The sequence below is a fragment of the Castor canadensis genome, chromosome 8 (assembly GCF_047511655.1).
Source record: "Castor canadensis chromosome 8, mCasCan1.hap1v2, whole genome shotgun sequence".
NCBI classification, from domain to species: domain Eukaryota; kingdom Metazoa; phylum Chordata; class Mammalia; order Rodentia; family Castoridae; genus Castor; species Castor canadensis.
The window spans coordinates 141,626,005-141,698,093 of record NC_133393.1 but is presented as its reverse complement, the minus strand read 5'-3'; the positions used below and the strand labels follow the sequence as shown (position 1 = coordinate 141,698,093).

The window sequence follows — 72,089 nt, the reverse complement described above, 5'->3', positions numbered from 1 at the left end:
GAAACCTTATCTTGAAAATACCAACACTGAAAGGGTTGGCAGAGTCTCTCAAGTGGTTAGAGCACCTGCCTCACAAACAAGAGGCCTTGAGTTCAAAGTTCAAACCCAGTACCACCAAATATATACCACTATATATATATGTATATATATGTATGTGTATATATGTATGTATGTGTAGATAGATAGATAGATAGATAGATGTATATGGAAACAACCTAGGTGTCCATTGACGGACGAATTGATAAATAAATCATGATATATATTATGATATGTTATTCATTCTTAAAAAAGGACAGCCTTTTGGTGACCACGTGGATGAGCCTGAAGGACATTATGCTAAGTGAAATGAGCCAGGTACAGAAATATCATACTGCATGGTGTCACTTATGTGTGGAATCCAGAAAAGTGGAACTGTGAAGTACAGAGTAGAATAGTGGTCACCAGGGGCGATAACAGGAGATGGAGAAGATACTAGTCAAAGAACATAGAGCTGCAGTTACATACAATGAATAAATCTAGAGCTCCAATATAAGGCGTGAGCGCTTAAATTAATAGTATTCCACTGTATACCAGAACTCTGCTAAAAGAGTAGACTTCGGGTGTTCTTACGCCAAAAAAGATTAAAGTGATGGATATGTTAATTTGCTTGGCTTTAGTAATCATTTTATACCATAAACATACACTCTTTAAGTACCTTTTAACACAAAGTAAGCCATGTTGAGTGGATGAATTGAGGAATGAATAAATGAAAGCTCACACCAAATTCTGAACCACTCCACCAAATCTCCATCTGCAAGGACCTGTATCATATTACCCCTCTGTAAAAAATGAGGAGTGTCTTGCTTCTCCCTCTTCCTTCACGTCCTCCTGGAGCTCCCATCCTTTCCCCAGCTGCAGAGGAGTCCAGCAGACTCATTCTTTCTACAATCAACCACTGGCAAGTAGTGTTAGGAAAATAAATACCCACGACACAGGTTTTGCTGTATGTTCTCCCTGTAAAATGGCTTATGAAATGCTGTAAACACCATTGCAATCACTCTTGCTGCCTCCAAGAGAAGATGGTTTAAAGCTGGAGGGTAGAGAGATGGTGGAAGAGAGGCAAGCCTGTTACAAAGACCCTTTGGGGTTTGTCTCTCGAGCCTCCAGAAAATCAGAACCTCACACCGATCATTGGTGACTGCAGGGAGTCTTGCTCAGAAAAAAGCCCAGGTTATTATTGCTTACATGCCTACAGGCTGTAGTCTTGGCTAGGCACAGTCGTGTGTCTGGGGTCAGCTGCAGGTACAGAAGGCAGCTCTGCTGGTCCAAGCTGAACTCTCTCATGTCTTTGGGAAATCATAGGCTATTGACTAGTCTAGCATGCCTTCCACGGGGACAAATGAGCCTTTTACACATGGGCTTGCCTTGTCTGCAAACTAAGCCAAGCTTGTTTCCCAGACAGGCTGTAAGGAAGAGGAAGTTATATGCAGAGCCCCTGAGACCCAGGCTCACAATGGGTGCAGCCTTACTTCCTCACCTGCCATTAGACTAAGCAGATCACCCAGAGTTAAGGTGGCCAATTGCCTCCACCTCTCAATGGAAGTAACTGCAAAGTCATTTTGTAAAGGGCACAGGAACAGATAAGTCATGAACTGGAGCCATGAAAGTACTCAGTCACTCATCCCCAGCCACCTGGAGGCCACTCAGAGAGCCTTCTACAAGTTCTTCCTCTGGGCAGAGCCCACAACTGCCAAGCCATTGTCCCATGGGGGCAAAAACCTTTCCAAGCTTGGTCACTGTTCTTTTCTACCACCTGGAATGTAGCCATGGATTCAAGCAATCATCTATGGGAAGAAATCATGTTCTCAGCTCCCTGTTGCATAATTCCATAAAAACACAACCACTCTCCACACACCACATGCAGAAGGGTGTTTAGAGGATGCTTCTGTGTGGTGATGATCTGAAATTTTCCTCAAACTCATTAGCACCATGGACTCCAGGATCTGAAGGATATCCCACCACCAGAGAGAAATCTATGGCCCTTCTTTTGTTGCTGGAGTGGCAATGACCTGGGAGAGCCGAGAAGACAGATGGAGCACTTCACCTTTCTTTCCAGCAAGGATAACAGCACATAAGCATGAAGCCAGGAGGTCAGCCCCAGCATGTGTTGCTCCACACAGGCTTATGGGCAAAGAAGCCCAGTGGGTCAAGAGCACGAATGAAAGAAACTCCAAGCTTCCTTGCCCATCTGAGAATGCAGGTCAGCTAGGAGTCTCCAGACAGCTCAGTGTCTTGCTACAGTCTTTGAATATATACACCCACACACATGTGCACATAAGCACATGTACATGCAATTCACATGGTCACATATGCACATTCACACATATCCACATGCACACACATTTTCACACATATGCACACTTAATGCATCTAGACATGTGCATGCACGCACAAAGATACACATGCAAACACATTCACACATGCACACCAAAGCACACATGAAACGCACAACCTGAAATCAGCAAGTCTTTGGTGCCACCTAGACCATCCCCATTTGTGCCCTCTTTCTTGATTCCAGCCCAATTCCCTTCAGTCAGGCGTGACTTTTGACATTTAGATTGATGACAGATGGCTCAACCTGAAAGTCACTGGACTCCATGTTGCATGCTGAGTTCCTGCATCTTGCTTCCTGCTTTTGCCCTTCCCTCCAGCCTCCAATCCTCACCCAGCTCCAATTCACCCCTGAGCTAGAAGCCCTCTAGGTACCCCTGTGAACCCAGGTCTGGTCCCTGACACTCTACCTATCCCTCAGGGTAAGGTCTATTCAGCATGAGCCACTCCATCTTCATCTCCCACTACACCAGTGCTCCCATCTGGAAAAGACAGAGCCCTCTCCCCATAGCCATACAGCCCGACTGTCCAGTGTGACCTTCTCAGGGGCCATTCCACTGTAAAAGGCACTGACGATGAGGGACTCAGGGCACATTTTACAGAAACGAAAATGTGTATTGCAATTGTAGTGATGGCTACACAAGCACATACATTTGTGATAACTCATTGCACTATCAGTTCAAAAAACATGCATTTTACTGGATGTGAAGTATGCACCAATAAATTTGAATTTAGCAAATTTTTTAATTTTAGCATTAGTTCTGTGACTCTTCTACCCCTTCCAACCAATCTACCTCCTTAGTTAGGAGGAATATTTTTGGACAATAATGCCTCAAAGTTATGCTTTGGGGGCAAATATCTGTCTTACAAGCTTCTCAAATATATCTGAAGGCTGCTCTTCTTGGAAGCAAGTAAGAGGCAGGGGAAAAGGTCCCTATACACATGGGGGAGGAGGGAAGGGACAAGAGATGTGCTGGAAATGTTACTTCTAGCTGGAAATGCTCAGAATAAAGACAAGAAATCCGAGTACAATGGTTCCCACCTATAATCTTAGCTACTTGGGAAGTGGAGATCAGAGGATCGAAGTTTGAGTCCTGCACAGGCAAAAAGTGAGCGAGACCCCATCTCAACCAATAGCTAGGCACAGAGGTTCACACCTGTCATCCCCAGCCATGTGGGGAAGCACAAACAGAAGAATTCCAGTCCAGGTCATTCTAGGCGTAAAGCGAGACCCTATCTCAAAAATAACCAATGCAAAGCAAAAGTGAGGAGAGTTCAAATCCCAGTACTGCCACAAAAAAAAGAGACAAGACCTCAGCAGAAGAAGGGTATAGAGAAGAGAGAGGGAAACCCAAGGGGAAGGGGCTCCAGACATCCAGGAAGGGGAGATGCCATTCTGCCTGAAAAGCCACTTAAGTAGCCTGAAGTGGGTCAGGGGGAGAACTGTCTGCAGGGTCCTCTGGACTCAGAGCATGTCACAGCAAAGGTTCATGGGCTACGGTTCTGGAGGTGCCTTTGCTGCCAGGGTTGGGTGGGGTGGGTTGCATCTAGAACTCCAAAGGGGGTTAACCAAAAGGACATAATTGTGGAGGTGGTCACTGTTACAACAAACAGGGAGAGATGCTCAGGCACTGAGCCCTTTCTGCCACTACCTAAGTCCTAATTCTAAGTCAGCCTAGTCCTGGCCCCCAGCCCTTAATCAGATGTAAGGGACAGACCCATGAAAGATTTGATCACTTCTGACCTGTTGGTCCAAGTGAGTAGGGGCCTGGAGAGAAGACCCAATCTAGGAGGCAAATGATGCATCAGTTTGTAAACCCATTCCTGGAACCCATTCCACCAGAAGTAAGAAAGGATCAAAAGGTGCAAGGCCAAGGAAGAGGGAGAAAAGGAAATGGATGGTGGGACGGGATGGTTGTGGAGGTGTTGCTGAACAGGACACCAGCCCCAAAGCCCCTTGTGGCTAAGACCAGCACTTCTATAAAAGGGGTCTGGTGTCTCTGGATACCCTGTCCCTGTAAATTCTTTCCAGGCATGATGACAGTCAGTTTTCATACATCTTTGAGAATCTTCACAAACACTTAATGAAAAAGGCTGAGGTAAAGTCCAGAAGTTTGGCAAAACCCTCATCAGAAAAAGAGGCAAGCATTCTCCTATACTGCATTAGTTTTTGCATTTTTTTCTAATTTGGCACTATGTATTTGCCCAAACACATGTTATAGTTTTGTAGCAATTGCACTCTTGTATGAAAACCCAGGAGAAATCCGTGCATGTGTCTGCTAGAGTTCATATCAAAGAATGTTCATAGCAACACTTTGTGTGACAGCCTCAAACTAGAAACAAGCATGCATCTATCAATAGCATAATAGGTAAATAAGTGGCTGGATATTCAGATAATAGATTGCAATCCAGCAATGAAAAAGACCAGGACATGCATGATCTAAAGAAATCCCACACATTATGTTGAGAGAAAAAAAAAGCCAGACAGAAGAGTGCATGAATACAATTTCATTTATAGAAAGCTCACAAACAAGCAACGTCAATCTCTTATGGGAAAAAATCCAACAACGAGTGGTTTCCTTTGGGGAATGACTAGGAGAGACATGAGATTCCGGTGTTCAGAATGTCTGTTTTTTTTATTTGGGTGATGGCAACATGGAAGCATTTTATTTTTTAACAAATTATTAGGCTGGACATTTTGTGTTCAGTATGTATATTGTATTTTAATAAGAAATATATATGATATAACTCTGTGTGTGTGTGTGTGTGTGTGTGTGTGTGTGTGTAAGTAGAGAAAGATAGAATCAGTCTTTATAGGCAAGCAGGCAAATACAACCAGGCACTAGGAATTTAACACTTTAAAAGATACCCAATTCACGCCCTTGTCGAATTTCTGAGCTAGTAGAGGCAATACCATTAAGCAAGTAGTTACACAAAGGATTGTTCTTCTTGTGAATGGCAAGAATGGTGGCAGAACAAGGGGATTGGACTATGAGCACATGATGAAAGCGAGAGCACACAAGGGAGGGGTGAGGATAGGTAAGACACCTAAAAAACTAGCTAGCATTTGTTGTCCTCAACGCAGAGAAACTAAAGCAGATACCTTAAAGCAACTGAGGCCAATAGGAAAAGGGGAACAGGTACTAGAGAAAAGGTTAGATCAAAAAGAATTAACCTAGAAGGTAACACCCACGCACAGGAAATCAATGTGAGTCAATGCCCTGTATAGCTATCCTTATCTCAACCAGCAAAACCCCTTGTTCCTTCCTATTATTGCTTATACTCTCTCTACAACAAAATTAGAAATAAGGGCAAAATAGTTTCTGCCAGGTAGTGAGGGGGGTGGGGAGGAAAGGGAGGTGGCAGGGGGAAGGGGGAAGAAAAAAAAAAAAAAGAATGGTGGCAGCATGAAGAGGACTTAGTCCAAGCACCAGAGAAGGCTTTCTTTGAGGAATGACACTCAGCTAGCTAACACCTACTGGTGGACAAGAGTGTGCCCAGGAAGTGGCTAATGTTAGATGTCAATGTGTCTGAGCTAAGGCTGCCAACATAGTGGCAAAGTATTATCTCTGGATGTGTCTGTCAGGTGTTTCTCAAAGAAGCTGGCTTTGGAATCAAGATTCACCCTTACCAGGGTGAACAAGCATCATCTAATCTGGGAAGACCAGGATTGAATTAAAAGGCAAAAGGAAGGCAAATTCCTTCTCTCTTCTGGATTTGGAACATGACATCAGATATTGGGGCTCTGGTTCTTATTCCTATAGATTCTGGAACTTATACCAGCAGCCTCTCCACCAAGGTTCTCAGGCCATTGACCTGAGAGTTGCAAGATTGGCTCCTTCCATTGCAGGCTAATAGACTCATATTGAACTGACCACTGGCTTCTCTGGGTTTCCAGCTTGCTGACAGTGGATCATGGGACTTCTCGGCCTCTGTAATTATGGAAGCTAATTCCTAATAAAGCTGTACAATGGTCTTGAATTATAATGGTTCGACTCACAATTTGTCAACTGAACAATGCTGTGCAACATACCCATACAACCATTTTGGTTTTCAGTTCCAGTACAGTATTCAATAAATTACATAAGCTATTCAACACTTTATTATGAAATAAACATTGTGTTAGATGATTTTATCCAACTGAAGGCTAAGGTAAGTGTTCTGAGTATGCACAAGGTAGGTTAAACTAACCTATGACATTTGGCACATTAGGTATATTAAATTCACTTTAAACATACACTATTTCATCCTACTGTAGGTCAATCAGACCACAATCCCACTGTAAGTACAAGAGCATCTGTTCGTCATCTAATGATCCTGTTTGGGGAACCCTGACTAACAAGCCTGTGAAACTTTGGACAAAGGGAGAAGAGCAAAGGTTCCGAGCAGGGCAGAATTGGCCTATGGGAAGAAATGACAGACAGGTGGACATGGAGTGAGGAGCCCTAGCACACAATGAGGCTAGGCAAATGAGACAGTGGGAAAAATTCAGGGGACCATGTGGAGCTGGTAACTTCAAAGGCCAGACGTAGATAGCAAGGTACTGGTGGAGAAGGTTTGCAGGTTTCTGTATTAAAAATTGTTCTCAAGGATGAGGGTAGACTCAGTACTACAGTGCGTGCTTCCCAGCATGTCTTGGGTTTAATACCCAGCATCACAAAAAGAAGAAGAAGAAGAAGAAAGAAGAAGAAGAACAAGAAGAAGAAGAAGAAGAAGAAGAAGAAGAAGAAGAAGAAGAAAAGAAAAAACATACCAGCTCCAGAGAAAAAACAAAACAAACTCTACATTAAATGTAAGTTAAAAAAAAAAAGTAACAGGCATAAGGTCCTGAGTTCAATCCCCAGTACCACCAAAAACAAAAGTAACAAAGTCTTCAGTGGTAACAATAGGACACATTTCTCCATATACTTAAGTACCCTTTCATTATCAATAACAATTTGAATCATACTCAAAGTTAATTCCTAAGACCTAATTAAATTCAGAATCCAATATTATTTTCGTGGCTTTGGCCATGGCCAGTCAGCAGACCTCAGGCATATTATCTAGACTAGTGTGCTACTTGTCCTGGTAGTCAGTCTTTATAGAGCACCAACCATTTGTTAAGCACTTTTTTTTGTGATAACTCAGAACCTGACACTTGCTAGGCAAATGTTCTACCACTCGAGGCACACGACTAGCCCCTTGTGCCATACTGATTTTTTTAGATAGAGTCTTGTGCTTATGCCCAGGACTAGTCTCAGACCACAGTCTTCCTTACCTACACCCCTCTCAGAACTGGGATTACAGGTGTGAGCCACCACCTGGGCCTGACCCTTCAAACACTCTTCTTAGTGTTTACTTGGACTGATCTTCACCACAACTTTAAGTATTATTCAGATCCCCATGCACAGTTGAGGCAAAGAGAGGTGCTGAAGATTCCCAAAGTGTGGAGAGGAACAACAAGGATTTACACTCAGGCAGAAGGATGCAAGATGTGCCTTGAGCACATGGGCTCTAGCCCTTTTTGCAATCAAATCATCAATCATGAACATTTTAGAACCATTTCAGTAATGGAGTAATCACAAGGCATAGCAAAGAATACTGGATTCTGTCTACATTTCTTATTTTGGTTAAATGAATTGTTCTGGGTTTTTCCTTAATTGAACTCCACATGCCTCAAAATAAAATAGCTGGTCATGAAAGCCAGACATTAACTTTTAAAGACTATACACTGGGTGCTTGATACCGTGTTGACACATGAATCTGTCACAACAACTGCTGTTAGCCTCAAAAGTCTATGCTAGATTTCAAAACATTGGGCAATTTCAAAACACCTTAATAGCACTGAATCCATAGGAAAACCTATGGATTCAGCAAATTCTGTGTCATTGCTTAATCCTAGAGTAACTTTTTTGGAAAAGCTTTATGTAGCCAGCGGAATTAAGTTATCACCATTCCTTTGAGGCGCTACCAAGCCATGTAAGTCAGCTGACACAACAGCCGGGTGACTGAGGAATTTGCATATGTCTGGGGATGACAGTTAATGTCAGTACTAGGTGACTGACAATGTATATTATAAGAGCAATACCTTGTTCAAAAACAAAAATAAGAAATACTAAATTTGAGATTGGGGAAAATATGGCATTTTGGAACACGAATGTCCTTTTCTTTAGGTGAGAAGTCAGTCTCCCTCATGTCTCCCTCATGATTCTGTTCTAGCTCTGAATCATCTCATTCCAGATCTCCAAGCAGCTTCTCCTGTCCCCATTTAGCCCTCATGTCCTTCTAACCCAAAGACATCAGCCTTGTTAGCATATGGACTTGGTGGCTTTGGCTCGTATTTTGTTATGACCACTCATTAGCCTTATGGGTATGGTCAAGTCACTCTGAATTCAGTCTGTCATCTAAACATGAGTGATAGCACCCACCTCTGATGTTCTTAGGAGGGTAAAATGAGAAAATGCATATAAATAACTCAGCACAGGGTCTGGCTCCTAGTGACTTACCAAGGAATGTGAAGCTGCTGTTACTATTGTTAATATCATCACAATAGATCTATCTCTTGTCAATCACGATACTTAGTCAACTGGCTAACTCAAAAAGTCAGTTCAAGTAAGAAATTAATGATAATACAGAAAAGATATATTCAGCTGTATACCTCTACCTGAACTGGGTAACTTGTAGCAATGCTTATGCCATGACACACTAGAACAGTCAATTAAAATACAAAAACAGTGTTTGAAGACTTCAGAGAGGTGCTGAGGCAGTCAGTACATGAGAAGGCAGGATTCTGGAGAGAAGAGAACCAAAGATGAGCCAAATGCCTGACTAGTATTTGTAAGGAACAAGCCAGAGGGTAACTTCAAAGGGCAGAGATACCAGCAAAGCTTTCAACAATCTCACAGAGCTGAGGAAGTGAAAATTATATTTCAAGGCTTCCAGGGCAACCAGGAAGTGAGGAACCATGACCCCTAAAGGAGGCTGAGAGAAGGGAACCTCTGCCCTCCAAAGCACCTGCAGACAGCAGAGATGCCAAGCAGAAATGTGCTGTGCCAGAAAACAACGTTGGACTTCTTGTGGATTAACTGTTTCAGATGATAACACTGAGGATGGATAACCAAGGATTCACATTTATAATTTAAGGCAGAATGAAGAGAAGAGCTCCAGAGCTCCTGTTCTTAGCTACCATGCTGGGATGGACTTAGTGACTGTACTATGATCTTGACACCTTAGCATGGTTTCTTTTAACTGGATATAATCAAGGACATCAAGAAATGCTGGAGTTTTTCTGGAAAATTTAGAAACAGTAGAGAAATTCTGGATAGAAGGAAGGAGGGACAGAGGGAGGGAGGGAGGAAGGGAAGGAAAGAGGGAGGGAGGGAGGAAAAAAAAGAAAGGGAATCAGAACTTTTAAAATTGACACAGGAGTTTAAAAAAAACACCAAATTTGTCTTCTTATTTAAAAAATTCAAATCTGTAATTTAAAGTCTTCACAAAGAAATCTCTGGGCCCAGATGGCATTGCAGGTCAATTCTTTAATATTTAAAGAAGAAATAACACTAGTCTTAAATAAACTCTTTTAAATAAAAGAAAAATGGTCCCCAAATTTATCATATAATATCAGTAATAACCTTGAAAGATAATTTTGAAGAATAAGAAAAAATTAGGTAAGTTCCACAAGCAGATATAAGACTTACAATAAAGTTACACCAAGTAAGTTAATGTGGTATTGATGAGAGGATAAACAAAAAAATTAAGAACCAAACACAGAGCTCAGAAACAAAGATGGAATTGCACAGAGTGAGGAAGGGGGTCTTTCAATAAATGGGGCTTGGCTAATAGGATATCCATGTTTTATAAAAAGCATTTTAACTCCACCTTACAGTACACATAAAAATCAATTCCAGGTTACTGTAGCTTTAAACATGAAAGGTATAACAACAAAGCTTTCAGAAGATAACGTAGGATCATAAACAGAACCATACGGGGAAAAATGACTAATTGTAGCACAATAATATGGAGAACGTCTGTTTTTCAAAGACACCACAAATAGGATAGAAAGGCAAGGCACACATGGAAGAAAACCTTTGACACATATATGCAATGAAGGGCTCAAATCCAAAATATGTAACAACAAGGAAAAAATGTCCAAATAAACAAATGACTTGAATAGGTACATCATTTAGAAGAGTGTTCAAATGGCCAGGAAATATTTAGGAAGGCAGTCTTCTCTTCATGAGAAATACCACAGTGAGATGCTAAATAATATTCTCCAATAAATAATATCAGAGATTCTTAGAGAAAAGAACGATTCTAAGGTCAGTGAAGGAAAAATACAGTATGAGCCTGAAGTATCCTTGTAGTACCAGAAAGTAAGAAAGTGCTTCAAAAGCAAAAGGATGGTGGGGGTGACACCTTAAGGGGAAAGAAACCACCCTGAAAGAGCTCCCAGTGGCCAAAGCTGAAAACTTTTGAGCAATAAATAATGTGATATTGGATGATAATCCAAAGTATAAAATTAATATATGTATTTCTATGCTGATATGAGTGAACGAATGAATGAATGATGAGATGAAGCAAACCTTCCTTGCAGAATAATTGCAAATAATGTAGGTAGATATTCCAGCCTTCAGGAGGTGAAGAATTTAAGAACTTCAATCTCCCTCTCCCCTTCCCCACTTAAAAGTAGGCTACATTTACTAATTTACTTCCAAACTATAAAATACGGAAAAAGAAAAATAGCAACTTTACTGTGGAGAAACTGAGCATTACCTTATACAGGAACTCGCAGTACCATTTTTGCAACTTTCTTATAAATCAAATTGCTGCACAATAGGAGGTTTATTCTTTAAATTATGTACATCACCCCCACAAAAACAGCTAAAATTAACAACATACCATATGCAAATATGGTTGCTGAAGCCATTACAACTTTCATCCTCCACAAGCTGGAAGCATAAATTGACACGAATGCATATCTACAATGCATAAAACACGTTCCCATTTCTACTGAATCTGAATATAAGCACAACTCAGGACTCAGCAGTTTTCCTCTTAAATGGGAATGCAAAAGAAATGCATGCATGTATTCATCAACAGACCTCTATAAAACACTCAAGAGGAGCACTATTTATATTACCCAGACATTAGAAACCACATATATATCCTTCAGGAGTAGAATGGACAGAAAAATTGGGGTGCTCAATATTTTCAAAAAGTCATTTGAGTTCGGATGGTGGACAGCTGTACAGGTGTTGCCTTATTTTTCTAGAGGTCACTACACATCCCTTTTTGACTATCATTTATTGAGGGCTTACATGTATCAGACTACTCATAGAATATTACACACAATAAGATTGAGCAAATCATTGCCACACTAAATAAACAGTAAAGAATGGATAGATTTTACAAACATAATGACAAGCAAAATAAATCAAACAAAAAAACATAAACATTCTGCTCAATTTAACTTATGGAATGGGCAAAAGTAATTGATGCTGATAAAAATCCGAGTAGTGGCTGCATTTGTGGTGGAAGTGTGTGCTGATGAGAATGAGGCAATGAGGAAAGGTTTTGGGATGCTGGCAAGGTCCTATTCCTTAATGGGGTTTCTAGTTCCCCCAGGTGTTTTCACACTGGGTAAAATCACATCCCACTCTACTCTTGTTCACTTTTCTCTATATGTTGGACTTCAATAAAAACTTTTCTGAAAGCTAAAAAAAATGATACATACATACTTCAAACCTGTTTAATTTTAACCTAAAACATATAAATGCACATTCATTCCCCACTCGTTTGATGTAGAGCCAAGGCTTGTCTTTGAGAACGGGTCTGCTGACTACAGCTCCTTGTCATCTTCCTTACATAAACCACACCCATAATGCATCAGCTACAGTTTCCAGCAGGAGTTTCTTTGAAGTCAAGAGAGACCTTAAAGAGCCTTGTAAAGCAATCTGAGTGCAGAACTTCGCTAGAATTTTATTTCCCCAGTCCTTTCATCGTTGCAGCCGCACCTAACTCCATGGCAATTTTTTTTAGCAGTTCTCTTTAGTAAGTCTTCTCAAAAGTTATGACTTAGCATTTGTAAAAACAGTTCTCTCTCTCTCTCTCTCTCTCTCTCTCTCTCTCTCTCTCTCTCTCCTTCCCTCTCCTCTCTTTCTCTAACTTGTTTTATTTTGGTTAATATGTTATTAAATAATTAATAACAGACACTGATATAAATAGGTTTGGTAACAAATACAAATTGTGTTTGATACATTGCATTCTATTGATGGGAACAAATATACCTGGGTGTTCCGGAGACTAACCCACATTTTCTGGTACTCCCCTTGATGTGACCATGCATCCATCAATGTGTTTTGCAGAGGAAATGAGCCTTACATTAATTTCCTATGTATATCAAGCAGAAGTGTCTCCCTTGTTGTTACCTATGGCCCTAAACTCCCAGCTGTTACCATTGGTTATTCTTTTTTTTTTTTTTGGCAGTACTGGGGTTTGAACTCAGGGCCTCACGCTTGTTAAGTAGGCGCTCTAGAGCTTGAGCCACTCTGCCAGCCCACCATTGGTCACTCTTGAGTCATCTTTCAACCTCAATCACTATGGAGAGTCCCTAAATGATTTTCCACACAAGTTTGAAGTACAAACCATGCACCTATTCCTTCCTTAAAGCACTTTAAATGTAAAATACCTGGCACAGAGTGGCACTCAGTGAATACATACTGAATGAGCAAATGAGTAAACAAATAGATTCATGAGGTTTCAGTTTCCCAAGTTCACGTTCTTGGTCTGCTCTGTAAGACCCTTGGTGCTCAAGTGCTGCTCATCTTTGCATTCATCTTATCTTCCATGTCCTCAGGGCATCCTGAGCCCCTAAAGACTGCTGAGCCTGTTCACGTTCTTACGCATGCTGGTCCTCTGAGTTAACATTCATTTTCCATGGCCTTCTACAAAGGTGCTATGTAAGACTCCAAGCATTTTCTCCAAATCAAAGCTATGCCTGCCATATCCTGCTGCAGTTTACAGTAGCTCTGATCTCCTGCCTGACAAATCCTGTTAGCACTCCTTGTCATATGCTTGTCTGTCCCATAGACAGCACTACAGAGAGACTTGAGGGCTGAGACTCAATCTCTTTGTTTGGTGTAACAGTCTCAAGGCTATGCCTTGGCTTATAGTTGGTACCCAAAACAGACATGAAGGCAGCAGTTGGCTTGTCTGAGTCCAAATCTTGCTGGTGCCACTTCATAGCTATGGAGCCCTGGGCAGATTCCTTCTCCAACACTTAGTTTCTTATAAAAGAGGATCAATGATATCCACCACACAGTGTTCTCATGAACACTGAATGAGATCTCCAGTGTAAAGAGCCTAGCATACAAAAGTACTTAATAAAGAGACCTAGAAGCATGTAGAAGGGCCCACATTCAAGGTCTAGACAACTGGTCACCCAGGTCTACCCAGGTCACATGAAAGTTCAGCTGTGGTGAGAAAACCAGCACCTGCAGTACACAGGGTAGAGTGAAAGGACAGTGCTCTTCTGTCCCTCTTCCCTGTCCTTTGTCCTCTTCCCTCTGCCCTTACCACCCTCCTCCATATCCAGGCCCCATCTCTGTGGGTAATTTGAAATTAAAATCCCAAAGTTATTTTTCATAAGCAAGAACAATCACTCCCGGGTCTGCTGGCACAGCATCTTGACAAGGGGCTGGCAACAGCCAGTTCACAGTGAGCTCTGCCAGGGGACTGTGCACATGCTTCTAAGAATAACTCAGTGTCCAAGAATTCCGCCTGCTCTATCGCAAGCTGGAGCCAGCCACAGCTGGTTTGCATTAGCATGGAGAGCGATGGTATTCCACTTTACTAGAGCGAGGTGATGCACCTCCCTCCCTTCCTCTGCTCCCAGTCTAGGCTGCTATTGAGTGAGCAGAGTCTTCATTTAACAGTCTTGAAAGCATCAGGAAGGGGTCTAGTTAGAGGTAAACTGCAGAGTAGATGAAGTTTGCCTTCCGGGTGCTTTCATGTTGCATCTGAGTCATCCATCAAACTTCCATTTGGGTATCATCCGGAGTGCCCCAGCAATCTGAGCTCTCCAAGGATTCAGGAATATTCCCCCCAAACACACCCTTACAAAAGCAGCCTGTGATTAGCCCTGACTAATGTTCACTCATTCATTTACTCATGCATTCGCTTCTACACAGAATTATTGAATACCGAAGCTACACGGAACTTGGAGATCACTTAAGGGAACGACTTGGTCTGCAGTGATTCCCAGGAAGGAGAGCATGGTACCACTCTCCTTAAGGACATGTGGAAATGCCTGAGAGCATTTAATTTTAAGTGTCACAAACAGAAGGGGCACTCCCGGCATTTAGGTGGCAAGAACTAAGAATTCAAAATATCCCACAATGCACAGAACATTCCCATATGATTTTTTAAAAAAGTGGCTTGGCCAAAAAATACCAATAGTGTCTCACTTGCTAAACACTTCTGGAGTGGAGTGTGTCATCCTAAACCCATCCATTCCCCTCTTACTTCAAGGCATATTGGTTGCAAATACAGGCTTCCTCATTCCTGGCCTCTACATATGTTATGTTTAAATATTTCAAATAGATTTGTTTTGCAGTGAAATAAGAGGAAAATCCCATGGTCCATGGACTTAAAAGGACCAGGGAAAATGTTCTATTTCTGCCACTCTAGCTATGGAAATGTGAGCAGCTGATGTTTCTCAGAACCCCACTCTTCATCTGTGCAATGATGTTCATAATGTCGGATACAAGATGGCTATGAAGATGCCCACCATATTGCCCGATTCCTGGACTAAGGGACATGTCTCAGCAGTGAGAACTAAGCAAGAGACCTTACATAGAGTACTGTGTGCATGGTGGGTGTTGAGTAGTCTATAGAGTTACCTGTAAAGTGCCATGTGCTCTGATTGACATGTAATAGACCCTCTACAATGTAAATCCCAATCTCTACTTCCCTCCTCTCATAGCTGTCATGTAACTCGCTGCAAGTCATTCATGATTCATTGAATAAGGACTATGTGCCTTGCTCAATACTAGATGTTTGGTGAAGTAGCATGAAGGGTGCTCATAAAATAGATGTTGTCTCTTCTCTCATAGAATTTAAAATTTGGAAGTTCTGGTAAGACCCAAATATGCATATGTGTTTGTACAGATGAATGTGAGGTGGGTATAATAATATATTAAACTAAGATTTGCCCTTCATCTCTTCTACACCTACCTCTCACTATCCAAAAAGGAATGGCCATTTGATCACTTGGTCCACTGCCAGGTCTTTGTTGTGCTTACAGAGAAACAGAAAATAGAATGAAGGGAGAAGCCAAAGTGTTCTAAATAAGACAGAATATGGCAAGAGGGGACGCAAAGAAGGAGACATCACAGAAAGTGAGAAAATGAGAAGTAGCTTTCTGGAACAGAGGGTCCTTCCTTAGAAGTTGCTGCAGTGTTTCATTACCTGGAGACTGTAATCAGGGAGCCCCATTATGAGCACCCAAGAAAGTAAAGATTGTCTAGGACTCCCAAAAATTCCCCTTGAAGAGTTCTACAAAGTCCAGATTCTTGCTTTGCTCCACCATGTTTTCAGCTGTCCACTACATCAGCCCAGCTTTTCATTCAACTCCCTCCAAAACCTGCCCTGTTAAGCTCTTGTGTGAGTGATAGGTTTTCCTTAAGATGAGGGAATCAGACAAGAGATGACACCAGCAAAAGCTCAAAGAACTTCACAATGAGCATTTCTCTTTTTAAAGGTTCCCCAGAAGCAAAAATAAATGACTCTTTTTGTTTCCCTCAGTTGAACTGATCCATCTCTCTTTGTTCCTATGAGCCCACCAAGACCCAAGTCTTTCAGGCTTGCCTAAGCCCTCAATGGACAAATCAAGGTGTTTTTAGTCAAAGCTATTATCTCCCTAAAAGAATAAACTAAGATAATAGACGTTTCACCTCGTTTTTCCTCTCTACAACTTAAGTCCAAATGGCTAAGAGAAAGAAAGCATTGTGGAAATCTAGTGGGCTAGTTTCAAAAGATTTCCTGGACAAGTTAACATAGGCTCTTGAATAATAGATGGGATTTAGAGCAAATCAAAGAGAGAATACAGTGGTATCACAACAAAAATAAAAGCATGGAAGCAGAACTGACAAAAACCTACAAGAAAGTGCAGTACATGTTCAGGCTGAAGCCAGCAAAATAACGGCCAGTAGTCAAGGACAAAACTGTGAGAGTTAAGGAGTCCAGATGTGTTGTTAAGAATCTGACAAAAAGCTGATCTCACCATTGAAATAGGTCAATCCATTGTTTAGGGGTTTGCTTTCCTTTATTTTGCTTGAGAAATCTATAAAACTATATCAATGACTTTTTTAGATTTGTGTGATTAAAATATTGTGACAACTTGACTGAGCTATGGGATGCACAGATGTCTGCCTAGTTAAACATTACTTCTGACTCAGACTGAATTATATGACTGGTCTTCCTGGTTCTCCAGTTTGCAGAACGCAGATGATGGGACCTCTCAATCTCCGTAACTAAGTGAATTTGTATGTGTACACACATACACATGCACACGTGCGTACACCTCTTCCCTCCACCCCTGGAGAATCCTCACTAAGGCAATCCGTTCTTGTAGAGCAAGAACAACTTGGAGTAAAATAGGAACCCAACAGATTAAATACATCTACTGTAGATGAACAAGCTAAATAAATACCTGCTTGGTTATACTCAGAGCCTCCCAAAGCTATGTCTCAAGAGTGCTGTTGTTTTTTTTGGAGTAGAGAAGTTTCCTTTCTATATGGATTTATCTACTATACAGCTGATTTTTTTTATCCTTTCAGAATTGGATATGTTTTCTTTGAATGGTTGTTACTAAGAGGATCAGAATTCAGACAGACGGGTGCTCAGAAGAACTGGCAAAGGTGGCCCAGACTTACCTGGTGAGAGGGGATAGGAGAACTTTCAGGAGCTTGAGTCATTGAAACAGGGAATTCAAAGGAAGGATGACCTTATACCTGGGCATTATGAGACATTTGGATTCCTCAGAGAAGAGATGAATGTCACTTGTCATCCTCATTTTCAGTCGTGAGGTTCATCTTAACAACTTCATTGTTCTGGCAGACTGAATTCACAGTGCTTAATTGTGAACTTTTAAAATGTGTTTTTTCCTAAGAAAATACTGCTTGTGTTAATTTATATTAATATTTGAAAACTCCCCATGAAAAATTATGTTTGATAAGAAGGATTCCTGGAGTCGCCATGTTTATTCCCTGCCTAGTATCCATTCCGTCTGATTCTGGAAATGACTCCCCAGTTTTCCCAGGGAAGATAGCCCTCTCCCTCTCTCTGGCACTTGGTTTAAAGGGCAATGGTCACCTACCTCCAAAGGGACACAAGCAACCACAGTCAACGATGCCATTTGCTAGCACACTGGTTGGTGGCCTGTCTTCACTATCCAGTATGAATTAGAAACCCTATTACTTTGGATCATATCTTCCTATTTCAATTTTCTGCATTCCACTTCACATTATGTGCTATATTTTCTTATTTATTCATCATTTTTCTGTGAGGAGTGTGTGTGTGTGTGTGAGAGAGAGAGAGAGTTTGTTTCTGGAAAGAATTTGGGGATCTTGTTTCTCTTTTTAATGGTATATCCCCAGTATACTGGAACATGCAAAGTGTACCTTGGATGAATGGTTTAACAAGCAATGAACCCATGAAATGGTTATCAGTGGAAATGTGACATAAGTGGATCAAAGAAGATAATCCTAGAAACATTGCTGGAGTGACCTAGGAAGAGTCAACTGGTTTTTTTTTTGTAATTTTTTTTAAATTTCCTTTTTTATTATTGTTGTGCTGCAGGTACATTGTGACATTTACAGAAGTTCTTACAGTATATCAAATATATCATAGTTGAGTTCACCCCTTCCATCATTCTCCTTTATCATCCCTTCCCCTATTCCTAGAATAGTTTCAATAGGTCTCATTTTTCCATTTACACACATGTGTGCACAGTATTTGCACCCTATTCACCCTCTTACACCCTCTCCTCACATCCTCTCTCCTCCCGTTGATACCACCACCTCCCCAACAGGACCTATTCTGCCCTCCATTCTCTGATTTTGAAAAAAGAATTACATTTTTGTTTGTTTGAGATATCTATACAGGGTGTATCATTGTGACATTTCCATGTATATATGCATTATAAACCAAATGAGTGCATCTCCTCTATTTTTCTCCTTTCTTCCTTAGCCTCCTTCTTATGGTGATTTCAACAGGTTTAAAATTTCTTCCTATACAAGAATGGCTATAGAGTCAGTCAATTGTAAGGATATAAACCTAGAGCTGCCAGGGGCTAGCTCAGAAATAAAGTTCCTCCACCCTAAGAATGAATGTAATGCCAAGGAAGATAGAGACAGAGGTGGAGCAAAACAGCTTCCTGATAAAATCTTGTAGACACCTACATCCAGTATGCCTGAGGTCAGCAGCCCTGGACTTTTTACTATTATTTGTGATCGGACCACATCTGTTCTTGCTCTCATAGGAAGGATTGTGCCTTCATTGTACTCTTCTCATACACTTTTCCTAGGAAGAGATCAGGAAATAGTAGCACACACATTATTTCCTGAGGTCGGAGGGAACATCTCAAACCTTGCAAAAAATACAGATACTCTAGCCCCATTCCCACAGTCCATTCCACTTCCCTCCTTGGGAAAACCACCTAGAGAAGGAAAGCAGAGAGCACCTTTGTTACAGGATGTACATCACTGCTTCCAGGTTTCTCTCTCAGGCCCAGAGTGGTATAGGAAGAAAAGTGACAATTGCATTGTCCAAACATGTGAGTCCAGTTCCTGTTCTGTCCTCTCTAGACTAGGGCTGCAGAATCTTTTATGTGTTTGACCAGCATTTACCATGCATGGTCTATGTGTCAGGGTCTATGACAACTCAGTTCCTATGACTCTTCTTGTGGAAAGTGACCAAAATTCAGATGAACTAGTTTAAGTCAAAGAGGAGACAGGATATTTATGAACTCTGAGGATATTAAGAAAAGTTTCAGGAAAGTCCAAGTCGTATATAGACCAATACTGGATTAGTGGGGGAAATCCAGAGAGTTTTAGGGAATGAGATTTCACTAGCCACGGCTTTAAGTGTCCAGAGATGACAGCACGTCTCATATGCATATAGTCTTATCTGTCTCTCTCTTCAATGTCCTGGGCTCCATCACCTCTGCAGAGGAAGGAAGAGAACTGAAGCCTGCTGTAGTAATGTAACTTAGGAAAAGTAGTCTAACTTACTCTAGGATTTAAGTCTAAAATACAACGTTAGTTTCCAAATTGTTAAGGAAGTTTGCATTCATCCCACTGAAATATAGGAGTCATTAAAGGTAGACAATACTACTCATTCAACAATTTTATCAAACACATAGTATTACAAGGCCTTCTACTGAAGAAATAATAATGAATAAGGCACAGTTTCGAACCTCAAGAGAATCAATCGCTATCCAATATGGCAGTTGAAAGATGAATTTAAGAACATCTAGTGCTCACTTTGGCAGAACGAACGTTGGAGAGATACAGAGAAGGTGAGCATGACCCCTGTGCAAGAGGACATGCAAATTCGTGAAGCATTCCATATTCTTACAGTTAGTCCATTGGTTCTCATTTTATTTATCTCTTTAATAAATTAGAAATGGAGACTGGATTTTGTCAAATGCCTTTTCAGTATCTACAGACATAATCATAATTTTCCTCCTTAAATCCATATAAAATCATATATTATCTTAAATTTATATTACTAATATCAAAACATTTTTACTTTGGGGGATAAAACCCATTTGGTTATGATGTGTTATTCTTTTAGTATGCTGCTAAATAGTGTTTATTTATATTTTATGCAATATAATTACATTGATATTTAGTAAAAATAAATAAAATAATTTTTAAAAATAAAAGCATCAGAACAGCACCATGCAGTAGAAATATAGTGAGTCACAATGTAACTCCAAATTGTTTATATGTAGTAAAAATAAATAGAGCCCTGTTATAAGAAGAAATGTCTACTCCATTCCCCAGAAGGAGTTAATATAAACTGAGGTTCTTCCAGTTTCTCTTTCCAGCCATGTATACTCTACCTGAGAAAAGAAGTAAGTTAACTGGTGATGCCATTGATCCTGACATCCAGTGGGCTATGAGTAGGAGGCTACTGAAAGAACAGTAGGGTCCTGTCTCGCAGCCCCACTGTCACTCATTCTCTTGAATCACAGACACAATTAGGAATCTGCACTCTACCCCAGCTTTTCTCCCTGCACATCGATAATTTGTATGATCGACCCTGGGGGACCTGCATCCAACTCTTGCCTCAGGATGGTAGCTGATGTCTACCAGAAACACATTCACAACTGTGTTGTACTGCCTAAGTTTTCCCAAGCAGATCAGGCATAGGTATTAAACAATGTTTTTTTATTTAAAAAAAAAAACAGATGAAATGAATGCCTTATCAGAAATACTCTTCATCCTTCTCTGAGCCAAGGAAAAATCTGAACAAGTTCAAGTAATTTTTTTAAATCTCTAAACTTAACCACTCACTCATCAAACATTAAGAAAGCATTTAGTATATAAGACATGGTAATCAACAACAGGGATACATAGAGGAGTATGTTATTGAACTCAAAGAAACATGTCTATGACAATGTTTTAGAAAGAATTTAGAATGGAAATAAATTAAAAATCAACAACAGAAGTAAATTTGAAAAATTCACAAATATGTGATAATTGAACAACACATTCCTAAATAAAAATCAGGGCTGGGAATGAATGTGAGAGAAGACAGGGGTCAGGGTCCCAATATCCCCATTGAGGGCACACCCCCGATGGCTGGAAGAACTCCTATTAGGCTCTACCTCTTAAAATTTCCACCACCTCTTCATAGTGCCAAGCTAAGCCTTTAACACATAAGCCTTTGGGGGACTCTTAAGATCCAATCTGTGGCATGACACAATGTGGATACACATTGTGAAATATTATGCCATGTGAAGTAAGTCAGCAGCAAAAAAACACATATTGTATGATTCTATTTATATGAAGTGTCCAAACATAAAATAAGTAGTGGCTGCCTCACCTGCAAAGGAAGATGGAAGAGGATGGAGAGTAGGTGCTAATGGGTACAGTGTTTTTACTTGGATTAATGAAAATGACCTAGAACTAGTAGTGATGAATGCATGAGGCTATATGTATATACTGAAAACCACTGAAATGTGGTAAACTTTTTGGTAAGTGAATTATATCTCAAACTAGTTATTAAAAAATTTTCAAGATATGTTTATTTTCATCTTCTGTGTGTAAGATTCCTTTCAGAATCTTCTGTAGGGTTGGTTTGGTAGCCATATATTGTTTTAGCTTCTGTTTATCATGGAAGACTTATTCCTCCATAAATTCTGAATGATAGCTTTGCTGGGTAGAGTATACTAGGACTGAAATTGTTTTCTTTCAGTGCTCAAAATACCTCACTCCATGCCCTTCTTGCTTTTAAGGTTTGTGTTGAGAAATCTGCTGTCATTTTGATGGGTTTATCTTTATATGTTATTTGATTTTTCTCTTACAGCCTTCAGTATTCTTTCCATATTCTCTGTGCTAGTTGTTTTAATGATAATATGACATGGAGAGGCTCTATTTTGGTCAAGTCTGTTTGGTGTCCTGGAGGCTTCCTGTACCTGAATGGGCATCATTTTTCTCAAGATTTGAGAAATTTTCTTTTATTATTTTGTTGAATACATTACAAATAACTTTGGCTTGCACCTCTCCTTCTTCAACGTCCCTGATTTGCAAGTTTGGTCTTTTAATGGAATCACTGAGTTCTTGCATATTCCTTTCATAGCTCTTGAGTCTTCTGTCTAAGGACTCTACTGTTTTTTAATTAATATCTAGTTTGCCTTCAAGTGGAACAGGTTCTGCACAGAGGGAAGTGGAGGGTGGCACCAGTGGGAGGGGGAGATGGTAAGTAAAGGGGGTAGCAGGATGAATTTGGTGCAAATAATGTGTACACATGTATGTAAATGCAAAAAAATGATTCCTATTGAAGCTGTTCCAGGAATTGGGGGAGGGGGGATGAAGAAGAGCAGGGGAGGGGGATGAAAGAGAGCAGTGGAGGGGGAGAATTCAAGTATGATATATTTGATACATTGTAAGAACCTTTGTAAATGCCGCAATGTGCCCCCACCCAGCACAACAATAAAGGAAAAAAATTTCAAGGGGCTGGAGGAATAGATCAAGTGGTAGGGTGCTTGCCTAGCAAATGTGAGGCCGTGAGCTCAAATCCCAGTACCTCCAAAAAAATTCAAGTGCTCAAGGAAAGCTCCCTTAAAAAGATACCCTAAAATCAGTCTTGAAGTTGCTACATAAATGAAGCGATGTGTCATGAGTCCTGGGGAATGAGCTTCTTCATAGCTCTTATCTGAGCCTAGCCTGCAAGTAAGAACTACCTGTTAAACTGAGCCTTTGCCAGGACATCTGGTAGACCACGGCAGGGCCCCAACTGCACCAGTGGGCTGCATGGTGGCCCTCAGTAAAAACAGCCTAACCCATTCCAGCACATAATGTACCAAACCTGATACAGGGAATGCTTGGCTCCGACCTTGTGCAAGTGGCTTCTTTCTTCCTACATGTATTGTTTGCTCTTACACAGCTACAACCTTTTTGTTTTTAGCAGAGATGTTATGCCTTCGGATTCTGATTGCATTTCAGTTGTGTGTCAAGGAATCCTGGTCGGTGATCAGTATACTAAACAGTAACCAAAATAAACATCCTGAGAGCCAGAATTCTAAGGTTGTCTCTTACTCAGGAGGTCGGGAGGTTTCTGTTGTCAGTGTGTGTTTTTCTTTCAAGATAAGGCAAGCTATGTATGTGTGAAGGAAGACTGTTACACAATCCACCCCATCAGTGCTAAAAGGAAAATACAGGTCATGAATAAGAGAAAAATGGTGCCAGAATGAAAGAAGAGCCAAACTAAATTTGGCATTTCACCTTTCATTTCCCCCCAAAAGCTGCCTATCCAAAACCTAAGTCAGATGTTTCAAATGTTTTCATTGTTCCTTTCCCCAGTAGTGCTCCAAATCCCAGAAAGAAACGGGGAGAAAATCAATGCCATACAGATGTGTTTATCCCCTCTTGCCTATATAAAAGACATCTTTCAAGTATTGCACATATCTTCCAGGCTGAATCTCTGCTTGCTCAGGAATGCCACATGGTAGATGGGCCAGAGCTGTTCGCTTCTTAGCTGTCCTTTTCATGTCAAACCCAAGCTTTTGTTCTCTGATGTTAAGGTTGACAGGTGTGTTCTTGGACAGTCACACACTGAAAACATATGGCTGATAGACACTCCTGCACTCCTGGACCAGAGTATGGCCAATGGTATTAGACAGACAATTCCCCAGTTTCCCAAGAGGCTCCAGGACCCCACTGGAATGGAGACAGGGTGAGGTGAGGATGATGTAAGGTGGACCCTCTGACAAGGCAGAGGTTGGAGAGAGGGGAATCACAGCAAACCCTCATCTCTTCTTAGATCTGTTTTGCAGTCCTGGGTTTGATAGTAAGTTGTAGCAGAGCTTGCTACACCTTGTATACTTAATGCTCTGTTGCACATATACATATGCAGATAAACACAGCTCCCCTCCTTTCCTTCTCCTTCCTTCCATCCTTCCTGCTGTCTCCTTTCTTTTTCCCGCTTTGCTTTCTCCCTTTTTCTTTCTTTTCTCCTTCCTCCCTTCTTTCTTCACTTCTCTCAAACACCCTTTTTCTTTTTTCCCTTCCATTTTCCTTTCCCATCTTTTCTCTCTCTCTCTCTCTCTCTCTCTCTCTCTCTCTCTCTCTCTCTCTCTCTCTCTCTCTCTCCCATTCTCCCCCCTCACTTCCCTCTCCCCCTTCTGCTCTCTCTCCTCCCTCTCTTTCTTCCCTCCATCTCTCTCTCATGGAGATCTGTTGTTTTTGCCTGCCCAGTATCTATTCTACCTTCTTTAGCAAAAAGCCTCCAGATTTTCCTTGGGAAACCAGTCTCCCCCCTTTCTTCATCCATCTGATTTGAGTGCTACTGACATCCCTCTACCCTGGTCAGGGAACTCAAGCTTGGCCAATCTATGCCAAGTCCAAAAAAATAAGATTCTGTCCCCTGGGGACACTGAGAAAACTTCTATAGTGGCGGCAATTTCTGTAGTGATTGCTTTTGTTTTGGTTTTTTTTTTCACATTTAAGAAACTCTTTATTGTGGAATATATTTGCAAAAAGGTGTATAAAACATACATTAAGAATAATAACGAACACTCATGAAATTTACCATCCAAGCTCAGAAATAAGTATGTTAGAAACTCTGTATATTCCTTTCCCTCATTAAATTGCTTCTTCCAAACTATCATTCCGATTTCTTCTTTAATAATTTCCCAGGGCTTTTATAGTTTTATCACATCTCTATGCCTAAATAATACATTGTTTACTTTAGCTTGTTTTTTTAACTTAATTGAACTAAAACCCTACTGTCTATCCCTTAATTACTTGTATCATTTACTTAACGTATTTTGAGAATTGTTCTGTGGATGAGGATGTTACAGTTCACCTACTGTCCTTGCACCAGATTTACTTCACCATGGATCTAGAGATCCAATCCAATCTTAAAGGACACTGGGTTTGCATTGTTTCCAAGTCCTCCTCAACACGGTGCTGATTAAAATTTTGCTAGTCTAATGGCTGAGAAGCAGTATTTCAGGGTGTTTTTAAGGTGTAGCTCCCTGATTTGTTTTGGGTTTTGGTTTGCTTGTTTGCTTGCTTTCTTAATCCAGTTTGAGTTGATTTTTGTCACTTGCAACTGAAAGAAACCTGATTATTATATGATATTATAGCTGTCCTTTTCTTTTTTCTTTTCTTCTGCTATTCTTCCTCTCTCTCTCTCTCTCTCTCTCTCTCTCTCTCTCACACACACACACAACACACACACACACACACACACACACACACATACATTTTTCTCTTACCAACATCCTCTTACGTAGGTCTTCTTCCTAGGACTCTCCCCAACTCTAGGCCTCTCTAATAGGTGACTGAGACCACTCTGACTGTCTGCTATCGTTTGATCCACTTACTTATATTAGCAGGGAAATTTGAGCTCTGCCTTTTTGCCCTTTGAAAATCAACTCAACCCCAACCGATGCCAGGCAGAAATAAGTGAGGTATGGTCCCGCCCTCCAGGAGGACATAACACTGTGTGCTTGCTATGATGGTTGAGGGACTTAGGGACCCTCTGTATGGAAAATTTTATTATCCTCATCTTATAGACCAGGAAACTGAGGCTCAGAGACACAAAATGACTTACAGAAAACACATGGTGGAGTCAGATTTTGAACCCTGGTTCAAAGGCTCCAAAGCCCATACAGCTCCATGCTGAACATTTGCCACCTAGAAGAAAGCAGGGTGTTAATCATAAACCATAGGATCTTCTGAGGAGTAAGGTCCATGAAGAAAAACTGATAATTTCTTCCAGCTCTTGATCACAGACATCCCCAACTCTTATGTCTAGAAAGTACCTTAGAGAACATCTACATCAACAGGTGACAACCTTAGAGTTCAAAATGTGAGTCCCAGAGAGGAAACACCCCCACCAACCAATGGGCCCACAGCTTTCTATGGCACAGATGCCAACAAACCCAAGGCTCTGATACTTATACTGCAGCACCCACCAGTAGATCAGTCTTTGAGTTGTGGAATTAGTCAGTCTTGGGTTCAAATTTCAGCCATGCTATATTTATGCCATGTGACATCACACAGTTCTTTAGCCTCCCTCCAGCTGACTTTTCCTTATGCACACTTGGACAGTCATTGTACCTGGTACAAGATGCAAAGGAGGCAATGCACAAAAGTGACCAGAATGGTCACATGGTAACTCTGGCCCACAGTCACTCTGGTCATTTCACTACTGTTATTATCATTCAAACACAAGTCACTCACCTCTCTATCTGCTCCTGCTGAACAAGGGGGACGGGTACAGTGATTCATTGGAATCAGTGTCAAACTCGAGCATTTCCCCATCTCCAGCTGACAAAGATGGATAGAGCATAGAGATCATATCATATCTCACAGAAAGAATTCTAAACAAAGAGACATGGTACATAGAGCACTGGAATTTCCCACCTTCTCCCCTCCTCTTTTTATCTACCAAGGCATCCTTCAGCATGAACCATTACACATCACCCAGAAGAATAAGAATCAGGTTCTAGTCTTTTCTCCTAGGTAAGAAAAATCCTCATTCCACAAGTGTCAGTACCTCCAGCCCTTAGTGTGTGGAAGGTAACTAAGTACTTGAATCCCAGAGACCAGGGGGGTGAGAAAGTTCCCCTTACTCCCCACACACACCTCCTTTCCCTTCTCACAAGGTCTCACCCTCCCAGCCTAGCCCTGCTCTGAGCCTTCTCCAGCAAGCAGTCATTAGAAGGGGACTCTGCAGGAGGAGACATTGTTCAAGGCAACCAGAATCTCACAGCAGCAGAGATGGGTGGTTGTGTGTCTCCTACAGGAGCTTGAGGCAAATTGTAATCACCAGTGACCTCTTACAGACTTCAGAATGCTTGCTACACCTATGTGAGCTGGCCAGGAGATTCTGCTTCTTAAAACAGATTTATAGTAAGTCCCATTTTGTCTGTATCTGAAAAATCTGCTGTCTTTCCAGAGCAGAGAACCAGGAATGTGAGGTGGTGAGATAAGCACAGGTGTTGAAGAAGAAAGCTTTGGGCTCCAACTGGCTCCCCAGCCACTGGGAAGGTGGGCCTTTAGGTAACCTGCAGGACTTCCAATCTACATAGTGATCAGTAGACTTTTCTCCTACGGAAGCAGAGTTGTGTAACTGACCAAATGTCCCTTTTCAAAATGGCTGCTAGAAAGTCCAGTACCTAATTTGTGGCTCCAGAAATATGAGGAGGTCACTATACTGGCCTTTTTGCCTGTTTGCTGCAAAACAATGCTGACAGAATTGTATTTAGAATTATCAAACAATGTTTGTGAACTTTCCAATGTTCTCATGGAGTAGATGCTAAACAAACAGTAGCTGTAGATATTATTCCCGTGGCCCTTTACATGTCATCTTCTGTGTTCAGTGGAATCACAGTGATGTGTCAAAGGCCAGGTTGAACATGAAGAAACCGAGATGTTAGAAAAGAAGCTGATCCTGAAGCATATTGTTCCAAAGTGGGAGCTTTTCAATAATTTTTCAATTGATGGACATGATTGTGGTTAAAGACACAGCTAGTAACAACAAATAACAATTGTCGTGGACACTGTTGTTTTTAAGTGATATGCTATGAAAGCAACACCATGAAATTCAAAGCAAAAGGAAATAAAGATTGAAGTTGTTACCCCACTAAGTAATGATACAGATGCCCTACCCCACTACTATGCAACCACATTCATTCCCAAACTTACCACCAGTATCACCTCTACATCCACCATGACCACCACTACTGCCACTACCAACACTAACACCTCCACCCCTATTGCCACCATCACTACCACTGCAATCAGTAGTACCACACCATGACTACCACCACCACCACCATCACCTCCACTATCAATTTCACCACCATCACCACCTCCATCAACACACCATCACCACCACCACTGCCACCACCATCACCATCGCCACCATTACTGCCACCACTGACACTGCTACCACCACCATCTTTACCACCACCACTACCATCATCTCCAACATCATGACCATTGTCATTGCCACCACCATCACCATTACCACCATCACCACTACCACCACCACCACCATCTCAACCACCACCATTGCCACCACCATCACCACACCATCATCACTACCTGCACTGTCACCTCTACTACTGCTATCACTACCATTATCACCACCATCACTGCCATCATCCTCACCACTGTCACCACCACTCTGGTCCCAACCCCAATTATGCTCATGCTGTTAAAGTCCAGCTATGCCTTATCACATAAATAAAACAAAAAGAGGGTTTTTGGAGAGCAAAGGAAGAGCCAGGAACTCTTCAGATAAACACCAGCATAGGTAATATAATGCCTTTCAAATGCTCCAGCTACCATCTAAAGGCACAGGAAAGAAGAGAAAAAGAGAGAGAGAGAGAGAGCGTGCCAAAGGGAGGTAACATTTTTATTATTTGTCACCTGGCCAGGTGAGAGAAAGGGATCTGTACCCACAGAAGTGGAAGGATTTGTTAAAATGAGAGATGGAGCTGCTTCCAGATCCTCCAGTACGACTCGGACTCTGTGAGTGCTGGAAGATGGGACTTGAAACTTAAAGAGCCCTTTGTGCAATATTCTGATTCTCTGAGTGTATTTGGCTGACTAACAGTGAGAGAATTTAATAACACACTCTGCCAGATCTATACAGTTGTAGAACTGGAGTTATATTTGGGGGTCTATCTAGGGAGACAGAGTTCTTTTGATCGTGTAAGTGAAGCATTTTCCAGAAAGGCAGACTTTTCACACTGCCAAGATGGGCTTCTGTTGCCTGGGATTCAGTCCCATTACCAAAAAGTCCCTTTTTGTATCCTAGTTTCTAAAGGCAGTGAGAAGAAAAATCCCAGCCTCATACTGATAGGCCCTCAGCCAGCTATAGCTCTCAGGTTCACAAGATGCCACACCAGAAGAGCACAAAGCATTTTCATTTTAGGGCAAACAGTTTCACAACAAACCCTGTGACCGCCAATGAGCAGCTTAATCTCACTCAGATTCCTGGCATCGATTAAAGAGGGAAATTAGCCTAATCATTGAGAATGCTATGGCATTTGGTAAATTTCATGGATTAAGTGCATTCTCCACTTACAATATTTTCACCTTACCGTGGATTTATCAGGACCTAACTTAAGTTGAGCAGCAATTGTACTCCTGGCACAGGGAAGAGCAAGTGGAAACGTGGGATAGAGGGAACTCAAAGAGCAGCAGGTGCCAGCATGGCAGAAACGAGTGACTGGAGAAGGTGCACAAGGTGATGCCAAGGGTCCCATCAGGCACTAGTCCTCAGATGAGCTGTAGATCATGGTAAGAGCTTTGGATTTTATCTTAAGAGTGACTTCACATCTAAATAGGATACTATTAAAGAACTCACTGAGTGTGATGGTGATGTAATCCCAGTACTCAGGAGGATGAGGAAGGATGATTGTGAGTTCAAGGCCAGCATGGATTATGTAAGGAGTTTGAGGCATGTCTGGGATACATAGAAAGACCCTGACTGGAGGGGGAAGAAAGAAGAGAGAAGGAGAGAGAGAAGGAAAGAAGGGAGGAAAAAAGGAAGGAAGGAAGGAGGGAGGGAGGAAGGTAGGAAAGGATGGAGGGAGGGAGGGAAGGAAGGAAGGAAAGAAGTGAGAGAGGGAAAGAAGGGGAAGAAGGAAGGAAAGAAGGTCATTCTGACACTTTTTAAAACTAAGGAAGACTTTATTAAATATTATTTCAATATGGGGAAACAGATTGAACTCAACTCCAACTAGAACAGGGACAAGTAGGGACTTAGAGCCAATGGGCAGAGTAAGGGCCTCAGTGGGTAGAAAATTACTCATGGTAAAGAAACTCTTGCTAAATTAGCCTAACAGGATTTTTGCTAAAAGCAAACTAAGGACTTAGATATCAAAGGTGGAGGGTAAAGAATTTGACCATATATCAAGGGTGAATGCTTACTAAACTGACTTAGTAGGATTCTTTACTAAAGCTGGGATCAGTAGGTCAAGGGTAAGTCAAAAAGCTAAGGTTAAGGCCTCGAGGAGCAGAAAGCTCAAGGTAGCCTGGCTCAGATAAGGTCATGAAGGGAGTCTATCAATCTCTTAGGATGCTGGCTAGAGAGTCAATCACAATGAGCAGGAGAGGAAGGGAGTGGAGAGCCAGGGAGGATGCTGCTGCATGTTAGGAGTCCCCAGCAGGAGAGGCCTATGGTGCAATGGAGCCAGTGCAAGGCTTTTGGACAAGTGTGTGCTACATTGGGCAAAGGGACCTTCCAGCCTGAAAGAATGGAGAGCACAAGAACAGGAGGTACAAGAGAGCCAGGCCAGGCTGAGGCAACCTCTGTGGCCTTGGGGGAGCCCCAGGAGTTGAATGACCTAGTAACCCAGGGGAATCGCAACAGGCACTTTCAGCCACGCAACTCTCTATTCTATGATTCTGCTGGCTTCACACAGGATGGCAGAACTCAGCTTGGGACTTCTTGCATGTCTTCAAAAGCCTTTGATTCCATTTAGTTTCTCAAAGGAAGGGCTGCTTGTTCTCTGGGAGGTCTTGCTCCTGGCACCAAGTCCTATCCAGGAGACAGTGGGTCTCCCTTCTCCGTGGACTTCCAGACTCTCCAGCTTAGCCTTCTCAAGCAAGAGATGGCTCATCTGCTCAAGCTACTATAACAAAACATCACAGACCAGGTGACCTTCAAACAACAGTAACTTATTTCTCACAGTTCTGAAAGCTGGAAGCCCAAGGTCAAGACGCCAGCACATTCAGTCTGGTTCATAGATACTCAGCATCTTCCCGCATTCTCACATAACAGACAGGATGCGGCAGCTATCAGGGGCTGCTTTTATAAGGACATGACTCCCATGCATGGGGGCTCTACCCTCGTGGCTGAATCATTCCCAAAGGTCCCACCTCCAAATAACATTGGATTTGGGGTTAGGATTACAACATGAATTTGAGGTTGGCACACAAACAATCATTCAGTCTATAGCAGGAGGGCAGGCATCATGGGGATGGTTGATGCGGAGTATCACATGGAGAATGACTGCTGAGAGTTTCTTTCATCAGGCAAAGACAGACTCTACCAAACTGTCGAAGGTCGAGTCCAAGCTCAGCTATTTACTAGATGTATGACTTTAGGCAAGTGTTCAGACTTCTCTGTGCCTCAGTTTTCTCATATATAAATACCCCATAGGATTGTTGTAAAGATTTAATGAGTTCATATTAACTAAGGGCTCAGACTCATGACTGCTACTCATCTCTAAATTATTCACTTCTCTCTCTCTCTCTCTCTCTCTCTCTCTCTCTCTCTCTCTCTCTCTCTCTCTCTCTCTCTCTCTCCTTTTCTCAAAATATGTTTATTGCTGTGCATGGTGGTACATGCCTGTAATCACATCACTTGGGAGGCTGAGGCAGGAAGATCAAAAGTTTGAGGCCAGCCTGGGCTACATAACAAGATCCTATCTCAATTCACAAACAAAGCATGTTTGTTGAGTTCCTACTGCATGCAGGCACTCTGTTGGGGGGGCTATAGACTAGGAGTGACCAGATCCAGTCTCTGTCCTCAGAGGTCTTCAGATCAAGAAAGAGGGCACATCCAGTGGGCTAAGAGCAGAGCTGGGGAGCCCAGGGCTTCTGGGAGTCAGAGGAAGAACCTGCTTACAAGCTGAGCTTCCAGAAGGCATCGTCTACCTGAAATACAAACCTTACCTTGTCACGCTGCCACTTTATATTCCTCAGTGGCTCTCAGTCACCTTCATGATTTACACAAACTCCATAAACTGGCTTGTGCAGTCCTCTGTGAAGGGATCTGCCCCCTCCTGGAACTCACTAGCTGCAGAATGCCCTCTTCGGCCCTGCTCTCCCACCTCCCAGTCCCCGGGGGGGTCTCATTTGCAGGTTTTTGCACAAAATCCCTGGCTCTCTCTCCTCTGTCACTCAGAGCACATCTTCCCCCCACCTTGTAGGTTCAATGGGTGCCCTGAGTCCCATAATCTTCCCTCATTGTGACCTTTTTCTATTTTATAATTTCCAATTACTTATTTAATTTCCCCCACTAATCTTCAGTCACTACCACAGAGACCAGATCTGCCTGGTTCATTCTTGTCATCAAGCACTGTGGCCTGCCCCGGACCAAGAACTCTTTACCCACTTGCTGAAATGAACTGCTCAATGAGAGCACTTTTTCACACAAGTCTGTGTTTAATGCATTCTCTAACCTACTCCTTAAATAAGCGAGTTGCTATTCTCTTTCTTAAAGATTTAAAATATAATATAGCCCAAAATAAAGTTTGACACTGGTGGCTTCCTACATAGAAGAACCATATTTCTAGAGAAATGCAGATTGTCTCTTATGTCACCAAGAGCTCGTGAGATCTCCACAAGACCCTCTGAGACATTACTTGCCATTTTTACAGCTAGAAAACAGAACTTGCAAGGAGTCAAGTAACTTTCCAAGTGTCTGTTAGTAAATGGTAAAGCCAGATGCCAACCTTGACTCACACCTTTGGCCTCCCATTTACCTACTTCTGTCTTAAAGAGCAAGTGGCCCACAAGTTACCTGGGGAAGGAAAGCCACTGTGAGAAAAATACTTCAATGGCCTTTTTTTTTTTTTGAGACTATTTCCCTCAATAGTTTCTTTTTAAAAGGGCAGAAAAACACATAGCAATTGAAGAGAGACTGGGGCTCTAGAAGTCAAATTTCTGCCATTCCTGCTTTGGGGTTTGTGAAATCCCTGGCGGCTCGTACCAGATTCCCAGCATTCCAGCAAATGTGTAATGAAAACAGCCTGGGCTCTCCATGTGGGGCTGGGAGGGTGCAGGACTCTCTCAAAAGTCAAGAGTCGTGTTATTCCTCAGCAACTCACAGAAAGTCAAATCAGGCCGCCTCCGGAAAAAGTGAGGGGCCACCATGGAGGGCGCCCTTCCTTTGGGCCAGATTCTCATCCTGCGAAACTCCATGTGAGATGCCCTTGAGAATCGTTCATTGTTTGGAATTTAAACACTCATACTTTTCCTAGACACAGAGAAAGTATTTTCTAGGTATGCCAAGAATTAACCAGCAAGGGCATCCATTTAATTGTATGTGAAACAGAAGCTAATGTTGTTAGCATGCTGACCACATTTGCCCATAGCATAAGGCAAGGAAGGGCAGTTGGGAGAAATTATAAAAATCTGTGAGAATAGAATTGACTTTGAGCAGACCTACCTGGGATCAAAAGTGCTAAAGTGGTCATTGTTAGCTGTGTTCATCTCTTGGTTAGTAGGCAAGAAACCTAACTTTCTGTCTACATTCACTGTGGTTGGGACATCTTTGAACTCCCAAATCAGTAAGAATCCCAAAGGGAAGCTAGCAGTGTTTTTGATTATTATCTTTAAAGTCTAAAATTCCTTAGGTGAAATTCAGTATGAAACTCATCCACGCAAGGGGTTAGGTGAGTGGCTGTATCAACATCTGGGCCTTATTAAGGCAAAGCTATTTTCACTAAGCAGTGAACTGGAGAAACCAAATTCCTTGATAAAGCTTGAAATTTCCAGGAACTGCTTGTAAAAGGCATTTCTTCTGTCTGGTTCTTTTGCATAACACACAACACCATGAGTTTCTGCCAGCCAAGTCCTGGGAATAAAAGGCATTATCTGTTTGTGAATTGTCTCTAAAATAAAGCCTTAACGCTCTGGTTCGCTGTTTGGTTTCGACCCTTGTAGAACACTGTGCAACTTACAACACCTTTCCACATACCTCTTGCCTTTGATCTCCATAGCATGGAGTAGGGGTAGACGACATGTCTGTCCTCATGTAACAGTCAGAGAAACTGAGGCTGACAGCCATCCTCTAAGTTAGGCAAAGATGGTGCCTTCTCACCTTCAATGAGCAGAAAAATCAGCTGGAGATCTAGCAGACAGAAAGATTATGGGGTGGAGATCAAATTCTGCATTCCTTACAGTTCCCGGTGATGCTGATGCTCAAGGGTTTATGAGCCACACTTCAAGTAACAAGATGAAAGGCAGATTTAGGACTTAAAATGGAGTCTTGGACTCTCAAGTCACGCTGTCAGGGTTAAGTCCTAAATTCTATAAAGGCTGACTCTCAGAGATCAAATCCCACATCTGCCACCTGTTAGCTTTGTGAAGTTGCCTTAATTTCATCACACATTCTTTTATCATCTGCAAAATGGGGACAAGTGGTAGCAGCACTCCTAGGATTGTTTCTGAGACCTAAAGGCAATAATGCAGTAAAACACACTGCATGGTAACTTTAAAGCAAATGTTCCATGTGTGTCAAAGAACAAGTGTCACATAGTACATATTCTGTAATTGCAGTGCAATGACGTTAGACATCAACAAGAGGAAAAATTTAAAGATGCTGTATTTTGAAAATAAACATAAATTACTCATGGAAAAAATAGAATCTAAAATGGAAATTTAAAGACACATCAAACTCCATCCCAATAATACTACATGTCAAAACTTATAGAGCAGTGAAGACAATCCTTCAAGGAAAATTGTATTAAAAAAGAAAAAAGATTTCAAATTAATGAGGTAAAAAAGTGATAAAGAGTAGACAAATACCAACATAGCATATAACAAAAACGCATGAAAAAAGGTCCACAAGTTGAAAGCATGTTCTGTGAGAAGACTAAAGATACAAACCAGCAGTAAGGCAAATTTTTTAAAGGATAGGACATATTAATTATGCAGTTAAATGATATTAGGAATAAAGGGGGATTTAACATGACCCAAGAGCCTGGAAATGATAAGTGAATATTTTAAAATATTTAAATAATTTAATAAATTTTAAAAATAGATTCAAATATATAAATTCCTAGGTACAAGGTATGTACCTAGGTACAAAACTGACTCAAGGAGAAACAGAAATCCTATACAATCTTATAGCCATTAAGGAAATTTTCCCAGCAATATGATCCTTCTAAAAAGAAACACCAGGCACAAATTATTTCATAGATACATTTTATAAATTTTCAAGGAACTGAGCATTCAGATATTCAACTTCAAACATCCTCTTCAGGAAATAAAAAGACATCCCACAACTCATTCCATAAGGCTAATATGCCACTTACACAAAAAGCAGACAAAAAGTTCAAAAGAGAAAAACTATACACCAATCTTATTCATGAACATAATGTGAAATTTCCAAATCAAATAGTAGCAAACTGACTCCAATAATGTATTTTTTCAATATTTTTAAGTTATACTTTGTGAACAGGCTCATCTATTCAAGACATGCAAAGGCAATTTAGCATTGGAAATTTTGTAACTATAATTGAACACATTAATAAAAAGGAAAACCCACATTGTAATTTCAAGTGCTGCAGAAACAAAAGCTAAAGCATGAATACCTTTCTAAAGGGGGAGATCCAAGGAACAGGAGTAGGAGTGAAGGGCAAGAAGAAAAGAGTCAGAAAGGGGAACCCAACGCAAAGATGAGTCATCAAGCTGACTTTGCCACATGAGATACATCTCGGTACGGTCTGTACATACTCAGTGAAGAAGTGCTGGTGAAGGCCAAGTGGTGTCTAGACTGTCTCTCACTATGACATCAACAGAGAAGGGAAGATTCATGCAGAAAAACTGGAAAGCTAGTTGTTTTTCGGGTGTACCTGCGAGAATCTGGTCAGTGCTCAGACAGAATTGTTTACTGCAGTAGTAGCAGAGGCTGGAATAAGAAAAAATTAAGTTGTCTGTCATCCCAGCTACTTGAGAAGCAGAGGTAGGAAGATCTCAGTCTGAGGCCAACCCTTGGAAAAATGTGAGACCCTGTCTGAAATAAACTAAAGCCAAAAGGACTGGGATCAGGATTCAAGTTGTAGAGCACTTGTTTTGCATGAGGTCCTGAGTTCAAACTCCAGCACTGCCAAAAAAAAAGGTTAAGGCTGAGCAACTCAGAATGGTTCACAAGCATCCAAAGGTCCATGTATTCTCCTTAGTACAAACAGACAAAGCCTTGGATAAAATTCAACACATATTCTTAATGAAACAACAGAAAAAGCAAGCCAGGATAACAACATAATCAAGATTCGTGACCTCGTACAGAATCCCTATTAGGCCTACCAAGAGCATCATTCTTAACGTAAAATAATAGCACCATTCCCATTAAAATCAGGAAAAAGACAAAAATATGACTATGTCTTCCACACTCAACTGGAGGGCAGAGGGTACTCCTCAGGAAAAATAAATAAAAGGCACATGTGTTAAAAAGAAAGAAACAAATCTCTATTAGCTGATTTTATGACTGTCTGTGTAGAAGATGCACTTTCATCTACAGAGAAATTGGTATAACTAATGAGGGAGACCTGCAAGGTTACGAGACCTTATGTCTCTTTCCAAGTCTTTGAGTGGCCATACATTAGCAAAAAAAAAAAAAAAAGTTAGAAAATATAAATTTAAAGATATGGTTTACTTTTACAGATGAAAAAATATCATGCTTGGGATAGTCTTAAAAACAATCCTGAGTTGGGGTAGCATGTCGTGCATGAAATAAGGTTAATTATGTATTCATGACCTCTGAAATCATATATATGGTGGGTGCTTTCAATTTATTTTACTATTATTTCTAGTTTTGATTATGTTTGGGCAGATGAAGTGGCTCAAATGGTAGAGCATCTGCCTAGCAAGTGTGTAGGCCCTGAGTTCAAACCCAAGCACCACCAAAAAAAAAAAAACATACATATTGATTATGTTCTAATTTTATGATGAAGTTTTTAAAAATAAAAAATATACATATTTACATACACACATTTATATATAATATGTGCACTTGTAAATACAATTCTGTATATATACATAAGAATATATATACGCCATATACAATAGCAAGAAAATCCTAATGTAGAAATGATAACTAACAACTTACTGTGGGAAAATATTTTTAATTTTATTAAAATAAGCCCTAAATACAGGGAAGAGATAAGCATATTTATGGGATAAAAGACAACATTTTTAAATGCCAATTTGCTTCAAGTGATCTATAGATTATACTTAATTCCAACCAAAATTATTCAAAGCATTTATAATTTTTTTGATATGCTAATTCAAAAATTTACACAGAAGATCAGTGGACCAAGAATAGACTAGCAGAGTTAAATAGGAAGCATTTCCTATCTAATTTCAGTATTTAGATACCTGATAGCAATAGTTATATAGCTAGTGATGAAAATATTGACACAATAATAGACAAATTGAACAATGGAACAGCACAGAAAGCTCAGAAACAGACCCAAATTTACATGGGAGAGAGTAGCTTTGTTTATTAGTAGGAAAAGAATAAACTGCTCAATAAATTGTGCCAAGATAATCAGTTGTCTACCTAGAAAAAAAATTGTACTTGTACCTTACTTCGTCCAGAAGAAATAATTCTGGAAGACCAAATTTTAACAAGAAAATATAGATTATCTTTATTATCAAAAGCAGGAAAGGACTTCTCAAATTAGATACAAATCATAAAGATAGGTTCAACATAATTAAAATAAGAATTTCAGTATCAAAAGTTCAGTGAATAAAACTTCATTGTTAAAAAAAGTTAGTGTCAAAAGAAACCTCAAAGAAAATAAAATGACAATGAACAATTCAGCAGAAAATAATTGCAACTAACAAGGAAAGTTGGAGGTGGGAATCACAGTAGAAATATGTGTAAAAGCTCTAAACAAGCATTTCATTGAGAAGGGAATTACCATGGCCAATAAACATGGGAAAAATACTTAAGCACATTAGTAATCAGAGAAATGTAAATTAATGGCTATGAATAACATAGCTGGTATTGAAGAGGTGAAGATGATTCAAAGATGATGGAATATTATTCATTTCAACAAACCAAAAGTCCAAGCTTCCCTCTCTGCTAACATCTTTGCAATTACTGGTCATGCAGAAGTCAAACCAATCACAGAAATGCTCCCTGGAATATTAAGTCAGCTTGAGGCTGATAGCTTAACAAGCCTAAAAAGTTAGCGGGACAGTTCCGCTAACTGTTTTTGTTGGACAGCAAAGCACCAAAACCAGAAGACATTGATGAAAAAAGATGATGATGTTCCAGATCTTGTAGAAAATTTTGATAAAGCAACAAAGAATGAAGCTAAGTAAAATAATTTCTGATTTTTGGAAGCTGGCACGGACTAGGTTTAACAAATCAGCTATGTGGTTAAAAAGTCTTACAGACACTGAGAACATCACCTGTTACTAATATAATTATATAAATATTTTATATATTAAAAAAAAAAGAAATGTAAATTAAACTATGAGTTTTGGTCTTCTCACCCAGAAGACCAAAACTCTTCTCCTTTGTTTTTTGTTGTTGTTGTTTTGGTGGTACTGGGGTTTTAATTCTGGGCTTGCACTTGTTAGGCAGGTGCTCTACCACTTGAGCCACTCTGCAGTCTCCCACCACCACCCCAACCAAAAAAAAATTCTTGTTTTAGAGGAAAAATTTCACAAATGGGCAAGGAAGTACATACCAGTATGTTCACAACAGAAAAAGAATGTTTTTAGGAAACAATCCAAATACAACTGTATTAGTCAGGGTTCTCCAGAGAAACAGAACCAAGGGGATGTGTATATAAATAGAAAGATTTATTTTAAGGAATTGACTTACATGATTTGGAAGCTGGCAAGTCCAAAGTCTGCAGGATGGACCAGTAGGCTGGAAAATAAGGAAGTGTCCATGCTGAAGTTCAAGTTCAAGTTCAAAAGCCACGTGCTGGTAGAATTCCCTGTCGCTCTATCTGGGTCCTAAAGTGATTAGATGTTTCACTCAAGTTCCACCAATTTAAACATCGATGGTCATGCAAAAACACTCTCACAGAACACATCCAGAATAATATTTTACCACATATCTGGACATCATGGGCCAGCAAAGTTGACTGTCATAAACCTTTCTCATTTTACTAATTGACTTCTTCATTCTACCCAATTGCTGGTGATTATTCATTAACAGGAAAATAATTCATTGAAATGTAGAATAGTGTCACTCATTGGAATAGTACACGGCAGTGGGAAGGAACTAAAAAATAAACTATAGCATCCTATGTCATCTTGCATTGAGGCAGGCCAGGAGATCAGGAATCTTAAAACATATATGACTTAACATTGTATTTCAAATTAAACATTCTCTCTCTCTCTCTCTCTCTCTCTCTCTCTCTCTGAGCCTTCTTTTCAATTGCAAATATGTGCAGATTATTGACACCCTAACCACAGAACAGCCCAATCTTAGCCCAGGGAACACCCAAACACCTCCCCACCAGCTGATCATTGATGATCAAGAAGTGCCCAGGATTTACCCATCCCACAGGCTAGCAAGCTCTTTTTACAAAACACTTTTGTAATGGAGAGTTCTCTCTCTCTGCTTCCACTTCATACCTGACCCATCCATCATGGCCTTTTGAAACTCCTGTCCCTAACTTTTAATAAACTTTCATTATCACTCTCACAATGTCTACATACCTCCTGGATGCATCCACACGGCATGTAAGAAGCTAGATTTTCTGTTTATTGGTGACTACACATATTTGGCAAGCCAACCAATAGTTCTTTGGAGGTGACACCTAAGACCCCATATTTCAAAATGCCACCTATGCTATCTGTTCTTTTCCCATCTTATGGATACCCTGGAGAAATAACTTTATTATTCCTCTGCCACTGTAGGAGAGCCAAGCACTGCCTATAGCTTGGGGTCATGCAACACTCAAACCAGGGTGACAATTCCCATATCTCAGGGTTCCTTCCAGGAAAAATGCCTCACACCACACAGGAGTCTGGGCTCACTCCAAGGCAAGGCCTGCAGGCCACACAGCTTATGTCTGGGAAACACAGCCAAACCAGGATGTATGAAGGCTGCACCTGCAGCCTAGTGACTTTCCTTCCCTCGTGCTGTAAAAAAGAGAGGCATGCCACCAGAACCTGCCAGGGTCATGGAAACTGCTCACACCTTAAGTGCTCCAAGTTCCTGGGATCCTCTGCTTTAGGCAGGGGAACCAAAAGACTAGTATAACTGCCTTGCTCGCTCATGCTCTCTCTCCCTCTCTCTTTCTATCTCTCTCTCTTCCTCCCTCCATACCTCAGGGGCAAGGAAAGCTGTTCCAGGACTGAGCAACGGCCATGGGTGCCCACAGCCTAGTGCTCAGCAGTCCCCCTCTCTTATCTGTTTTCTCCACAATTCCCCCACCCTTCTAGCTGCCAGACACCTCTCCCAGTCATAAGGCTAGTAGTCCCACTTTAGTTTGCTCTTGGCATTCCTTAGCACCCTGGACGCTGAATCGAGCACTTTATCCAAAAACCCTTCAGGAAGGTGCAGAGACCATGACCCCTGCAGGAAAGTCAAACAGAAGAAAATAAGGAACCCTATCTGTTGAATTGAGGTCAAACCAGGGATTTCATTGATCCAAGGGGGATGCCCTGCAGACCTTTGAAAATATTAACCCCTTCCAGGAAAACCTCCTCTTCCCTTCATTCCTCTCATCTCAATAGGAAATGCTATAGCATGATTGCTAGAGAGAAGAAAGACGACCTGAGGCAACCTAATGTCCAAAAACAGCCGATACGGATAGGAACATCTGTTTCTCAGGGGGAGATGCCTTTTATTCCTATAACAGTTTGCTATTTGGGGTCTGTATACTGCATGTAACATGGATTTATGTTACATTTGAAAACCCTTTCAGAGACACTATGTGGTTGCAGGAAATTCTCCCCCCATGATGGAGCCACCACACCTTCTTCAAGTGCCTCCTACCCATGGTAGCCACCTTTGTAATTACGTAGGGATGGCAGTCACATGGCCAGTGTCATCTTGTCATCTCCTGGGAAAATTGTAATTGACCTAATATTTTAATTTATTCTAGCTTTTATATGTGTTGTTTTTAATGCACTAGTCTATCAAGGATTGGACAAAGACTAGGGTGTTTGTGTGGGAAATCTGTTGTAAAGAATGAAAAAATGCCAAGTCAATTTTGCCTCAAAATCTAGCTGACTGATCTACTACTAAGAATAATGGCAAAAGGATGATTTGTTTAACAGTATACTCTGAATTAATGTAATCGTTTGTGTGTCATTATGTGTATTTTGTATATATCTATCAGTCTGTCTCCTACCAATGTACTTGTGGTCACCAAATTAAGTTTTACATTTTTGTGCTCATTTATTCATGAATAAATTGATATTTTTTGCATGTCTAAGTTAAAACATCTCTGTCTGCATGTAGACATCTTTGGAATGGATCTGAAATTGCTTTTATAAAGCTAATAAATAAAAGTTGTTGTCTCAAAAGTTGCCTAAAGTTCTTATCCTAACCAAATCTAACTAAAAATTTATGGACATTGATCTTAATCTGTTTCATTCTGTCATGAGTATAATTTGCATTCAACTCTGTTTTATAATTAGTCTTATTAACTAATGTGTTTTCAAAGATTGCTATTGTATAGAATTGCTTTTCTTCTTGGGTCTTCTTTTAAGGTATAAGGTTACTAAGAATATTTTATTAAAAACAATGTTATCTAAATTTGGAATTTTGTAGAGGTTCTTTCAAGATGCAAATTAAGGTCCTTTTTATAAATTTTTTATTATGATATATTCATTATACAGGGAGATTCATAGTGACAATTCCCATTAGACTTATATTGTTTATTATTTACATTGCCCCCATCATTTCTCCCCCTCAACCCTCTCCCCACCCCATTTAAAGCAATTGCAAGAGGTTTCTTAGTTCTGTTTCATATAGGTATATGAAGTCCATCTACCATACACTGTCACCTTCATCTCCTTCCTTCACCCTCCCCCCACTTGTATCCTGCCCACACACACACACTGTACCTATTTTATAATCCTAGTTTTTGTTATTAATATTTTAAGTCAACGTTCAGCGGGGAATCTCAATGTATGCAAATTAAGGCCTTAAAACTCATAAATTTATGTGTATGTTTGAGTTGGCTATAGTTTAAAGGTTACCTAAAAAATTTTCTGAGACTAAAGTTTAAGGTCAAAATTCAGTTAATCTAAGGCTTTGATTTTGTCAGTACTATCCCCCATGACCTTACCTAACCAAAAGAACAAGATTTATTCTGTGATTTTAACTGTTCCTAATGCTTTGTATGTCAGATGTACTTGTGCTCTCCAAGTATACAAGCCTTCTAAAAGGCAAAGTTGTAAAAAGACACTGTACCAAGCTGGTGTCCTCCAAATTAAAACTGTCAGTGATGCTAGCCTTTTGCAAGTTTGTGCATGTGTTCCAAACTGTAATAAGAAAGGCTTAGTGGTGTTGTATACAATGGAAGTAACTGGACTGTTCTGTCATTTGCTAAATTGTTCTTCAAAATTTTAACCATGGTTATTTTAAGTTTGTCATTGCAGTTCTGGCCCTTCTGGAGTGTTTATAGACAAGTCCATGAAAATGACAAATATTTATCTGTCAACTGAGTCACACATTCTTAAATATTGGTGTTGTTTTGTACTTTCCTTATAAAGCTTCATAAATATTGTCTGTTGACATTTTACAGCATTTTTAAGATGTCAGGACATCCTCTATAGGATAGACAAAATTAGGCTTAATAATGGACTCCAGGTAAGCCCAGCCTAAGAATCAATCTTTTAAACTTGGCCACAAAGGACTCAGTGGAACTGACTTTTACCTGACCTATCTGTTGTGCTACTTTCCCTCCAATGTGGGACCAGATCAGACTTTTCAGGAGAAAGCTAATCCTGGTGACCAGGGACCAAAATGCCCAATTGGCAAAATCTTCAGAAGCAACTATTCAGAGAAACAATTTAAAAGAACTACAGTTTTAATGAACTACACAAAAAGAGAGGACATCTCCAGAATTAAATGGAGACCTCTAAAAATAACCAAAACTGAAAGGTTTAAAGAAGAGGTTCTTATGCATGTGCTCTCTGCTATTAAGGCCTTCCAGCCTTCTGGCAGACAGCAAACTCATGTCTTTGGCCAAGGCCTTCTGCTTATGCAGAGGCAGTATGACTATTGCTATGCCTCTAGATATGCTCATGGAGTTGTTTACTCCCTCTTGTATTCTGCTTTGCATTCTGTACTCCATCTTGTATTCTGTTTTGTTTAACTTCTGCTTAGAGACACTGGGAGTCTTCTTTCTGTGTGGGACTAACTCCTATTGATGTTTATCCTCTAACTGAACTGGCACCTACCCCCTGAGCCTGATCCCTGATATAGATATTACTCCAGTAATCAGTCCTTATCTGCCCCACTTGTAATGGCAGTCTGGGAAGGACCACTCAATTTATCTCCCTCCTGATTGGGTTTGGGATAGTTACAGTCATAGGCACCTGAAGACAAAGAACCATCTCCTTCTCATTACCTAAAATTATCAAGGACTCTACTGACCACCTTAAAAAGTAACAAAAATGCTTCAGAGTCAAAAAGACTCTCTGACAATTGTCACCTTTCAAAACAAAATGAGGCCATCTGGCAGCTGAAAAAGATGGACTTTTGTCTTTTTCCTAAAAAAGGGATATTGTTTACATGGTTTAAGACTTAAAATTGTGCATCTTGCCTACTGCACTTGGCAAGGCCCCTTCTGATGCTTCTATCAGTGCTCATGTTTTGGTCATGCCTTCTGAACTTGTTAACCAGATTTACCACTTCTAGGATGAAAAGCTTTTGTGTTCAAATCATGAGGCAACAAGGATATCACTGCAGATGGATAAGATCCCCATGAACAATGTTGATCGGGCTGCACTGAGGTCTAAGCAACAGACACCATCTGATGACTAAATGAGTCCCTAGGGAGAGTGGTAGGAGGGTCAATATGCTTGCAAGGTGGGGACTGTTAGGAAAAACACTGCTCACAAAGAAAGCTCATGAGCAAGGTTTAATGACAGGCTCAAGCTGTCAGGCTGGCTGGGGAAAGATGGCGCAGCACTGACTCTGGGCTAAGGGTGGCTTTTATAGAAGAGGGAGCTTGAGGAAGTTAGCACATGCACAGGAGTCTCCATTGGAGTGGAGCTGTCTTAGAGCTCAGGAATTTCTGTTAAGGGTGGAGCTGCTGTTGGAGGTGGAGCTGCCTGGAGGAGGCTTCATTTCTCAAGAAGTGAGGCCTGAGGATGAAATGGCTGCTGATTCACAAAATGGCGACATTATTGTTCTATCATTCCCCCATTTTTTCTTTAATAATGATGAGGGTAGGGGCTGAGGATTGGGAATTGGGGCAAAGCGTCAGCCTCTTAGCTGCTTCCTGCTGTCAGGGGGGTGTTGTATGGGGCAAGATCCTCAGACTCCTGTGAAGTCCTGGTTGGGGCCCTCACAGCAGTCCTCTGGATAGTTTTGGAGAGGTTGAGATCACTGGAGGTATAACTGGTTAAACTTTTGATTAGCAATAGCAGACATGTGCTCTAAGAGAAATCTTTGTACTGTTTTTATGATACAAGGGAGGAAGCTTAAGAATAGGAGAGCAAGAAACATAAAGAGCATTTTTCTGATTTAAGGATTTGTATTTCCATAGCATCATTACATGTGCAGCTGTTTTTCTTTCTATAGTAGCCTCTATAATGGACCTAATAGATCGTATAACCAAGGGAAGGAAGCAGGGAAGTATTGTGCATGCTCCCAGAATTAGACTCACTGCCCCACCAATGTTTTAAATCCACCTATGGCAGAAAACTGAGAGCCAGATGATGACGAAGAACTTATGTAGGAGTGGAAGAGGGGGAGAGTTTACGGGAGAGGCAAAGCCACGAGGGCCCAGCAGTATGCAAGAGTACTCATCCTTTGCTGTAGTGGAAGAGTCTGCGGTGTTTTATCCTTGAGAGGTGCTGCCACTGAGGGATCCCATTGAGCTTGACAGTGTGGGCGTTGTGAGGATGACAAGATGAGGGCTGGTCCACCAAAGTCCCACTGGAGAGGATCGAAGATCCTTTAGGAGAACAAGATCCCCTGGTTTAACAGAAATTGTTATAGGGTGGGGCAGTATTTGGTCTGCATGCTCTCTTGAGAAGTTCCCTGAGAAGGTTAAGATAAGGTAGATAGTCAGCCAGAGGAGCAGAGTCTGTTGGAGGCAAGTTTCCTAAGAGAAATGGGCAGCCATACATTATTTCAAGGGGGCTCAAGAAGGAACATCTTCAGGGGGTTGGCCGGTGTGGTGGGGTTTTCTCATTGGCCATGGATTCACGGGCTTTCTCAGGTGAACTGGTTTGGTTTGCACCTTTATTGGGGGAAGGGAAACAGTCTTGAGAGCATGTATTATGTAAGACCCAAATAGAAATATTAGAAGGAGCATAAAAGGGTGTCTGCTAAAGGCTGCATATCTAGGGATCCAGATTCTGCAAAATCCTGTAACTCCCAAGAAAGCTCTAAGCTGCTTTATGGTATGGGGGAGTGGGAAACAGAGGATTGGGTCAATTCCTTCATGACTCAGGGAGTGAGTTTATCCCTTTAAGAACACACCTAGGTAGGTGACCTGTGGAAGGCAGGGGCTGACTGTCAGGATTTAGGTTAAGTGTAACACTCTTGGGTAAAAGAGAGCTCTAGCTCATCCTTTTACATAACTGACACTTTTAACTTTGTAAATGTTTGTACCACATTTAAAGTATAGACACAACACTGTTATAAGTTGGTCATTATGAGCAAGTACATAAATGAACTCTGATTTAGTAGTATTTAAAGCTTGATCAGCAGAAAACACAAATAATTTATTTTTTGATAAAATCTTTCTCTGTAACAGTTTTTTTTAGATGTTACTCAGAGCAGAACAGTATTAAGATAACCTTGTTATTTTATGGGCATAGAGAATTAGACTTTAGTTTGACATGACCCTAAAAAATCTTTTAGGGAACTCTTAGTTAATTTTAACTTTATCACACACTGAAGCTTTTTATTATACACTTTTAAAACTTTCTCAGATCTTCATACAACAGGCTAAACCCTTTGATGGCTTATCCTTATCCCTCCTATTTGGAACAATCTTTAGGACAAACCCTTCTTTACAAAATCCTTTCTCATCCAAAAACATTCCTTTTTCCTTTAACTTCTCAAAAAATACATTCACTACCTATCTATATCCTTTTTAGTTGTTTACTTTGTAACTTGTATTTCAAACTTAACTTTTATAAGAATTTTAGATTTATTATAGGGGCTGGAGTAACTAATTAGAAGCCCTTGTTGTTTTAAGGAATTTATGATAGGAATAAGTCCTCATCATCCCTCAGTCTTGAGGGGATATTGTTTCGGGTGTGGAAACTGTGAGGGATTTTTGAGTTTTATTTGAATAGGGAGGGCCGTCCTGGCTCGCCCTACACTCATCTCATCAGTCCACACTGTGGAATCTATTTGTTCCTGAAAGGAGGGGCAGCAGAGATAGCTGCCTGCGGGGAGGAGAATTTGAGCTTTTAGTTGAGATAGTAAATCTCATCCCAGCAGAGGCACTGGAGTTTCAGGAACTATGAGGAAAGAGTGACAGAAGAGGAGGTCTACCCAAGGCCAGAGACTGGGTAAATTAGCACTCTAGGGGCTGGCCAGATTTGCCCCGAATGATAACTTTTGTCATTGGATCGGGGACCAGGAGAGAAAGGTAAGACAGAGAAACAGGCTCCACTGTCTAGCAGAAAAATGACCTTTCATTTTTCTATCATTATGACTACCCCAAAACTCCTCAACATTGATGCCAAGAAGTGGAGCATGGACAGGAGGCCAGGACCCATCAATCCACAGGAAGTGGCACCTCGCCATCCAAGAGAGGGGCACTTAGACCTCCAGTAATTACCTTTGCAGAGAGGGAAGGGTCCCAGTTGGGGGCAAGGCTAACTTCTGGGCTGTCCCCCTTCTGAGCATTCTCTGCAGAAGTGCCCCTCCTGTCCACCATGGTAGCAAGTTCAGGATGCAAGCCCCAGTCAGGTGGGGCCCTTTCTGAGAGCAGCAATGAGGTCATGATGTCTCTTATCTTTTTCTGTCCTGTTAGTAAAGTCCCAGTTATAGTATACAGACATGACTAGCTATATTACTTGATCCAATGACTTTTCCTTTTAGCCACAGACTTTGAGTTTTTTATGAATATCTGGGGATGACTGTCTTAGAAATTTATCTTTAAGGTGAACCTCTCCCACTTGTGACTCTCAGTCCACTGTGCTATGCTTTCTGATAGTGTCCTTAAGATGCTACAGAAGGTAAGGGGGTTTTCTTCAGGACATTGCTGTACTACAGTTACCTGGGAATAGTTTAGAAGTTTGACTTTGGCCCTTTTTAGCCCTTCTACTATAAGATGGCATTGGTGCCATTTATCTTCCCTACCACTTTTTTTTATTTAGCAATGCTGGGGAATTGAAGCCAGGGCCTTGCACATGCTGGGCAGACACTCTACTACTGATGAGCTACGTCCTCATCCCCAAATATTTTTTTCTTTTTCCTTTGGCCATACTGGGACTTGAACTCAGGACTTTATGTCTGCAAAGCAGCACTCTACTGCTTGAGCCATATCACCAGCCCCTTTTAGCATGAATCTGCCAAGGGGACTGCCTGTGTCCCTGTAGGTATAGACACATTTATCCCCACATTTTTAGGTGTCATGAGTATTGGGGCTCATTGTAAATGGTAATCATTTCCAACCTGAGTGGCCTGGGCCAGAACCCACTGCTTTTCTAATGAGGAAAGAGTCTGGTCTGGTAGAAGCATAATATCCTTTTATGTAAATTCAAAGGTTTGGATCACAGAGATAAAGGTTTGGATGCATTTGTCTGGGCATCAGTATAGCTGTCCAGATGTTTTTTAGTTTCCCTTAGATCTGATAACTGGAAGGTACATAAGACTTGCCCTCTTCCTACTATTACCTGTTGAAGGAGGAAACACCCATTAGGAGATTCTGAATATTAGAGTGGTTTAGAAGGTAGAGCACAGGGTGGAGCAGTAGAGGTGAGCCTTGTCACTGATAAGGGGCTTTTTTGGTCCTCCTTCCCCACATTTATCCTGTGGCTTACAAATGGCCAGTGTTTGAGTATGGAACCAATCTGGGTGGTCTCTGATATGAAAGAAAATTTGTATAGGGGACCTCAGTTCACTTTTTTTCCCTTTTATAGAAAAGGTAATATTTGGAGTATGGTATTGTAATTTAAGGAACCCTGTGAAGGCTACTTCTCTTGGTCACCCAAGGCATACTGAGGCCAGGCCTGAAGATTGGAAGGGCAGGTCCCATCTAGAAAGACAACAACAACAATAAACTGGGTCAGTTCCTTTCTGGTCCTAACTGGGAATGACCTTACCAATGAGGCCAGGCATCCCTGCCTAGTGACTTTCCCCCCACCATCCATGGTCAGGACAGGGGAAAGTGACCTGGTCAAATTAGACCATCTGACTGACACAGTGAGAAGAGAAAAAAAAAACAAAATGCTAGGATCCTGCCTTTTAGCTAACAACAGGCAGCCTCTTTAATAAAGGCTACCTTTTTAATAAAGGAATACATTGTCTGTAAAGTTAGAGAAGAGCATTCAAAGGGCATCCCGGGGCAATAACAGTACCACAAGGGACAACTAGTGCTAATATTTGAAGGGAAATTTTATGCTGAGGCCAAAAGTATAGAAAATTTTAAGTGAGAAGTTTAGAGACTACAATAACCCCCATTTTGCTGTTCCTGGGACTATAACCTTGAGCTAACAATTGGCTTACAAGGGCTGGGTCTTTGGCCTGCAGCATGAGGTGGGGCTGGGAGTGGGGCTTGCACAAGGCGCTGCCCCCACACACACACATACACCTGGGACAAGCAACCCTATCTGCCTAGGCCTGATCCTGTGGCCTGTCACCACTCCCTGCTTCCTCTGTCTAGGGGAAGTGGTGATGGGCTGCAGCCACCACCATGTGTGGCTGGCAGCCTAGGATGTGTGTTGGGTCCTCTCTATGAATTGTCTTAGCTATGGCAGGTGTTCCCTCTGTGCCCAGGGGCCAGTGTCCCTGTGCATGAGTGTGCCTGTTTGTTTTTCCTCCTCTTCTTGTGGGGGTGGCGTTAGGGCATGAGTGTGGTAACTGCAGTATTTTTGCAGGCACCTCTGCCTCAGCCAGTGCCTAGCAGTTGATTTAAAGTTGCTTTGGGCTGAGGGGGCTGACAAACTAATGGGAATAACTTGAGTCAAAATAACCATGCTACAAGTTTTTCATGGGAGGCCAGGGTCCCAATAAGCCCAGGGAGGGGAAGGCAGACAGAGATAAAGGACACTAGGTGAGACCATGAGGGGAGCAGAAAAGGTGTCCTGACATCTTAGGTAAGGGAGGGGAAGGCAGACCCTAGAGGCATGACACATGCCTGAGGGATTAGCGATCACATGTGCCTCTAGGTTGCTCTCATTGACTGGTACTGGAACACTTTCAGCAACATGAAACCTCCACTCTCGGGTCACTGTCTCAGGCAGAAGGGGCATTAGACAGGGGAAAAGAGAAGCAGTTGTCAGATGACATAACCAATCAGGACTCCCTCAACATAGCATGAGGCATACCTGAATAAACCCCAGGCTTGGTCTTGGCCCACAGGGAGGGAGCATGAGCTCCCCCAGAGCCAGAATTGCCTTGAGGCTTGAGTTGGCAAGGAGCGGCTGGCTTGACACCATGACGGGAAAGTCCCTCAGGAAAATAGGAAGAGACAGGCAGGGCAAGCAGCACAAGGAAGTCTGCTTACATGGGGAAGGAGGAGGTTTGGGAGAGGATTTGGTTCATTTAGAAGCTGGTTTAGAGGCTAATAGAATCTTCGCAGGGGAACAGGAAGAACAGAGGGAAGGTTTGGTGCAGAGATAGGAAAAGGATTGGACATAGGCTATTTCCTTCCATTTACCAGTGCACTCACAGAAATTGTATAAATCCCTTAAAATATTGGGATCAAAAGTGCCATTAAGTGGCCATTTGGAGGCATTGTCTAATGGATATTGGGGCCTGATTACAGAGAAAAATGAGATTTGGGGCTTAAGATCAGGCATTAGGCAAAGGGGCCCGAGGTCAGCCAGGAGACATCTAAATGGGGAGTCTGAGGGAGTTTGGGACTGTCCAACTCCCATGGGGAGGTCTCAACTGAGGAGAGGATCTCATGGTCATTCCCAAGATATCAGTTCCTCAGGAGAGAGTAGAGGTGGGACTCCCAGGAGGGACATCTCTGTCACCGGGGCCCCACAGTCCTAGGGGACCCAGTCCCCAGGGACGAGAGAGAGAGCCAAGACCTAGTGCTAGGATTTCGAGGAAATGAGAAAGTGAGATCAGGGCTCTGCTTGTGTGGAGGACTCACTGAGATAGGACGTTGAGGGGGATTGACCGGTAGTGGATGGTGATTGGAGCTGCACTGGGGCGGAGGAAATTCCCTGTGAGCAGTGAGGGCATCTTCTAGGATCAGGAGTCCTGGCAAAGCAGTTCAAATCCCAGAGGAAGAGAATGGGAGTTTAACTTTTAGAGAGAGAGAGAGTGGTATGGGGGAGGGGGATGGGAGAGCAAGGTCAGTGCCGGGAGTGCAACCAATCCCAGTCATGGCACCAAAAGGTTAGGAAAAATGCTGCTCTTAAAGAAAGCTCACAAGAAAAGGCTCACTTCCAAGAGCAAGGTTTAATGACAGGCTCAAGCTGTCAGGCTGGCCCAGGAAAGATGGTGAAGCACTGACTCTGGGCTAGGCGTGGCTTTTATAGAAGAGGGAGCTTGAGGAAGTTAGTGGTGCACAGGAGTCTCTGTTGCGGTGTAGCTGTCTTAGAGCTTGGGAATTTCTGTTAAGGGTGGAGCTGCCTGGGGGAGGCTCCATTTCTCAAGAAGTGAAGCCTGAGGGTGAAATGGTTGCCAATTCACAAAATGGCGACAATATTGTTCTATCAGGGACTGTAGCTGCTTGTCAGCTGTGACGTAGATACCAAAGACAGAATTTCCTTCCTCAGTAAACCCCAAAAAAGAATCTTTTTCAGGACATTGTCTCTCAGGGGGAAGTTGAGGTAAGCCAGGACACAGAAAAGATCAGGGCTCTAAAAACATATAATTTAACATTGTATTTCAGATTGAACATTTCTCTCTCTCTCTTTTTCTCTCTCTCTCCCTCCTTCTCTCACTCCTTCCCTCTACCTTCCTTTCAATTGCAAATATGTGCAGATTTTTCAAATGTGTGGGCCGGAGACCTGCCCAAATCCTAGTCCAGGACCACCCAAACACCTCCACTTGCTGATTATTGTGACCAAGAATTCCCTCAGGCTAGCGAGATCTTTTTAAAAACACTTTAGTAACAGAGTTCTCTCTCTCTGCTCCCACCTCATTCCTGGCCCATCATGGCCTTTTGAAACTCCTCTCCCTAGCCGTATCACCTTCCCAACGTCTACATATCCTGCCTGGATGCATTCACATGGGATATAAGAATCTGGACTTTCTGTCTATCAGTGACTACAGCAGTACGACTCTTAGAAACACTGTTAAGGTAAAGAAAGATCAAGTAGAAGACTACATATGACATCACTGCCTGTAGTTCAAAAACAAGTAAAATTAAACAGTATATCATTTGGGGTTACATGCATATGTAGTAAAAGTATAAATATAAGCAAGATTATGATAAAAATAATTTCAAGTTTCAGTTTTTGTTTGGGAGTTTGTTTGGTGCTGGGAATGGAACCCAGACCTCACGTGTGCCAAGCACACTCTCTACCATGGAGCTATACCTACAGCTGGGATCTGTTTAACTTCAGTAAAAAAGCAGGAGCTGAGCTGGGTGCTGGTGGCTCAGGCCTGTAATCCTAGCTACTCAGGAGGCAGAGATCAGTTGGATCACAATTCAAGGCCAGCCCAGGCAAATAGTTTATGAGACCCCATCTCAAAAATACCCAACACAAAAAAAGGCTAGGGGAGTGGCTTAAGTGGTAGAGCACCTGCATAGAGAGAATCAGGTCCTGAGTTCAAACTCCAGTACTGCCAGAAAGAAAGGCAAAGAGGAAGGACAGAAAGAAGGAAAGAAGGAAGGAAGGGAGGGAGGGAAGGAGGAAAGCAGGATCTGTAATCAAGACAGGCACACAATGGAATCAGTTCTGAGGTTGAATAGTGGGTCCACAGGGGATCATTTCTTCTTTTCCCATAACTTACAGTAGCAGAGAAAATGCTAAGTAAGGGTCACCAATCTCTTTCATTATTCCCCCCAGGACACATAGATAAATGACATTTCCCCACTATTTGAAATGTTTGCCAGCCCTACATTTTTTTCCTCCCCTTCTGCAGTCATCTTTAAGGACCATATTAAAACAGCTGCAACCTAAAGTAGAAGGAGGCGGGGTCTCTGGAGGCTGTCTGGAGTAAGGCTCACTCCCTGCTCCTGACCAATCATGGTAGTTCTGGACATGAGACATCACTGTCCTAGCCTGGTAACCTACTGAAATTTCAGGGCTTGTTTATCACAAGCACAGCTTAACCTAATATAACTAATAAAAACTTACAAATAAGTTACTTGTTCATATTTCCTTTTGTGTACTATATACAGTGTAGAACACTTTCAAATATTTTTTCAGAATGAATGAGGTAAGGAAATGAAGGCAGCAAGTAAAGACCTCTTTGAAGACATAGTTTTATACAAGTGACCAGATAAATGGCCTGAGAGCTGAAGGAGGGAGTAAGGTAAAAAGTGCTTGCTTGTTTGTCTATGTTTGCTTGTTTTTTAGAGCTGAGGGACAACAGTACACACTGGATTCTAATCTGAACGAGAGAGACAGAGTGAATAAGAATGCTGGAAAGAATAAGCGTATAGGATGGAGGTCCTTGAAAAGGGGTGGGGAACCATGGAGCAAAAGAGATCTTTTATAGGAACTGGGACACCTCTTCACACACCAGTCATACACCAGGCATTGTGCTAGAAAATACAAAATACAATTCTCATGCACCCTGAGAGTCACCATGCTCCAGGGAGAATCGGAGCTACTGCCTATACCCCTTGACTGCACTATAGTGGGTCTGCACTGGAGAGGGGGACTGCTCTGGGTCTTGATGGTTTCTAGTTTCAGACTTAAGCTCCTTGCAAAACTTTCTTTGCAAGCAGCCAATTAAAGAAGGCAGTTGATCTGGGCCCTCCCCCTCCCTTTTGTGACTGGGAAACTTGCCCACCTCCTTGGCTGTGTTTAGAGCATTAGTCCCTGTAATCCTGTTGTCATTTGCTGATAAGTAAGGTGTTAGCTGATAACTGCATTGTTCTCAGATAACAGTGTATTTATATGTGGTGAGGAAGTAAGGAAAGAGACAACATTGGGTCAGACAGGGAAAGGAAGGGAAGGTAATTGCAGCTGGAGGCCACTTGGGTCTGTTCTCTTTCTCCACCTGAATGACTGCTAAGACTAAGCCACTTCAGCTCTCTAGTAATTATAGTGATAATTAGGCTCCTACCTGGAAATGAAAGGGAGGCAGGCTAGCAATAGAGATTTTGGGACTCCCTGCAGGCACCAAGAGGTATGGCTTTATACTGTGCATTTCATGCTAAATTCTTTATCTCAACCTCAACCCAATGTTGTACTTTGCAGTTGTAAATTTCTTTGAAATTGTAAAATCTTAGCAGTTGCAGAGCCTTTTTTCAATTGTAAAACCTCTGCTGTTGCAAGACAGGAAGCCTTGAGGAAATTCTGCCCTGCCCTCCATTACGTCTTAGGTAAAAACCCTCTGTTTAAAAATGAATGTTGATCATACCTCATGTATGTCATTAAGATACCTAAGAGCTAGCTTAAGTGTACCCACAGAGTGCCCCATGTTGTATGACAACACCTTGTCAACCAAACCTGTCAATCATCCTAGCCTGTCCTGCAAAGACTGGCCAGATTTTTCCTATCCTTTGTGCTTTTTCAATTTATAAAGGCCCTTTCAGGCAAAATAGTTTCTGCTGGGTATTGAGGGAGTGGGGGTGAGAGGGAGGGGGCGGAGTGGGTGCTAAGGGAGGGGGTGGGGGCAGGGAGGGAGAAATGACCCAAGCTTTGTATGCACATATGAATAATAAAATAATAAAAAAAATAAAGGCCCTTTCAACAAAGACCTATGTGCACTCTTCTATCCCACCTGGCCAGGGGCCACCACTGTTTTGTCTTGCAGTAACTCACTCACTTTTAATAAACTTTACTACATTTTCACATCTTGTTTAGATTCTTTTCACATAGGACACAAGTGCCTAGGTGTCTTCTGACTAGAGCCTTTAGAGACTTCCCACTCGGTAACAAAAGATCTAACACCCATCAGGCATCTTGTACGTGCTCACTTCCCTCCTTCTCTAACTCCTTCTAATAAGGCTCCTTCAAAAGCTCTCAGGCATAAAATATAATAAACAAACACAGTCAGCAAACAGGACACTTGAAAACTGCTGTCTGCTCACATTGTACACTTGAAAAATCCACCATTTCTCCCTCTGCCCATTACTGCTCTTGACTTTGAGAATAAGACCAAGAAAGGAAGAGTAAGATGAGCATTTCTTCCCAAAGATCTGTCAGTGCTCTGTTTAAAGGTGTCAGAAGACCTACAGACACCCCGTGTCTTTGTTTCTCTGGAAGGAATTGTGGTTAGATCCATGACAATGATTGAGTTTCCACCATTGAGTAACTGGCAGGCACTGGGCTGCATTTGATGGCTATTACTTCATGTAATTCTCACAGCAGCCTCTACAGGGTATATGCAATTATCAGCCCCATTTACAACAAAGAAGGAAACAGATTTGGTAGCCTAAGGAATTGACAGTCATCCAACTGGGATAGAGTAGAACCTTGTGCCCATGGGGACACAAGAGATTATGCTGTATCCGTGGTTTTCAGGAGTCCTCAGTGCTCCCCTAGGCAGACTGGTCACTTCCTAGGAAAGTTGGGTGACAGCACAGCCCTCGTCACCCTAGGGCCTGACACAGAGCCTGCTTGCAGTGATATCCCAGAGGCAGAGGACCTACTGTAGTAGGTTGGTCTCTCAAGATCCTTGTGTTTCATTTTCCACTGTAAATCATTGCAGGACTGGCTGCTCCTGCAAGGGCCAACAATGGTCTGCTCTGTCAAGGACTGTGTATAGTGAGGACAGGAGCAGTTGTGGGTGCCCCTCCTCAATCTCCAAGACTCTACAAGCTGCTGCTTCCATGACTGTCCACAACCCTAGCTCCTCTGACATCTCCTGTTCCCAGACCAGCAGACATGGTCCTCAGATTTACACAAGATGAACACTTGGAACTGGACTACCCCAAAAGTGTGTGTGTATGTGTGTGTGAGAGAGAGAGAGAGAAAGAGAGAGACTCTTTGGTCACGATGAAACTTGGAAACTTGGATTTACAGAAGGGCCCTTATTGGGGAGGACCAGTTTGAGGAGCCATTCTGCTCTTGTAGATAAAAGGTGAATAACTTGATGTTTGATTGTCACCTGAAATTTAGATGCTTCAGACTGGGAAGTGAGGTGACCTGTTTAGTGATGGAGATATCTTCACTGTGGTGGGGTTGGTAATTTGGGCCTTCCTTTGGTTGGCTTAGAGGTTAGAAAGGAGAAGGAGTAAAATGAGATTCCTCTAGAACCCAAGAACTCCCTTTTCCCTGATCACAGTCTCTGTTCTGCTTCCAGCACCACAAATAGCATTCAGAGTGGTAGAGAAGTCTACAACCCCATGCATTCTTACTAAGCATGGACCCAATGCTGAAGTTGCTTGTAAACCATAATAAGCTTTCCCTAGAATCCCTGGTGCCAATTTCCATTAAGTCCTTCTGTATGCAGAAACATCCAAATGGCTCAGCTTTGAGGAATCCTAGACCATAACCTAAACAGCATGAACTTGAGTGTAGACACCCCCACACTTACGGCTCTAAGGTCCCTCAAATTCAACCTACCCTAGTCAATTCCATTGTTTCCCCCATCCATTCCTTACCTCCATCCACTTGCAGACTTTGCTCCAGCCTCAGTGAATGGCTTGCAAATCTCCAAACATCTGTCCTTCCCTCACCTTCCCCACTTCAGCCCCACCCCTCTTCTCTCTTTCTCCTGCCTCTCGCCATTGGTTTGAAACACTCATCCATTCTCTGGGTCCTTCAGTTTAGATGATATTAGTTCTTTCAGGAAGCTTTCCAAGACACCAGGCTTACCCCAGACTCAGGAGTCCCTTTTCTCTGCTCCCATAAGTCTCCAAACTTACTCCAGCTCACTTATCTCACCAATTAGTGATTGCCTGTCACCTGGTCCCATTCCTTGGTCCCTATCCTTCATCAATATGTAATAGACAGAGATTGCATCTATCTGAGTCACCAGTGTGTCCCAGCCCTGAGAACAAGTGAGCATGTAAAGGCATCCATCATTTAGGACTCAACTGAAGTGTTCCATCTGGCAGGAAGTCTTCCCTGAAGAACTCCTCTACCACAATCCCACCACCACCACATGGTAATCAGCAACACCACCATCATCACCACCATTCTCAGGAAAAGTCATCACCATCTCCAGCCAATTATATCACCAAGATCTCCACCATCATATTGTTACTACCAAGCTCATTACAATGGTAGCTACTACTACCACCACTGTCACCATAATCAGTACCATCTCTATTTCTATCCTTAACTTAACACATTAACACCCCTTTCACCAAAACATTACTACCATTTCTAACTACTGACATCTTGACTTACAATTGTTCAACCACTATCACTACCATCAACAGTAGCACCACCATTACTCCCATCCTCGTGGTAAATCATTTCCACCATCACTACCATCATAATCGCCACAATCAGTCATCATACTACTTTGTTATTACTACTTCCTTACTACAATTGTTGCTACCATTATTGTCACCACCATCACATGGTCACCTTCAGCAGCACCAACATCGTCATCATCACAATTACTGCAATTGCTCTCATCCTTAATTCACTTGTACTGTCACTACCACAACCACTACTAAAACACCACCATCAGCTAGTTAGTATCTCTACTGTGCTCCCAAAGACTGGCACATGCATTTTCCATACTGTTTTATATTAGCCTGTGTATATTTTATTTCTTCCACCATGTGGTGACCTCAAGGAGTTATTCATTTACACAGCAGGAAAAGGAGTTATTCGTTTACACATCTCCTCACACAGCACCTGGAACATAGAAACTACTAACTCAATATGGACTGCATAAAGGAATGAATGAATGCTACCATAAATAATAATTGCTAGCAATCATGTGCATTACTTCATTCACACATCACCATCATCCTATGAAGTGGACATTTTTACTATCCTTATTTTAAAGATGAGGATTCCGAGGTTAGCTGGGTTTCCCAAGGTCACATCATTCTTAAGTGGCTGAGACAGAACATGAGCATGTCATCTGACGCCAGGACCATCATAAGTAATTACCACATTCTGCTTTGTTCCAGCTTTTCCTTGTATTTCTAGCTGTGAGATGGGATCACAGAGGGAAAGCATTCATCTCAGGGGATCCTTAAAATCCTTGGAATGTCAACTGCTTAGGACCTTATTTGGCAGCATAACTACTCTGAATTGGGCTATGCTTTGAACATGTCCCCTTTAAAGAAAATATCTCAAGGGACATTTTGTATTCTAGGTTAAAGGTTGATTGCTCATGCCTGTTGCTAATGAGCTTCCTATCTTCAAAGGGGAAAACAAAGGCTGTCTAATAAACACAGCCAATTTGCAAGGCCTGAAATACTCTGAATTCCTACAGGAGGGAGCCTGATTGTGTGTGAGGGTGTGCACTTCACCTCTTGGTGGGGTGGGGGTAGTAGATTGGAAGGAAGCTCTCGAGGAGTATGTGTTTCAGAGGACTGCCAAAAGGATGTGTTCCTGACACTGCCAGAGATACAGAGCCCCAGGATAGCATGGGATCCTCAGTGGTGATGCATTCAAAATATCCTCTCCAATTCCAAGCCTGCTGGGTGCAAGGAGATGATGTCTGCAAGAAACACCTGGCCTAATAAGAAATCCCTACAACTTCAAATCAAGAACCACTGTGCTACTCTGACTCCTCAAATTAGGATTGACATTGTATCTTAGTGGCAATAAGAAAAATTTGAATAGAAAGAAAGCTGGATCCAAAATCAGGAGTCTTGGGTCCTGATCTGATCTCTGCCACTAAGTAGCTGAGTGACCTGAGTCAAGTTCATTCACTGTCTCCGGGACTCAGTTTCCATGACTGCAAAATAAAGGGCTGAAGAGATTATCTTTAAGGTCCAATGTAGCTCTGGTATTCCTAGATTCCACTGTCAGTTCCATAGGGCCAGAGGCCATGTTCACCCTGTAGCCTGGAATCTGTTTAACGGGAGGGGTATTCATGTGAATGTATGCTGGTGAGAGATGTAGACAAAGTAGAGAGAGGCAAGGGAAGGGAATGGCATAGACTTCCAGAAGGAGATCATCAGTGTTCCTTCCTTGTTATACAAGAAGAGAGAATTTAATAGTTTGTAGGACTTGTCAATTACTGTTAAGTGGGCAAGGTCTAAGGTCATGAGTTCCATGGATTGCACAATTATTCTGTCATTCAAGAAGTGACCTACAGGTGCCCCAAAACTACAACTTGGATGAGAGAATTGCACTCAGAAGAGAAGACAATCACCTGTTCTCTCTCCCCTCACTGCACAGCACCCCCAGCACCTACACACATCATAAACCACTGCAAAGACCCCAAACCCCAGGGTCTTACAAAAACTTATATGTTTTTCCATCTTTGCACATTCTGATTTTATGCCTTTATAGTCTCTGCACTGATTGCTCCAAACTACTGTTGTACAATGATGACCCCTAGACAAAGTGTGAATGAATGGGTGACTATATTCCAATAAAACTTTACTATGGACACTGAAATTTAAATTTCTAATAAATTTTGATCCTTCTTTTTATTTTTTCAACCATTTAAAAATGTATAAACCCCACTGGAGATGTGGCTTAAGTGGTAGAGCACCTGCCTAGCAAGCACAAAGCCTTGAATTGAAACCCAAGTAACACACACAAAAAAAGTATAAACCATTCTCAGCTCATGGTCTATACAGAAATGAATAGTAGGTTATATTTCACCCATTGATCACAGCTTCCCATCTTTTCTTTGAAGCACAGACTTGAGTATTATGTCAGGTCAGTCCCCAGGTAACTCCTGGCTCCAACACATTCTTGTTCTCTTTGTTAACCCTTAAATGTGATGCTAGTTTGTACATCAGTCTCCTGAGCACAGTTGATGTGAGTCCCTTCTGCTGTGCTGATAAGTCAGGTCTGTGAATTCATAAGGGTGAGGCCAGATAGATGACGGTGGTAAATTCACAAAGGTAAAGGTCTTCCTGGGAAGCCTGTGAGTGGAGAATTAACTGTCTTCCCTGGCAAAAGCCCTCGACTGCCAAACACCTTGCATTTAAACCAGCACAAAGATGTTAGCCTGCCTTACGGTGAACTCCCACCAAACAAAATTACAAATGATAGCCATGCAAGTTTCAAAAAGAAAAACTGATAGTCATCTAAGTTAAAAAATAAGTAGCTTTCAAACCCAAATTTTATCCTTAAAATAGGAGTTCTCTGTGTTCTTTGTATATGTTGCTGTTCCTTATCAATTATTTGAGAAAAAGAAGTTTCAGCTACTAATGAAAAAGCTGTGGAAACCTTTATCCATCTCATTGAATCTCTCCCTGCACTACAATAATGCCAGCTTGGGTAGAACTATGTTATTATTTGGCTGAGGCTTTGAGGTTTGAGCAATTTTGCCACAGGACCCTCTTTTTACCTTTTAGCCAAGCACGCACAGAAAGATAATTTCCTCACACGGTCAAAGGGCACTGGTGAGCAGAGGGTTTCCAAACTCATAAGATAGCCTATTACTGTTTCATAGATATTGGCAAAAGACATGAGGCTGTAGGTCAAAGATGAAGGATGTTACTACAGTGAGCAGCAAGCAAAACAGCACATTTGGGTCAGTTCTCTGGGCTGCCAAGACCCATGGTGGCACCCTAAGTCCGGACAGTTGCTCCCCAGTGAGTCTGTGTTGCAGTTAAGGGGAAGCCTGAGTTTGGGGAATCCACCACTTTTACAGCAGGCAGTAAGCCAACCTGCTCTTTGTCTAGAGGGAGCCAGTACCTGTCCTCCAGGGTGCTCAACGCAAGCACAACTTGGAGGTGTAGCATGGGTAAAGAGAGATCAGGGCTCTGCATTCTTGGCACGCCCAGCAGACATGAAAAGCATAATAATTCCTAGATTGATTTTGCTCAGAGAGTTTAGCAAATGCATTGAAGGCAACTCTTTAAATTCAAAACTCATTTTCTCCTAGATGTTACCCCTGACCCTCCTAACTCAATGTAAATTTGCCTTCTCAGAGAAAAGAACATTTTGCCTCCTTCACGGATTCCAGCCACTGAAGTTTTATAGTCAATCTGCTTACCCCTTACAGCATACCTCATGCAACGATTAACTCTGTGGACCTAGGGGCATGTCTTCAGATTTACTGCAAGTCAGAGTACCTAACACAGTACCTGGGTGAAACCTTAAGTGTGGCAATTGTCTATTGAATGAGTTGGAAATCAGAACCTCTTATTTGAACAACAGTTTCCTAACCTTGGGAAAACCTATTCCCTCAGTTGCATTAGCCTTTAGCGAATAACCACCGCCACCACCACTCCATTTATATCCCTTTGAGTAGACCAAAGCTGGAAAGACCCAGCATGTATCTGGAGAGTCTGAAAACTTTATAACACTCTGAAAAGCCACCCTACTTACTACCCACCCCCTTGTTGGCCAGTTCACATCATCTACCTGGCTGATCTCTGCTGATTAAAAAGGTGACAGGTACCAGGCAATGTACCTGCATGTTGGGCAGGAAGAAAAAACAGCTAACCGAATCCTCTCTCCAACCCTGGCCATTTCCAACTGACCTGGGAGTTTCAGGAAAACCTACTTGGGGTATCTGTTTCTTTGTGCCTAACAAAAAGAGATCAGCTGGGTATTTCTTCTGCAAAAAAGAGAGAGAGAGAGAGAGAGATTGTGGGCTGAAATAAAGAACCTTCGTCACCGGCAGCACTTTTTTCCAGGTAGCTGCATGGTGTTAGCCCTGAAATCCTATTTTATCAAAGGCCCCCTATGTCATGTTGCAAAGAAAGAGGATTTGTTTAAAGCCAGCTCTCCTGGCCTTCCACAACTGGCCACTCCCCAGGACATTCCCCACAGCTCTTTTCCCTCCCAGCAAAATCTGTGCTCTGATCTCATTAGGAAACCCAAACTCCCTTATCGGCTGCGATAATGAGTATCCCAGCATACCAAGGGGCCTGACTCTGCCACAGTGCCAAGTGGAATAATGAATAAAGGAAGAGCAAACACAATGGCTTCCCAACAGTACTCACGCGCCCCAACTTGAGAGTGCACATTCCCAAGTCAGCTCCCAGATGAACACAATTCCCACTCATCTCAATGGGGTGAAGCTAGGTGCATGGCCACGCCCTTAATTGTTTCTTTGATATCAGTATTTTTATAAATCAGTGTCAACTCATTGTGATAGAAGGGGCCCTACAAGCTACAGAATAAAAAGCATGGATTTTAGACTCACAGGATGTGATTCAAAATCTCCTTTTCTAGTCTTCCTAAAGCAAGGTGCCTTAATGTCCTTGAGCTTCAGTGCTATTGATGTGAGACCAATAATCTATATGAATTGCTTGCTATGGAGATAAAAATGGATAATCCCTGAAAGTCACTTAATAAATGTTTACTCTTTTTTTCTCATGTTTTGTGACTTGGTAAGTTTCAGAAGAACCAGGGCCTAGATGGTATTCCAAAACTTAGAAAAGTCAGCAATTGAGGAGAATTAAGATATAAAAAGATAATTCACTGAATAGGGAAAAAAATTGCAAATAATGATAAATGACTACTATCCAGAATATATAAAACATTCTTAATGCTCTTACAACCCAATTAAGACAGAGGAAAAGGATATGCAATGATATTTGTCCAAAAGGATATACAAATAACTTGCCAATAAGCACATGAAAATATGCTCAACATTATTGCCCATTAAGGAAATGCAAGTCAAAACCACAAAACGCCATTTTACAACCACTAAGACAGCTAAATTCAAAGAGATGACAATGAGGGTTGGTAAGAACTGAAGAACTGAAACCTTCCTGTGTTGCTAGTAGGAGTGTAAAATGGTGCAGACCTTGTGGAAAAGCCTGTCAGCCCCTCTAAATGACCGAGCAATTTCACTCCTGTGTATGAATCCAAGTGGAATGAAACCATGTTCTCAAAACCTTGCTTGCAGCCAGGTGCTGGTGGCTCTCACCTGCAATCCCAGTTACTTGAAAGGCTGAGATCTGGAGGATAGTGGTTCAAGGTCAGCCCAGGCACATAGTTTGTGAGAACTCCCCCCCATCTCTAAAATAACCAGAGAAAAATGGACTGGAGGCATGGCTCAAATGGTAGAGCCCCAGCTTCGCAAGCATGATGTTCTCAGTTCAAACCCCAGTACTGCCAAAAAAAAAAACCTTGCTTACAAATGATCAGAGCAGCATTATTCATAAAAACCAAAATGTAGAAACAATCCACATCTTAAATGTCCCTCAATTAATGAGTAAGTACATAAAATGTGGTACATTCATACAGTGGAATATTATTACATAATGAAGAGGAGAAGTCCTATACATGCTGCAACATGGGCAGTTCTTGAAAATATTACAAAAAATGAAAGAAAACTCTTACCAAATATCACACATTACCTGATTCTATGTTCATGAAATGTCCACAATAGTTAAAGCTACAGAGTCAGAAGGCTGGGAGGAGTGGCTTGCGCCTGTAGTTCCATGTATGTGAGGGTCATAGGTAGGCGGATCGCACTCCTACCTATGGCCCCAGCTTAAAAAAGCATGAGACCCTATATGTAAAACAAAAAAGGGCTGGGGATGTGGTTCAAGAGGTAGAGGACCTGCCCAGAAAGTGTATGGCCCTGAGTTCAAGCCCCAGTACAGCCAAAAAATGTAGAAGTAGACAATGAATTAGTGGTTGCCTAGAGCTACAAAGGGAGGGAGGGGGGTGAAAGTGATCAAAGTGAGTACAGTGTTTCTTTTTGGGGTAGTAAGTGAGTTCTAAAATTAGACCGTGATGACAGATGCACAACTCTTCAAACAAACTAAAAATCACTGAAACATATACATTTTAAGCAGATGAGTTTTATGGTATGTAAATTATATCTCAAAGTTGTTTTAAAATTAGAATTCACCCAGTGGGGTCAGACCTGCTTCTCCACAACAGACAGATCAGAAAAACACCTGTCATTCCTGAAACCTGAGAAAGTAACCTGAGTTCACTCTGATTCAGACCCCAGGAGACAACCAGGTTCAGGACCCAAACCCACAATTTCAAAGCAGAGAGGCGTCTGCACACCATAAGGAGTCACATTGTGTGTCAGCTCCACATGGGTGGATCTCCCAAGCTCCTGAGCCTGTTCAAAGTCAAGGTGGAGGCACAAAAGACTTGCTTGGGATTCTCAGTTATCACATTTCCCTTTAGCTATTCTCAGTATAGCTAAAGGGAAATGTGGTAATACCCCAAAAATCTTTTTTTTTTTTGGCAGTACTGACTGGGCTTTGAACTCAGGACCTCATGCTTGCTAGGTAAGTGCTCCTTTTTTACTTTAATTTGTTTTTTCAGATAGCACTTTTGCCCAGGCTGACTTGGGACCTCAACCTATCTCCACCTCCCAAGTAGTTGGATTGCAGGTGTATACCACCACACCTGGCACTAAGAACCAGTTTTCATTTTGTCATTATGAACGTGTATTTGTCAGAAAAGAATGAGGTTATTTAAAAATGTGTTTGCTTAATTAAAACATATCAGTGTTTGGGAACTTCCATGAGCATGCACCTTTGTCCCTTTTCCTAAAGATGCTAAGGCAGGCCTATCTGCCATACAAACTGGAGGCTGAGATGGTCCTATAATTCAGGACATTTGAATTCCGTGCAGGGTCATCTGTCATTGCCATGTGCAAGCTACCACCTTAGACCAAATCATCATGGTCTGACACCTCAGTCACAACAACCTCCAAACTGGTCTTTCTAGTTCTTCCTCAGCCACTCTTCATCTGTTCTCCATCATCACCAAAAGTGACCCTTCAGAAATAGCCGTTGGGTAAGACTTTTCTGCTCAACCCCCTGTGATGGCTAAAGACCAGTGTCTTCACAGGGTGTCAGAGCCCGGAAAGTTTAGCCTCCTTTCCTACATGCCCATCACGCAACTCCACACTGGCCTCCCTGATGGTCCTCAAATACCTGGCAGACTCCTCCTCAGGGCCTTTGCACATGTTGCTGCCTCTGGCTTCAATGTTCCTCCCACAGATATCTGCACTGCCTGCCCCTCACTGACTCCGAGTCTCTGCATGAATACCTTCTGATGGAGAACTTCCCAGCCATTTTCTTCAGCATTGAAACCACCCCTAATCCTATCCCAACCCACAATGTATTTCACAGATGGATTATCTGTGACTCTCTCTTTAGAATGGAAGTCCCACAAGGGCAGACATCTTTGGTCTGTCCACTTCTGTGTTTCCCAGTACTATAATCAGGGCCTGGCACGCAGTGGGTAGTCAAGAAATCCTATGCTTTACCTCAGAGGTGGTATCTGCATTATTTAGATGCTGGGCAAAGATTAAAGAACCAGCCAAACTGAGACTCGTTCCAAGGGCAAGCAAAGGAGGTGAGGGTGGCATCCTGCATGGCAAGAGGGCAGGAGGAAGGCCCAGCAACTTCAAGGCCACAGAGCAACATAGCAAGATAAAAACTGAAAGTTAAGGCTAAAAAAAATGACTACAGCCAGGCATGGTAGAACACTAATATAATCCCAATACTTGGGAGGCTGAGGCAGGAGAACTTCTAGTTCAAGACCAGCCTAGGCTACATAGCAAGACCCTGTCTCAAAAAAAGAAAGGAAGAATACAAGGACCTCGTTTGAAGATTTCCATATGAAAGCATGCTATAAAATATTAAATGATTTTTTTTATTTTTTTTTATTGTTTTATTATTCATATGTGCATACAAGGCTTGGGTCATTTCTCCCCCCTGCCCCCACTCCCTCCCTTACCACCCACTCTGCCCCCCTCTCTTCCCCCCCAATACCCAGCAGAAACTATTTTGCCCTGATGTTTTGATTAATCACGCTATTTGTAATTTTATCCTAAGATGTGAGCAATCTTACAGTAGTAACAGCAATGCAAAGTACCATCCTGACATAACTTTTTTATCTTTCTATGAACAGTTGCAGGAGGATTTATGGCTCCCAGAAAGTAGCTCAGATCCTAGGATGCCCTGATGCTTATGTAAATATTATCTGTTCTGATCCCTGATAAGTCTGACAGGGAACATTAGGAATCACTGTTGGATATTTTGTCCCTTCTGAGTCCCTGAATTAGGATAATGTCATATTTAGGAAAGAGTTGGCCAGAGTCACAGAACATCTGGCTGAAAAATCACCAGCCCATGATTGGGACGCCCTTGTGTGTTGGACACCAATCTCTGCCTTTCCACAGTAACTGCTGCAGTCTCAGAACCAGCGAGTGAGGAAGTATCAACATTCCAAGGTCCTGGTAAGAGCTCCAGCCATGAAGCACACACCCTGGGTTCTGAGTCCCGCCACTCACCACTCACCTGCTCTGTGGCCTTGGGCTCTCTGAGCCCTGCAGCAACAGTACCTACCTCACAGGACTAGAGGGCAGATTAAAACAAAATAATGCATCTAAAGTCCACAACATAGTAAGTAGCCCCTCAATAGTCCCTCCGAAAGGATTTTGCTATTACAAAATCAAAAATCAAAAAGTGAATCTGAAAACAAAAAAGCTAGGCCAGCCATTTTCCCAGTGTTCTCTGTCTACTACGTGAGTCAAGATTTGAATCCAGCTCTCCACCATCTCCTTCTATAATTTCCCCCCTGTCTTGTCATTGTTGCTCACCATGATTTTCAATGAGCAGGATGCATCCTTGTGGACTGTGAAAGCTGCATGATTTGCAGGGCTCTTCAGCTCAGTGTGGGGCCAGATGTGTCTGCAGTTGTCTGGAGGCTGTGTTGAACTGTGAATTCTAAAAAGGTTCCCCCTAGGCTTCTGGTGTCTCACCAGGGAGAGTGGGATGCTTGGCTCAGCTGGGCACCAGCGACACTGGGCTGCTTACTTTCTCTCTCTCCAGGATCTGAAACTGACAAATAATCAGTTTAATTTCTTACACATTAATTCTATAATACATAATTTAATATAGTATAAATAAGAATGGGCCAAACAAGTGGGCAATTACTAAATAGAATAAGAATGTGAATAGTTAATAAATGTAAGAAAAATCCTCAACCACAGTAGGAATCTGGGAAATACAACATAATATTATGCCCCACTACACTGGCAAAAATTAATTAAGATGACAAAACCAAGTTTTGAAAAAGATACAGAACAAAGGAAGTCCCACCTAAAAGAAGCAGTATAAATTGGTAAAAGCCATTTTGGAGAATTTTTTTTCATTTTGGCTTCTTTCACTTAGCATAATTATTTTGAAATTTGTCCATGTTATTATATATACCAACAATCCATTCCTCTTTATTGCTGAATAGTATTCCACTATATGGGTAAATTGTAATTTGTGTATTCAGCTATTAATAGACATTTGAGTCATTTCCAATGTTGGACTATTACAAATAAAGCTGCTTTGAATACCATGTGTGAGTCTTTGTGTGGATCTGGGCTTTCATTTCTCTTAAGAAATATCTAGAAGTAGAATAGCTAGGTCATAGTGTGGGTATATGTTCAAAGTAGAGGCTTGTGAATTCAATACTCATCAATTTCATTCCTACAAAATAAGATAGTTGTATAACAATGCTGGAGACCATCCAAATGTCCATCAACTATAGAATGGATTGGTCACACACAAGACAATTATACAGAAATGAAAATGAACATACTATAGCTATATGCATCAAAATGGCTGAACCTTAAATACAATACGAGTGAAAGAAAGAAAGTTACTAAAGAATATATGCATCTTTTAGTATGAAGTACACCTGTAAAAAGTACAATCAGGCACAACCGAGTTGCATATTGCCTAGAAAATGTTATATGCAAAATTCAAAATGGTGGCCACCTCTGATAGAGCTTCATCTCTTAAGCGGGGTAGCAAGTACATGATTGTTTACTTTATCTTTATACTTTTGCCTTATCGTGCATTATTAAAGCTCTTCCATCTATTCAATACTTGATAGTGTGGTGTTATGAACTCTGAGTCATTGTAAGTCCTTTATGATCAACAGAGCACAACATTTTAGCATGATCTTAAAATACTGGTGCTGGGCTTTGCCACAAAAGCACTATTGTTCCAACTTCTGGTTCTGCAGGGAAAAGTCCTACCTACAGAACACACACACATTTCCACCACTACCTGAACACTTAGGATGCCAACTCCTTGACATCGAGAACAAATCTGCCTGCTCTTTACTGGGCTCCCATAACTGTGCCTGGGACATGGCACATGCCCAGTAAATATTTGTGGATAAAGATAAGGATGGAGAAGGAGAGAAGGGAAGGAGAAGTAGATGAAGAGATGGGAGGAGGGACTGATGAAGGCCCTCTCAGGGGTGTTTGTGTTTGTGGGTACTGTGGAAGTAGTATTTCTTCTTTCCGACTGTGAAGCAGTGACTCTTGTGGGTCTACTTTCTATGCAAACACAACCCAGTGACCCCTGCCTCCTCCCTCATTCCCAAAGAAAGCAAAGGACAGTATTCCTCATTGGATTCACAGGAACTGCCCTCTACCAGACCACCATTCCCAATTTACCAATCTAAGCAGGTGAGCACCTGAGCCCAGCCATTCACCATACAGCCTGACCTCACACATCCCTATGGGATTCCCTTCCTAGACTCAGGTTCAATCCCAGAAGAATATCTGGAGGTGGTGCCTGGCTCGGTATTTTTTTAAAAACTTATCAGTTTCTTCTAGTGTACAGTCAAGATTGAGAATCAGAGGTCAGAGAACTCTTTATTCACACACACTCACACACACACACACATACACATGCCCCACTCAAAACCTAGCTTGTTTTGTTGAGAGGACTGCTATTTGAACTCAGGGCTTTGCATTTACAAAGCAGGTGTTCTATTGATTGAACCATGCCTCCAGTTCATTTTGCTCTGGTTATTTTAGAGATGGGGTCTTGCAAATTGTTTACCTGGTCTGCCTTTGAACTGTGATCCTCCTGATCTCAGGTAGCTAGGATTACAGGCATGAGCCAGCTTCGAAGCCTAGTTCTTAGCATCCATTGCATTTCCAGTTCTCTGAGTATGTGGTAGTTGCCCACTTTCCTGTCCACATTTTCATTTACTTAGTATTCTGTCTTCTCCCCTCACCACTCTCAACACCTTAGTGCACCTGGCATGCCTAGGTGCCCCGTCCACTGCAGACAATGGTATGGCCTTGCAGGTAACCATCCTAAAGGAAGGCTCTTGGAACAAATGAGCCAAGCTTGCAGTAAATCCTGAAAGGACATGTCCTATGTTGACCCTACTTTTCTTTTCTGACTTCTTCTCCCTTCCCTCTGCTTTGGTCTGGACATTCTTACCCATTCCTGGAACTCTAGCAAAAGATCCTGGCTGAGAACCCAAGTCTTCAACTTGGTTGAAGTTGGGTTATGTCAACCCTGCTGGGAGGCTGCTGCCTTAAATAAACGCATCTGGGCATTTCAGACTCACAGTACAGACCCACCTCAATCCTTCCTATAGCTTCGCATCATTCAAACTGGCTTAAGAGAGAACATGAAGGGTCCAGACTCCCACAGAGAAACAGCTAATAAGCTAAGGAAAGGAGAGGAGAAGGTCTAACTGATTTGAGGGGCCATGGAGATCCCAGCCAAAATTCCCCATCAAAGACACAAAAATCAATTTTGAATGGATTTGGACAGACAGTCCTGCCAGGACATTCCGGCGGTGTCTACATACCAGCAGCAGACGAGGAGAAAATGTCTCCTTGCTTTGAGGATCGCCCTGGATCACCAGGGCTGCCAGGGAACTGAATGCCTCCAGCTCTGTCAGCCTGTCCCCAGCCTCTGACTGACACCCGTCCTCCTCTATCCGACTCTCTGGCAGCCTCAATCAACACAATGCATGACTTACCACTTTCTTAAGTGTAGGTGGTTTCTTGCACTTTTTCCCTTTCCAGAAAACAAAACAAATGGAGAGGTCACCTTCACACCAGAGCAAGCAAACCAGGTATGATTCTAGACCCTAAAGCTATGATTCTAGACCCTAAAGCTAAGTCCACATGACAAGTAGGAAAAAAGCTTTTCTCCCCCTTCACCCTTAACTTCCATGCCTTGTTAGCTGTGGGCAACTGAAGAACTTCCCCTACCCCCACATCCCCACCTTTCTGCATGGATGGCAGCTTCAGCACAAACTCCAACAGATTGATCATGCCTGCTGGGAGGTAGCCCTCGCAGGGGCTCAGTGGAACATCACGATTGATTAGTGATGTCTGCCGTGGGCCTGGGACAGAGGCTTGTAGAATGTTCACCTTGATTTTGACAACTTTCAGGAAAAGATTAAATCTCCCCATTAAGGGGAGAAGGAATTTTCACATGGATCACAATAGTCAACACTATCCTAGAAGCAGAGATAGGTCTCTTGCATGGGATGGGCTCTCTTTCCTCCCTAGAAAATGAGAAAATGAGATAATCCTCTTAGTCAGAATCCTGCGTCTCAGAAGAAAAAAAGAGGGAGAAGGAAGAAGACAGGGCAGGGAGGATTCTGGGAAAATGAGTGAAAGGAAACTTCCAGACTCACTTCCCAGTCATCTAGTCAGAGGAAGCCAAAGAACAAGCACTAACGCTCTCTGGAAACAACTTGCATCACACTTTTCCTTTGCATGGGTAGACCCAGAATCCTAAGCATGACGGGGATTGAGGGCTCCATGAGAATTCAGAGAACTGTGATCTTTGATGTCTGTCCTTTGTCATAAGATTGTCAGTGATGAAAGATCTTATTGTAAAGGAAATATTAAGAACTGGGTGTTGTTGGGACAGTATTTTTTAATTTATTTTTCTTGTTTGCACAGGTCACCCCTAAAACAAAACCATCATACACAGCACACAAGCTGGAAAAGCCTTGCTATGCAACAGCCCCACACGAGGGGGTGGCGCTTCAGAGCCACAATGGACTGTTTGTATGTTGGACCTGAACTTGTTTCTGTTTTGTTTGTTATAGGCTTGTTCTCTGCTTTTTGTAAAACAAAAACAGTGACAAGAGGGCTGAGCCACAGTAACTTTGATGCTATTTAGTAGCTTTGGCTCTGCTTCTACAGACTCCCTGCTTGTCCCTGTCTGAATAAAAAGAAAATAACAAATCTGTTATCTGGGACAAGGAGAAACTCACACACCCCCATTATCACATTAGCAGATTAGCTGGACTCCAGGAGCAGGTCCTGAGGAAGCCGAGACAGGAAACCCACATCTCAGCAGGGAGGGAATAGGGTCAGAAAGGTCCTGAGTGGGAGGAAGGAAAGTCAGGCATCTTGGGGTGGAGTGTCCTGAGAGCAGGGGCCAGCAAGGCAACAACAGATGGTTGACTAGGTGAGGAAAGGGCCAAACTGGCCAAGAATTCTGAAAGAGGAAGTGTAGGCATTTTGGTCCAGTGGCACCTATGTCTCCGTTTTGTCAGGAACCAGCCCCATTAGCTCTTTCCCGGCTTGCCTCTGCCACATCTCATGGGATCTACTGGCAATGCAATCAGCCATTCCTTGGAGACTGTGTTAGGGAGATTTTAACTTGTTTCTTCATGGGGGACACAATACCTTTCCTTATTAAAAGGGGAACTGGGAAGGAGGTCCCATAGAAAGACCTCTTTGGGGAGCTAGACTTTCAGCCTGGGGCATCACAGTTAGACAGATTCATGGAAGTTCCGATGAGAACTTTGCTGAGAATTTTATTAAGATTTTGGCAGGATTTTGTTTCTCTTTTGCAAGGTATTTCCCACCTTATGAAAGAAAAAATTCCTAGCTCCTGTGCTCAGAAACATAATAACCACCACCACCATCCCCCAAAAAATACAACCATTTTTATGTGTCAAAGACAGTAAAACTTAGAAAACTGTCCTCAGGAGGCATGCCTGCTCTCTAGTCAGCCGGTAGTTGGGTTTGTTGACCATGACTTTCCCTCCACATCACACTGAGCAAAGCACATAAAGAAGAGCTGAAAGTTTGGCCCCCAAGGGCAACAAGCAAATTCCCTCTTCACTCAACAGAAATAAACTGAGTCCTTTTTATAATCAAGGCATTGTACTTTTCTAAGGAGAACAGAAGTGCTACTAGACAACAACACTATTTGCAGAACTAGACACAAAGAGCTATAGGAAGGTAAGAAAGTGGTAGGAGACACAGGAGAGGTTTAGAGAAGGTGCTCAGGACAATGAACAAAGGGAGGAATGAGCACAGCTGAAGTGGCCAAAGAAAGATGTCACAGAGGAGATGAAAGCAGAAGTAGGGATGGAGTAAGGGTCTCTGGGGAGTAGGTTTCTCTCTGAAATGAGGCAGTAAGGTGAGGTGGTGAATAACATGAGCTCTAGAGCCAGGAGGCCTGATTCCAACACAGGTTCTACCACTGATCAACTGTGTGAGATCCTTGCATGGGTTTACTTATGTTTCTGAGTCTCACTTTTTCTTATCTGTTAATTGGGGCCACTAATATCTCTTATGACTAGTTGGAAGGGTTAAGTGAGGTAATTAATGTAAAACTTTTGGAATAATGCCTGGTACATAGAAAATACTCAAGAACTGTTCCTCTATAATTCGTTCTAAGAAGACGGGGATTTGTGGGGACCATGAAGGATAGATGGGCAGGAAGTCCTGATTGGTCATTGGGAAAAGTGCCAGTCAGAGGCACAAACTGAGAAGATTTGATCTGTTGCCAAAAGCACTACACTGAATGAGTCTACTCAAAAGGACCTTCTCACAGAATCCAGATCAAAGGGAGTGATGGAGAGCCTCTCCTAGGACAAACAAGACAGCCTTTTAGCATGAATTTTATTGTCATAAAAGGACTTACATTTAGATTTTGACATTACTTTCAACTGAGTTTATATGTAGTATCACACAGAGCCACCCCATCCAATGCAACCCTATGC

At 41.9% G+C, this 72,089-nt stretch overlaps 1 long non-coding RNA gene and 1 other non-coding gene across 2 annotated transcripts; one reads left to right on the top strand and one right to left on the bottom strand.

Moving 5' to 3' along the window:
* The first annotated feature begins 19,881 nt into the window (after positions 1-19,881).
* Positions 19,882-19,984, top strand: LOC141410541 (U6 spliceosomal RNA). The gene has a single exon (XR_012435391.1). It is a non-coding gene; the product is annotated as a U6 spliceosomal RNA (small nuclear RNA).
* A 5,714-nt stretch (positions 19,985-25,698) lies between these two features.
* LOC141425574 (uncharacterized) lies at positions 25,699-66,234 on the bottom strand. Its single transcript, XR_012450550.1, has 5 exons — positions 65,899-66,234; positions 38,677-38,813; positions 33,814-33,966; positions 26,331-26,417; positions 25,699-25,781 (listed from the first exon to the last, which is right to left on the bottom strand). It is a non-coding gene; the product is annotated as an uncharacterized lncRNA (long non-coding RNA).
* Between the last annotated feature and the right edge of the window lie 5,855 nt (positions 66,235-72,089).